Consider the following 70,203-nt stretch of genomic DNA (forward strand, 5'->3'; position numbering starts at 1 on the left):
CTACTTTTCAGCTTTGTATACACAAAGTGTATCTTTCAGTAACTTTACCAGAGAATTTAAGCATAAATCTGTCAAATGTTCAAAACAGCCTTGTTTCACTGAAATACCCTCAAAATGACAAACTGCCATTAAGAGTCAAATTCTTAACGAAATCTCCTCAAACAGAGTACTTTCTACAGATGAAGCCTCCCACTCAACGCAATATGTCCCACCCACTCAGCAAATCATATAAAACTAAGGACGACCGTTAAAAACTAGCCATGGATCTGAGAAAAACCAAGTCTGATGTAGCCTGCCCTTATTATCACCAGGATAATGGATATGGGCTTAATGACTGGATGCTACAAAGTAGGGGAGAGGATGTTCCCGAAGAAGAGCTCTCCTCTATATCTTATCCATGTAAGGTCTTTAGGACAAAAGAGGACCATGATAACATGACATATGAGGAATATCTTTCTTTAAAAGATGGTATTATAGATAACCTTTATAGAAACAGTATATCTCATGCCACTCGCCAAGATCGCAAACGACAATTAGCAGAAAAGAATAGAAAAAGTAAAGAAAAACGAAGAAAAAGCAACATGAAAAGGAGAAGAAAAATTAAAAGCAAACGCAGAATGCGAATGAAAAGAAAAGGGACCATAGGACGGAAAACTAAAAAGACAAAAAGAAGGAAGGTGAAAAGAAAAAGAAACAAAGTGAACAAATTTAAACTAGAGGATGGTGTTGTAGAGCCATTACCGGATCATAATAATCTTATAGATCATCTCCCGCTAACCGACTGCTGCGAATGTGTTGAACAAATACCAAAAGCAATGGCAGAACTTTGCTTCAGTATAATGAGAGAAAAAGCGCGATACTGTGGAATTGCCCAAATTGGCGACAGTGCCAGAATATGTATTAAAAGACTGTTGGAGGATCTCTATTCTAGTGTCGGTTGTCATTACAGCGAAGGATACGCCAAAACGTGTGACGACATAGACAAAGCTTTCGAAGACAATTATATGGTACCTGTCCTTACAGCTAAACAAATCCTACGCCAGGTATTCAACAGACCACAAGAAGCACAAGAAGCCCCAGAAAGGATTACATTCAGAGCTAATAATGGAGAAACCGAAGAAGAAGCAAAGCAGATTATAATCGTTGCGGGTGAAAGGATAGAGAATTTACATGTGATGTTAATGCATTTATCTGATATAAAAAATGCTTTCGTATACTTCCAAGAGACCCCTAAACATCTACTTGGGCTGTGTGAATTGAACGACTAAACCGATCACTGTCAATGAAACGCGGAGAGAAGCAGCAGTGCAAATCGTTAAGTCTATTACCTTGTATGCACTACGACATTAACTTGGTAAAATGTAATATGTTTTCTATGAATTGTGTTGAATGTTGTGTTTTTTCAATTAAACAACCATTACACAATGAAAATGTGTTTTATTTTTTTGCTTTCATATATAGTAATAGTATTGTAAACGAAACATTTATAGTGTATCATGTGCTTTCATTGTATGCTCTGTTTTTTGACATTGCTTTTGGTATTTGTTCAACACATTCGCAGCAGTCGGTTAGCGGGAGATGATCTATAAGATTATTATGATCCGGTAATGGCTCTACAACACCATCCTCTAGTTTAAATTTGTTCACTTTGTTTCTTTTTCTTTTCACCTTCCTTCTTTTTGTCTTTTTAGTTTTCCGTCCTATGGTCCCTTTTCTTTTCATTCGCATTCTGCGTTTGCTTTTAATTTTTCTTCTCCTTTTCATGTTGCTTTTCTTTTTCTTCGTTTTTCTTTACTTTTTCTATTCTTTTCTGCTAATTGTCGTTTGCGATCTTGGCGAGTGGTATGAGATATACTGTTTCTATAAAGGTTATCTATAATACCATCTTTTAAAGAAAGATATTCTTCATATGTCATGTTATCATGGTCCTCTTTTGTCCTAAAGACCTTACATGGATAATATATAGAGGAGAGCTCTTCTTCGGGAACATCCTCTCCCCTACTTTGTAGCATCCAGTCATTAAGCCCATATCCATTATCCTGGTGATAATAAGGGCAGGCTACATCAGACTTGGTTTTTCTCAGATCCATGGCTAGTTTTTAACGGTCGTCCTTAGTTTTATATGATTTGCTGAGTGGGTGGGACATATTGCGTTGAGTGGGAGGCTTCATCTGTAGAAAGTACTCTGTTTGAGGAGATTTCGTTAAGAATTCTGACTCTTAATGGCAGTTTGTCATTTTGAGGGTATTTCAGTGAAACAAGGCTGTTTTGAACATTTGACAGGTTTATGCTTAAATTCTCTGAGAAAGTTACCGAAAGATACACTTTTCTTTTTAAAAAAGCTGAAAAGTAGATAATGAAGTGTGCTTTGTGTGTACAGACACACAGAAAACACTGAAAAACACAACAAGAAGGACTGTAATACATATGTATCAGACACGCTCCCCTTGCTATAATGATGACAACAGTTTTTAGATGTAAAAAAACACTTTTTTTATTTTTTTCACACACAAAATCAATAGTTATACTGATTGTAGCATCCCCAGGACAGTCTCCAGCTCAGAATTCCCCATATTACTGGAGATATCGTGATGGAGTTTTTTCACTTCAGTCAAAATATTCACGTGTATGCTGTTTTCGACGCAAAGATGCATTACATCTACAAACAGAGCATACAATGAGAGCACATGATACACTTTTGATGTTTGTTTCATTTCTGAGATAATGTTACAGAATGTTTCGGAAAATGAAGATTCCAGGACCACTTTAAATGTTTCGTTTACAATCGTTTCCCAATGACCCGGAATAGTACTGCCAGAACGAACGATATCCAAAATGTCTTCCAGTTTACAAACTTCGGCCATTCTTTTTACACAGGAGTCACTACTCGTTCTGTTTTCAATCGCCCCATCACCACACTTATTAAACGGGTAATGACTACATTATGATCAATATATACAGAGCGTTTTGCATAGTAGTTTCCCATTTTTATTTTATTTGTCTTTAAATGGGCATGTTTGCCTTGTAGTTGACTTTCAAATATTGAAGACCATGTTAAGAGAAAATGTAAGTGAAACCACATACAAAGCTGTACCGAATGATTCAGAATCTTTCCAAATATTTTGCAAATGTTGCCAAATATTTGATGGAAGGAAGAGTCTATATGATAAGACTTTTCTCTTTTAATTGGTATAGCAATTCGGTATTTCAGAGACAACATACAACATATAACCTTTCCATATTTAGGTGTAATATATAAGGAAAAAAGCGCTATTTTTTTTCATTTGAACTATTTCCTGCCATCATCAGTTAACTTGCATAATTTGGAATTAAACCCTCTAAAATGTTGTCTGAATAACAAATATAATGCTGCTAATCAAACCTTGTTCTTCCTCTTTTCACTCACTGTGTCAGTCTAATATGCATATTATCTCTTCTGCTATCATATTGCTAACACTATATGTGCAATACTTGTAGCTCTTGCCAATTTATCTGCTACCTTTGCTCTTCCAAAACCATTCAATTCATGGGGAACATCCGCGTGGGAGCAACTTTGGGTCAAACTTTGTAATGTGATTAAATTGCGTTACAATATTTTAAGTGTGCCCCTCCTCCTCGGTTTAAAGAGTGTTTGGAATGATTGACAGTTGAAGTTTGTTTAGTGCGATAAACATATTTATTGCTGTGTATACAAAGGGCAATATATATTAAACTTTGGCGATTAGACTCCATCGTGCTGTGATAGATTTAGGGGGACGAGAATCCGACTAGGAAAGGTGAAAGTCTTCATGAAAGACCCTGCACTTCATGAAAGAACTTGCACTGAGCTTCATCGAGTGAAAGCAAACCCAAGAATAACATTTGTAATGAGCTGTACCCACTTGGCATTTTACCTTGCTATATTTGCAGTGTCCATTTTCTTAACTTCTTAGTTGTGAGAGGGGTCATTTTTAAATGACTGTCGATACATTTTGTCCCAATTGAAAGGGCTGTTGTGAAGTTTTTGACCTCTTTGTGATGTTGAGTTGTCTATGTGTGGATCTCCTGCAGAAATACGATACGATAATACGATAATACTTTAATGGTCAGATCAAATTTGACTTGCATCACAGCAGCTCCATGTTTAACATCAATATAGACAAATATCAAGACACAATCACTCTGAGGAGTTAAATGTGATGAGATGTAGATAACATCCATTGGGTGATATTTATTTGTGTATCCCACATAAGCTTTATACATATATATATATATAATGTACATCATCATATACTGTACCAATCTTCTCTAAAGTATAGTAATGCTGTAGATAACCATGATGAAAACATGAGCGATTTTATATGTTAAATGGTTACATTTCAATTGTATTATGTCGATGTTGGAAAATGTAAAGTCTGTATTCGTAGAGTTTGTCTTATTTGCTTTTAAAATGACAAATTAACTTATTTTTTGTTATTACATGAGTGTATTTTGTATTCTCTTTTGTTTGGTTCGAGCACAGGGTGATTATTCAAATTTTATTTTGAACTACAATGTTGGTTAAACGATTACGAGAACGAAGATTTCAGAAATAAAATGATTATTGTGCTGCATTCAACCTGTCACACATCATCATCACATTTACCTGCAGTTGTGGTTTCGTCCTAACAGGAGGGATTGTAAACGTGATGCCGCTGCTCTACTCACGAATCTCTCACAACAGAACTCAGGTAAATCTCCTTTTCCTCTTAGTGTAGTAAATACACACTTTGAATTCAGTGCTTGCTATTTCATTTAAACATGAGTTCTTAGCAGCACTTTGGTCCGCATGCTGGCTGGCTCCGTCTCAGCCGCCTGCTGCTCAGAGTTTGGTTTGGGTCAGAGGGGCTGCTGGTTAGGACTCAGCTCTCTCTTATTCACATGCTCCAGTTTTGATTTGACAGGCCTAATATCTCTGAATAATGCATTTGAAAGCATAGATTTATTTATACTTATCATTTTGTATCTGATAATCGTAATAAAAACAGGAACAACGTATCTATTGTTGTCAAATGTTTTTAAAATTCATGTTTTTTTGTGTTAGATAAAGAAATTCTAGAATGTTTTAGGGAAAAGTTAAGAATTGGACCCCATGCATATTTTGATGATTATCAGTAAACATTGTGAATAAAAAAAAGTTTGGGCTAATTTTGATATTGCCCTATACCTGTTCTATAATATGCACTTAAAATACAAACATTTAAGCAAGCACTTTCCTAAATAACAAGAAAAACAAGGTGACACAATTGCCGATTGCTGAACAAAGAAAAATAAATGGATAAGGGCAGGGAACACTAACACTATCGCACAGATAGTGTTCTAAATCTGCCTACCTTCCCTGCACTTTTGTGTATAAAAGCTGAAAAAAGTAGATAATGAAGTACTTTGTTTTTAGTAGATGTCGTTAACCCCCTGAGGCAGTCCAAAAACGAAGAATCTGTCTCTTAACCCACCATCCCCCGAGAGCCATAACATACTCAACTCCCTACAGCAGCTCGGGTGTGAACTCCCATACAGAATGTCAGTCACTGCGTAAAACTTTTTTAGTTTTGGTCGATGTGAGTGCTCGTATATCCTGAAATCGTTTTAAATGTTGCCAGTTTATGAATGATTTTAATAGTTTGTTTTACTTCGCATATTGACTGGCTAATGTGCCATTTTATTTGTGTTTTACAGCTGTATTTGTCTGCCTTTCATGTCTGTGTTTTATATGTTGTAACTTTGTACATGCTGTCATTTTGGAGAAACCATCTCGAGTGAGCTATAATTTGAAAGTACTACAAAAAGATACACTTTTGTGTATAAAAGAGGATCACTAACATAAAGTACTCTGTTGATGAGATTTCGTTAGGCTTCTGACTCTAAGCAAGTTTTTTGATTTAAAGACTTTTTTACAGACATTCGGCAGATTTATGTGTAAAGATTTAGTTAAGAATCTGTCTCTTAACCCACCATCCCCCTATAGCCAAAACATAAAACTCTGCAGATTTGTGTGTAATTCACTCACAAAGGAACTGTAAGATACACTTTAATGGATGCATAACCTATAGTTAATAAAAGTAATTATACATTAGTTCACAAACCTACAACTAAAGAGTACGCTGAAAAACTATAATGTCCTTGTAGGGTTCTCATTTTTAAATGATCTGGTGAGGAAAGGTGGGGCTTTTTATGTTGAGGGGTAGGCGGATCCCCTTGGAGAAAAGTCAGAGTCTTTTGCAGTCAAACCGGGGGGAGAAATCCTGCTCGTTCCTTCAACCTTCCTTACAGAGCCCCTCCTCCAACACACATGACCAGAAAGAGGCTGTACTCTGAACCCACCCCCCCTATGCCGCATTCGTTTCTTGACTGGCGCTTCAGACGGTTGACTTGGTAAGCTGAATTGTCTGTCTTTTTTTAATTTATTTTGCGCTTCAGACGGTTGACTTGGTAAGCTGAATTGTCTGTCTTTTTTTTATTTATTTTTGAGCATATCTCTATATGGTCGTAGCCTAGTCATTTATACATAGGCTTTCATCAGTGTGAAATTACACATCAAAGGGGCAGGCATCAAAGGTTAATTAGATTAGACAACAAAGGGCTCTGAGGGGGAGGGGTCAAAGAGACTATCTTATTCAATACATCAAAAAAGACCTATACACAAAGGGGGTGCCTGGGGCTAATCTAATTGAGGGGCAATTACTCCACTCTTGGGGTCAGGGGTCAAATACCTTAACTATCTTAATTGATACAATAAAAGGCCTATACACAAAGGGGGTGCCTGGGGCTAATCTAATTGAGGGGCAATTACTCCACTCTTGGGGTCAGGGGTCAAATACCTTAACTATCTTAATTGCTACAATAAAATAATCACTCCAGGGGTCTTTCACGCCAATCTGACATCAAAGGGATTTAGCTCATTTGCATAAGTAGGGAGAGGTGAGAGCTGTCACACCACCTGTCACTTTTTTGACGAAAGGAACATCATTACTACTACTAACAGGGTTGAAAGGACAACACATCTTTCTATATGGTATGGATTTATTTAGCTGAGCAATTAATGATTATGCATTCAATTAAATGGAAATTCAATTGAATTACAGCTGAACTATCAAAACATTTGATACAACATGAAGTATTTAAAAAACATCAAGCACAAATCCATCAAAAACATGAATGGAATGAATCAGTCCATATGGTCAGCATTAACCACAATTCCTAATAAAATGTATAATGGTAAAATGTAACTAATTTTGATTGCTAATTTGGCTACTAATATTCAGTACATAACGTTGAACTCTGAATATTTGTTTGTGAAGTATTGCTTCATCCTTTAATCAGAAAGCCTGGCCCACACTTCTTTCTCAATTTCGATGTGTCGTGATGTCACAGGCTGAGGGGGTGGGATGAGCTCAAGCACGTCATCAAACACATACCACAGCACATCCTCACGAACAGGCCAAAAGAACCTGTTTGGTCCGACACGATGCATGCATTTGACTTGAACTTGTGTTTCATCCACGGCTAGGATTATTCCTGGATACAAATCCTTATCGTATGTGACCACACACCATTGCCCCAGCACCTCTGTGTCTTCCCATTGGATTTGCGTTGGCTTCTGTGACACTGCCACTGGCACCTTCTTGAGAAAGCTGAAATGCTGTGTATTCCAACATTCACAGCGTAACTGCTTTTGGGTAGAGCACATACAGCTGACATCACGAGATACTATCTCTCCTGGAGCGAGAGTTACCAGCTGATGGATTCGCATGGTTCCTGGGACTGCTGTTAGGTTTGATGGCATCCTCTCAAGTGCCTGTTCAACTGTTTCACTGTTGACAAAGAACAACTTAATCGATGTATTGGTCTCCAAAAGGGCATCGAAGAGCTCACGTGCATTTTTGATGTCCTGACCATGGCTTATTAGCATGTCAGCAGTCCTCTTCAAGGCTGCGCCAACACCATATGGTGCTCCCTTACCATGGCTGGCCTCAAAGAAATGCCAAGTCCCTGCATTAAGGCCTCTTTTCATCAGCTCAGTGCTAAAAAGAAAAAAATTGCCCTTCTGCTTGTACTGGGTACAAGGACCATCACTAAAAAAGTGTACCACAGAAACATCTGGGTATGTAGCCTGCACATGATCCAGTACAGGGTTTAGATGCTCCCATATAGCTGCTGGGCTTTTTTTTTTGATGGGGATATTGTGGTGAAACAGGTTCTTGGATGCCACCTACATAAAGAACCCCTGTATGCAGTGTTGCCTGCTGGTGGGATGATCCAAAGTGCACTGCTTGGATTTCCGAACTGTACTTGCAGGTAAAGAATTAGGCATTCATCAGTGGCCATGCTCTTCCTTAGCTACCGGTAGTAGGCATACTGCTGCCTAATATTAAAATAATGCTTCTTGAACTTGCTCAGGAGTGTTTGGAACTGCTCAGCAAGTTGCTCCTGGGTGCCCTCAACAATCTGTTTAACAGTTATCTTCACTGTTGGCCCCTCCTGGTCATTCATTGTTGCCTTATCTTCTGTCCCCCACTGAGTATAGGACACCCTTTCTGCACTGTCATATGTACTTGAGAGTGGAACTGTTTTGTCTCTGCAGTGTTCACACTCCCCATACATACAGTCCTTTCTAATAGTATCACAGCACACAATTTTAGTGAGTGCCTCAAGATTTGAGGTCTCAATCAACTTCAACTGACTAAGCTTTTCTGCCAGAAAGCTAAGATTCTCGTGCAGTTTGCACATGCACGTGTCACGGTCAGACAGGGACGGGTGCACAACCCAAAAGGGACGTTGGCGGCAAAATGCAGGGTATGAGATCCTCCCATTGTTCTCTGCCAGAAACCTTCTGTGGAGGTTTCTTATTGTGTCTACAAGGAACCTTTTTTGCATCTTTACCTTGTTTCTTGTAATGGTTTGTTTTCTTCCTGTAGTTATCCTGCTGACATCATCTCTTGTCAAGAAGGTCTTTACATCGTTCTCCATAGATGCATCTGCATACCTGTTCACGGGCTTTCTGGTCAATTTGCTTAGGCTATTAGTGTTCAAAAGGTTTCTGCGTTTTTTTTAAATCCCCAGTGGCTGTTCTGACCATCTCTGCAGCCTATACTTTTTGACAATCTTTCCCACAGTAACCTTAGATATGATTTGATTATCTCTTTCATTTCTGGTCTTTTGGTATTTTCTTTTGATGTCAGCAACAAGGGCTTCATGGAGAAGTAACGTTCTTCTGACCCTGCTGTTCACAGTACAATTCTTGACCAGTTCACGGACTTTGGATCTTGGAGATTCATTATGTGTTGCTGATCGCTGGAACCTCTTTTTGTACTTTTCTTTAAGTTGTTTCTCCTTCCTCAGTGAATGTTTGAGTTGTTCTATTTCTTCGCGCAGTTTGTTTCTTGATCTACGGGATTGCTTTTTGCCCTCCAAACGTTGCCTAAAACAAAACCAGGCAATACATAATTAGCAAAACTACAGCCCATATAAACATCTAACATGGATAAAAAACAAAATTATAAACACTTCCATTGACACACACACACACACACACACACACACACACACACACACACACACACACACACACACACACACACACACACACACACACACACACACACACACACACACACACACACACACACACACACACACACACACACACACACCTAACAACATATTTCCCTGACCTTGAGGACTCAGATCTGGGCTGCACTGCATGCTGAATGTTAGGACTTTGTGGAGGAGTGTTGATATTGCTGAAAGCTTCCCTTTCTTTCTGTCTTCTTTTAGCTTTCCTCCACATCTTACGCTTCTGTCGTTTAGCTCTGTCACTCAGATCACAGATAGTTTTCTTTTTCCCCTCCTCAGTATTCCTTTTCCACCTCTTGCGCTCACTCCTGAGATAATTCTCCCTCCTATCTGGGTCTGCATTCCTTCTTGCCCTGTACTCTCTTTGCCTCTCTGCTGCTGTTTTTCCCATTGTGATGTCTGAAAATATTAAACATTAAAAAAACATTAAGAATGATACAGACATTACCATTTAGTCATATAAGAAATGTCAAACATTCAACCCTGTCACAGCAGTTCAACCCTGTTATAATAAGAAATGTGACGGGGTTGAAGTTCTTGACAAAAAGTAGCCATGAGACCTTGTTTAGCTAAGACATAGCACCACATGGAATTTAAGGACATCATAAAATGGTAGTATTTTGCACAACTATTGTTTAATTTTTCCTAAAGTACTGTTTACTATAAGTAATTCATACAACAGAGTTGAAATGTTGAGCTTGACAATCTCAATCTGACATTAAAAAAATGAAATATGGCAAACCACCTCTGTAGGCGACGCATGTGCAGTAGCCCTGGCGGTACCACGTGGTGACCAGCCGCCATGAGACCCAAGGATGGTCAGGGCTGTCACCGTTGCCCCCGTCACATTCTGCAAACTGCCTGAAGCAGGGATGTCTGTCTGATCTCTGACAGAGTGGCACGTAGTTTCCCTCAATGGGGGTGTACACCTCACTCTCAATGGGGGCGTCCACTGAACGTGCGTGGGGACAGGGAGTCTGTTGTACTCGTAGGCTATCCCCTGGCAACGTGCCATTCAGGATGTGAAGATCCAGAAAGGGTCTGAAGTCCCCTGTCTTGCACAACACCTCCACACACTGCCAGATATCTGGCAACAGGGGCGAGACGAAAGCCGGTTGCACCGGGCGGGCCAGACCGTAAACGGCTTACCGGCTTCGGCGGCAGTGGTGGGGGGAGTGGTAGTCTGACACGTTCCGCCGCCATGGCCATCACCAGGGGGAAGTCCTGGCGGGCAGACATGTGCGGTGGACTTCCGCGGATTCCGATGAGGCGAAGTCATCTTCTTCCTCCTCAGCAAACAGAGCCATAACCCGCACGGCTGGGGGTGATTCCACCTCGAGCTCGTCTTCGGCGTGGTCTGGTCCCAAGCACTCAAACAGAGCTGGTGGGGAACGGCGCCCGCTATTAAGCCGGGCATGAGGGACAGGCCCGGGTTTCCTGCAGTGGTGACTCCATTCGCTTGCCTGGAGGTAAGATACTTTTTACTTGTTTCGAATGCTTTTCTCAGGTGTTGTCCCGCTCGCTGAAGAGAAAAGGATGGCAGTCAGGAGCTCTGCATTATATACTGTACGGCCTGCTCGCGCATTCAGGTAGGCTTGCCTTGATTGGGCGGCTACGGTTATGCAAATGTCAGTGTGTGAACGCTAGCGCATCATTGATGAAGAGTAGTACCCATAGAGTCCAGCAGAGGGCGGAGCCTGTGTGAGATAGAACAGCCAACATGTGATCTTAAAAATGCAGAGATTATGGTCATTGGTCATAGTTGATTCTGCACAATTAGTTTTTTCTTTTTTTTGTACTTTCTTTTGACAAGTCGGTGTTACTATCAAATAAATAAAGATATATTAAATATAAAATAAGTGGATTAGAAATGACATACAATATAACCGTTACAATAAAACAAATACCAAATACACATTCTTGCTATGTTATATTTAAAGTATTTAGATCTTAAGTTAAAGTAGAAGTACCAGAGTTAATTAATACTCTGGGACAAGTCGTAGATGCAAGTTCTGCAATCATATGTTACTCAAGTAAAAGTACAAAAGTATTACCATCAATCTACTTAAAGTACCAAAAGTAAAATACCTAATTATGCAGATTGACTTCAGAATTATATATAAATTATATGTTTTGGTTGATGGATTAAAATGTGATCAAATCTGGTAAAGGTGCAGCTAGTTTTAATTACTTTAAATACTGCAGGTCAGCTTGTGGATTTACTCCAGGTGTTACTTGAGTCTTCTTTATGTGTTGATTATATTTCACACATCAGTAATATCTGCAAGTAACTAAAGGTATTAAATACATTTAGTGGAGTAAAAGTACACGATTTACCTGCTCTGAACTGTTTTGGATTAGAAGTACAAAGTAGCATGTGTGTGTGTGTGTGTGTGTGTGTGTGTGTGTGTGTGTGTGTGTGTGTGTGGTGTGTGTGTGTGTGTGTGTGTGTGTGTGTGTGTGTGTGTGTGTGTGTGTGTGTGTGTGTGTGTGTGTGTGTGTGCTAAACTATGAATTGGCAAGTGTGTGCTAGCATGGGAAGCATGGAAAGGCTGAATATCTTTTGAGCCTACAAGTCCCTGTGCAGGGCTGACTGTAGCCGTTGCCTGCCTCTGAGAGTATCAGAAACATGGCGGAGAGCGAGCTAAACGTTGACAGCCTCATCTCTCGACTACTGGAAGGTAGGGTGGCAGTGCGATCACTTGTTTTATGTGGTGTAAATCAATTTTTTTAAATGACTGTTGTTGTGCGTTTCAGTTTTTGACGAGCAACTTCATAAAACAAAGCCATTTTCGCATATTGCGTTGTTAGCTATGCTTGTTGTCAACCCGTAAGCTAACTATTGCTTCAGGAGTTATGTAGACGTGGTTAAAACACGTTATTTTGAAGTCATAGCTCCATCTAGCTACATGTTCGCTAATGTCGGATGTTAGTTATCAACGTTAGTCGTGGAAATGTTTGTAAAAAGCGAGAAAGGCGTAGAAAAACACATCAAGACAGAGCTAGCTAACTGTGTTTGTTGATATAAGTCAACCCTGTAGCTAATAGCTAAGCTAGCCGAATGAGGTAACGTTAGCAGTGTAACAGAGCGTTCGTGTGTTATCTTTTACGATGGATTCGAATGGAACGAGAAAGAATCGTGGAATTCTGTGGTTGCTAAGTAACATTATCTGTTCTTGTTAGCAAGGAAGGTAGCTAGTAGCAAATCGGCTAACACCCTGGACACGCCCCCACTTACGTAGGAAATCACAAGCCCTAATTACATTTTTAAGATTAAATAATAAGCTAATTATAACCAGAGATGTGTGTGTGTGTGTGTGTGTGTGTGTGTGTGTGTGTGTGTGTGTGTGTGTGTGTGTGTGTGTGTGTGTGTGTGTGTGTGTGTGTGTGTGTGTGTGTGTGTGTGTGTGTGTGTGTGTGTGTGTGTGTGTGTGTGTGTGTGTGTGTGTGTGTGTGTGTGTGTGTGTGTGTGTGTGTGTGTGTACACATGATCCTGCAGTTTGAAAAAAATAAAAGTATCATACATTTATCTGTCTATGTCCCCCCCCCCCCCCACTTACACACACATGCAATCAACATAAATGCCAAAAACAACAACAAACTACATCACAAACACACAACATATAATATGAATGACTTCATTCTCTTTTCAAATGCTTAAGGTCTTCCTTGAGGGTACTGCATTGCTGGATACTTAACCCTTAGATGCATAAGTGGGGTGGTTTTCTTGAAGTTTCTTTGTAATTACATTTTTTTTATCATTTTATATTCCAGCTATTCCTCAAAAAACATGTTTTGGATATCATGCCATTCAAATTGTAGTTTTTGTATTACTACCCCAAGCTTCCATACGTGGGTCAAAAATGTCATTGTCTATGGAATCCTATGGGAACCTTTGATTCTTATCACCTGTTGCTGTCAGGAATACATTCACTATAGACCACACAGACTACATCACAAGTGACACCTCTCAGCAAGATTATTTTACAGAGCAAGATCTGATACCTGTCAGTATAATAATAATAATACATTATATTTGTATAGTGCTTTTCAAGGACTCAACATCGCTTTACAATATAAGGGAAGATTAGGGTGGGGGGTATAGGACTATCAAACTTGATCAACCGGCATGGATTGATGGGGGGGGGGGGGGGGCTATGAGTAGACAAGAGGAGATGAGTTTTGAAAAGGGACTGGAATACTGTGAGGGTCTCAGAATAGCGGAGACCTTTGCATCAAAATGTAAAAATAATGTCTAAAATTATAAATAGTGAAAAATGTAATATTTCTAGTGTGAACCAAAATATAATACTAAATATTATACAAGTGATTTTTCTTAACCAAAATGACGGGTCCTTTTTGACCCACTTATGGAAGAGTGTAGGGTCCAGTCACTCGTGCATCTAAGGGTTAAGACATCAATGTGCACTTTTAGCCTACGCTAACATTAACAAGCAAGTCTGTTGTTTCTTCTTTTTACATGAAGCAGCCCTTTACGCTTTTTATCCTGCTTGGACCACACTGCCTTAACATACTCACTTCCAGCTGAGCCAACAAGCTGTTCTTTCCTGTATTTTCCAGCTCATAACAACCTGTGTTGACTGGAGTAAATGTCATGTCTGGCCAGAAACAAAGCAAATGCAATGGTCAGATCTCTTTAATGGCACACTGGGATGCAACATTACACAAAAGGGCTTGCAGCTAACCCCATTGCCTAAAGAAAAGCACATGATTGAAACATGTTTTGACTCCAAGATTCATGCTTAATTTGCCCTAATGTCTGGTATCTAATACTTACTCACCCATCTTAAAGGATCAGCCTGTGTTGATCTCATGATTATTTTGCCTTGCAGTGCGAGGATGTCGTCCAGGGAAGGTGGTGCAGATGTCAGAGGCTGAGGTGCGGGGGCTCTGCATCAAGTCCAGAGAGATTTTCCTCAGTCAGCCGATCCTGCTAGAGTTGGAGGCTCCTTTGAAAATCTGTGGTGAGAACTGCAACTGTCAACAGCCACCATTTTTTGTTTCCATATATACTCCAGGGCAAGGTGCAGAGAAAATGCATAGTGTTAATGACAAAACATGGTTTGTGAGGCCCTGTTGAAATCAAATCGCACACAATGTTTGAATTGTTTGCCCTAGTTTGACTTATTTAAGGTTGGTGCATCGGCTGCTTATTCTATTTCTAGTTTCATTTAATAAAAAAAAAAAAAAATGAAAATCAGATCCACAAAAGCTTTTATTGAAAAGAAAACAAAAAAATATGTAGTTGTCTTTTCCTAAACCCAAGATTTTCATTTAATTTCAAACCTTTATTTCACCAGATTGGTCCCATTGAGATCATAGATCTCTTTTTCAAGGGAGACCTGCAGCATATCGGTTCCACATGAAACATAAAACAATAAAGGACATTATACATTATATTTACAGGATACATAGTTATAGACATTTACAAGTGCCCATTGTATCTATGTAGATATCAGAAGATGAGTATTCATGAAAACAAAATTATGACTGGAAAACTTAATCAGAGCACAAACGGCCAAATTGCCTCTAATGTCATGAATGGTTGCTGACAAGCGGATGTCACATAAAATACTAATATGTAACTACTAACTACCAGATTGTGCTGTCAAAGTGCCACAGTTAACCGCTCAGTTGCTGAAAATGTCAGGACCTTGTGCAAATGAAGCTAAAGGTTTATTTCAAACGTTATATAATCTGTTTTTGAATTTCACGATGTTAATTTAGATTCAAAATCCCCCCCCCCCCCCCCCCAAGAGTTTCTGTTAGAACTTTTTTTTGCCGGTCAACATGTTCGTTAAAGTTGAAATCTTCCGGAGAAAAGTGCCGGTCAAAGGTCTTTGTTATTTATTGATATGATTCGATATTAAACAAACTAATTATTAATTAACTATTCAAAAGTGTACAGTAACTTACAATAACACGGGAATAATAAATGGAGTGCTCTCTCTCCTGACAGCCCATCAGTATCATGCAGCTCGCGGATCCAGTAATGAGTGACCCGACAGCAGAAATAAACATATCTATAACTAGTTTAGGTAGTTTGAGAGCTAATTAAAATAGCTACGTGTGATTTTCTAACCTGAAGTGTGTGTTTTGTCCGCTCACCGCTGCAGGTGATTATGCAGAGCTGTGTCTCGACTCATCAGCAGCAGCTGATCTCTCTCTCCCGTCAGATTAGACTTCACTCGCGTTTATGTCCATATCGATCAGATCCAGCTAGTTCTAGCTAATGATATGACTATCTGCTTATCAAGACACCTAAACAATAAGCGTCGCTATGCAACCGGGTGAGGCAGCAAAGTATAGCGCAGCATTATGCATTTGTTTACATGCCCACCGGAACCCCGAGGCATTACCAACAGATCAACGCACAATCAACCCATCCAGGACATCTCTTTCTCCACATTAAGTGTTAGACATTAGAGTTGACTCTTCTTGTCTGTCACATAAGTGGCGTAACTGATGCGGTATTGCGCTAAGTGAAAATTATTTTGACCGGAGAGATTTAGATTTGCCGGTCTTCAGCATATGTTACCGGTCAAAGTCCGGTAATTACCGGCTAACGGAAACTCTGGATTGTGATGTTATTTGCGTTATTGTTAATGTATTGGATAATGAGCTGAACATATCCTTCCAGGTGATATCCATGGACAATACACAGACTTGCTGAGGCTATTCGAGTATGGAGGCTTCCCTCCAGAGGCCAACTATCTGTTTCTGGGGGATTACGTGGACAGAGGGAAGCAGTCGCTGGAGACCATCTGCTTGCTGCTCGCCTACAAGATCAAATACCCAGAAAACTTCTTCTTGCTCAGGGGGAACCACGAGTGTGCTTCCATCAATCGCATTTACGGATTCTATGATGAGTGTAAGTTGGAAAACACACTGCCCTTGCTACATATGCATATTGATCACTGTCCTTATTGTGAGTTGGCCTATTGTAAAAACATAATAGCAAATCTGAATTTAGAAATCCAGTAAGTCGAAGAGTTTTCTTTTCACTTGCTCATTTTCTGATTTGTCTGTATGATTTATTTTCCCTTCCTCAGGCAAGCGCAGGTTCAACATAAAGCTCTGGAAGACCTTCACAGACTGTTTTAATTGTCTGCCCATTGCTGCGATCATTGATGAGAAGATCTTCTGCTGCCATGGAGGTTTGTGATGCACTTCTGTAGCAGCCACTGAATAATGAGGATAATACACGTGTCTCTGTGTAAATTCATTTAGAGTCTACACAAGTTTTAAAAAGATGATGGTGCTATTTATAAGCATTCGGTATTTAATGAGGGGAGTCATATTTTTAAGTTTTACCAATATTATAATACTTAAATTAGAGTATACAGTATAGTATTTTTCTATACTACTACTATAGTCACTTAAAATACACCAGAAGTATCTACACATCTTAATCATGATGCAATATTAATGATGATGCTATAGATGAGAGTAACACCTACGTCACTTCCGGGCAAAAAATACGGCCCCCCCACTTTTGGGGGGAAACAACGCTGTCATTTGAACGGCGGTCAATACAAATTTTGAAGTTTTTGCCAATCCGATCAAATTTTTTTGAAAACCGTGGATTTTTGGATCTTCAAAGAGCTCGATTACGTTGGCCAGTCAGGCAAACAATTACATTCGATCATTGGAAATCGACAATCGGTCTCGATATATGGTTAAATTAAAATTAGTAGACGAGCCTGTAATTTCTCCAGCTGTTACTCTAATGAGCGAGGCGGAACATAATAGTTTTAACATGCCAAAAAGCTGCTGTGTCGTTTATTGCACCTCAAACATAAAAAATAATCAACAGTTCAGTTTTTCTGTACTTCATCTAAGAAGAAAGGACAGTAACAGAAGAGCTCTGTGGCTTCAGGCTCGATCGCCATTCAAATGACAGCGTTGTTTCCCCCAAAAGTGGGCGGGGCCGTAAAGTCACGTAGATCTTACACTCATCTGTGGACATCGATCGCCTACTGCTATATTTAACCATATATCGAGCCCGATCGTCGACTTCTAATGGCTTAATGCAATTGTTTGCCTGTCTGGCCATTAGAATCGGGCTCTTTGAAGATCCAAAAGTCTCCGGTTTTCTTACATTTCTGATCGGATTGGCAAAAACTTCAGACTTTGTATTGACCGCCGTTCAACTGTTGTTTTCCCCCAAAAGGGGGCGGAGCCGTTATTTTTGCCCGGAAGTGACGCATTTGTTACTCATCTATTGAGAATACAGTTTTATTTAAATAATATGTTCTGACATCACTACTTGCAACTCAACCCAGACCATTTTGCAGGATTTTCTGTACTATGTGTCGATTTTATTACAATCTTCTTTTCCTCCTCAGGGCTCTCACCTGATCTACAGTCCATGGAACAAATTAGACGCATCATGAGACCCACTGATGTCCCAGACACAGGTCGGTTGTGTTTATGTCTGAACTAAAATGAGAGAAAATCTTAATCCGCTGATTGCATCTTTCACTGGGTGTTTCTCAATACTGTTATATACTGGTTAGATTTCTCAAAGTTCTTTAACGGCTCATAATGAGTGCTAAACAACCATAATCCCTTTGTGTAGTAGAAGATATTTTCTCGCTCGCTCGCGGGGCTGGTTGGTTGATGCCAGAAAAACTGCAGTTGAACACAAAGCACTTTAAGATGGGACGGTAGTGAAAATCCACCCCTGTGTCTCCCTCTAGTGTTGAATACAATAAACCAGAAGGTGGTGTTAATACACTTCCACCAGTGATCACTGCTTGTCTTTACTGTTTGCTCCAGGCTTGCTGTGTGACCTGCTGTGGTCCGACCCAGACAAAGACGTCCAGGGCTGGGGAGAGAACGACCGGGGAGTGTCCTTCACCTTCGGGGCCGATGTGGTCAGCAAGTTTCTCAACCGCCACGACCTGGACCTCATCTGCAGAGCACATCAGGTAACGCTACGCAGCTACAATCAAAATGGCACCATGGAGAATTCAACTTTTATAAAGTAAAATAACCTTATTTTTAAAAATAATTTCATGACTGTGCAGTGTAAATACGTTACAGCCTGCATAGAAAAAGACAAACAAATAGTGTTGATTATTTGTTGAGATTAACATATTCATAAAACACACTGATCTAATGTAGCAGCGCACTTATATAAATATACGTAACGTTTTTGTTTTTTTAAATGCTTCTATCTCTAAAGTGATGGTCATTTTCTATCAATGAAATACCTCGTAATAAATACCTTTTTGAGTATTTAAGAAAATATGTATTAATAAAGGTCCATCTTATCTTATTTAAGTCTCTGCATTGAGTTATATACTGTAATCGCTGGGTTTGGTATTAGCAAATATAACACATTCACGCCTGCAAAGGTAGAACCAAAGCGTTACTTGTGATGTTGCTGAAAACTCATTCTGCTGCCTTACAGGTTGTTGAAGACGGCTACGAGTTCTTTGCCAAGCGACAGCTGGTGACGCTGTTCTCCGCCCCAAACTACTGCGGGGAGTTTGACAACGCAGGCGGCATGATGAGTGTGGACGAGTCCCTCATGTGCTCCTTTCAGGTAACACAAAAAGTCTTGTACCACAACATGAATCCTGATATGCTTTAAAGGGATACTACTTTGAATTGTTTAAGTTTGGTTTTATAAGGCAATTATCTACAGTGTTTCCCCTAGGTTTACTGCTTTGGGGGGTGCTGCCTGAGCGGGGGGGGGAGGGGGGTGCCATTGGGATATTATTTATTTTAAATCCTCTGGAGCAGAGAGAGGAGCTGTGGATTATTGTTATTGATTAATGCGTCAGTGTTTCTTATGGTCAAAAATACTAAACTCACAACTTAAAATGAAAGCGTTTCGTTTATTTAATAAAAGAGCACATGTTCAATGTGTAAAGTGACAGTAGATATAGATTAGTTGCAATTTGGTGCTATATATATTTTTTTTTTTAAACACCTGGAATTTTAGGGGGGGCGTGGGGCTCCGTTGGCGGGGCGCAGCGCCTCTCCAAGACAATGGTAGGGGGGACACTGATCTATAGTCAGTGCATGACTTACAATAGGTAGAACCAGCACAGAAGCTAAGCAATGAGTATTCACTAATTTGAATATTTTTAACTCCGTGATCTTGCCTCAAGACGGGGAACTAAAACTTCCCAAACAGGGTTTGCTGGTCCAACAGTATTGTTTTGTCAAAGGAGTCTGGTGGCTTTTTAAAGAGCACAGAGAACAAACCATGCCTTTTTAATGAATTTACCATCTTCCTTTCTTTCAGATCCTGAAGCCGTCAGAAAAAAAAGCAAAGTACCAGTATGGAGGGGTGAATACAGGACGCCCTGTCACCCCCCCTCGCACCGCTCAGGCACCTAAAAAGAGGTGAGCGGCTGGCCCCTCCACCCCCCCCAGGCTGGTCTCAGACCCTCGTCCCGCAGGCTGCCTCAAACACTCCAGCCTTCTCTCAGTCAGCTTGTTCATGTGTAAACAAAAACTCCAGGAGTGTTTTTTGCTTGTTCTGTGGGTATTTTTATGAACATGCGAGTGGTATTTCTTTCCATTTCTTTTTGATGTGTCACTCACTTCTGCTACTCACCCCATTCAGCAATATTTAAACCTTGTGGAATGGGCAGGATGTTAAGAAATATGTTTCTCTGCCGTCACATTAACAATTTCCATAGTGATTTTGTGAATGCATGCACGCTTGTGAGATTGAGACGGATACTTTGACCTCGCCGATGTAAAATGTAAAAACGAGGCCAATTGTTTCGTGTCTCACCTTGATTTGTCTACTTTTCATATAATTACTGCCAGTGCCCACTCCTATATAAGCTTAACTAGTACACAGCTTAAAAGAATAGTTTGACGTTTTAGGAAAATGCTTTCTTGCAAAACTTTAGATAAGGTTGTCAAATATGAATCTTAAACCAGCAGCTTACTAAGCTGAGCACACAAACTGTAAACAGGTGTTAATCTTTAATTAACACACTTTTTGTTTGGGGTAAACTAACAAGATATAACATGAATCAGTGAGCTTCAGAAGTTCTAGTAGAGACAGAGCTAGACTACCTGTTTACAGTTTTTATGCTAAGCTAGCAAGCTGCTGGTTGAAGCTTCATATTTATAGAATGGAAATAAAGTATCCATCTTCTTATTAAGTCTCAGCAAGAAAGCCAGTAACCACATTCCCCAAAATGTCACATTATTCTTTCAGAACAGCAAATTAGATATTGCAATGACTTTCCCTTCGACTTTAGAATGTTTTCCCCAAAGAGATATCAGTCAATATGTTGATGGTGCAAGTGCAAGAAATATTGCAAGACATCTTGTCATATGCAAACAAACACGTGCACAGGCCATTCAAGCCTATTTGAACTTTAGAAAAGGACACGGCTGCTAAATGCTGTACTTTAACTAGCATTCCTGTACAGCTGCTCTACATTAGATCAGCGTTTCCAAGCTCTGAAACGGTTTGCTATCCCTAACACCACTTGGTATTACCAAAAGGGGAAACACAGAAATGCAATAGTGTTCAAGTTTTGTTTTAAGTTCAGATGTCAATTTAATGTGGGAAACAAACATCGGTAAGCACTTTGAGTTTGTGTCTTTCAGTCTGGTTTGTACAGTAGGTGTGTAGAAAAATAGAGACGGATATGAAGACCACAGTACGGGATTCAAAAATAGTTCTGAGTATATTCATCATCACAGCAGTAGATCTCGACCTCTCTCTCTGAACATTGTTGCGCTTCCAGTCATCGCATGACATTGTAAAGAGGTCAAAATCATCAAGGCAGGACGATGGCATTTTGTTTGTTGTTGGCTAGTTATATCACAGTGTTCCCACGTGGTTATTGAATGAAGTTGATCCTTTTTAACTCCTTAATAAGCATTTAACCGATGTATTTTTATTTATTAAATCTTTGCCTTTTGCCTTGTTAATCTCTTGGTCTTCAAGTTGGAAACAGTGTGTAAAGACGTTCTGAGATTTGTAAAGTTTGTTTGAAACGATGAAATAAATGGAAGTGCTGTTGAGCGTGCTTGCTGTCTGTTTCTGGTTGATTTAATAATGTATGACACACGAACATGGTACATTAATGTGACTTTAAATCATCATTTGTTCTGATTGTAGGACATTTGAATACAGAGGGTTCCTGCACTTGTGGTTAGATTTTTTTAAGTGCTTTAAACCATGACAGAGGTTCATTAGTGTGACTTCTGATGAAGACAGAACTTAATCTGACTTCAGGGCCTGCAGCACCGACTGCGGCACTCTGCTAACATAGTACTCGTGGTTGCGTAGTGTAGCAAGAACGCCTGCAGAATTCATGTGCTTTACGTTAGCATTGTAGCAGTATGCATTGCCGTGCATGTCAGTCAGTTTCCCTGCACAAGATAGAAGGAAAACATTAGAAATAAAAACATTTCAGACAGAGTTCAAGCACTAGCAAACTATGCATTTTGTAAAAAGCTTACATTTGAACCTACAAAATATAATTCTAGTTTGGTGTAAACAGATTTCAGCAAATTGGTCATACCTCCCACAGCGTGCAGTAGAGCTTCTGGAGCGCAGGTGTCCCACTTCTTGCAGCCGGGACTGGCGAAGACATACGCAGAAGCCTTTCCTTCAACAAGCTGGATTATCTGCAGAGAGATTATGTGATAAATACACACTCTATACACATCAGAAAAGGCTATTTTGAATATGTCATAAGGCTCCAGGTTCTCTGACCACTTTGGCTGACTCCCAAATAGGTTTGGAGTTGAACTCAAAACGTAATAATCTAGCATGGATATCGTTTAAACATTTTCAGGCACAGGACAAAGGTCAATTAGGTACAGCAAGTTCTTGGTCGATAAGAAGGCAAATGAAACAATGAATGTTTCATTAACTTTGGATAAAATAAATGTCAATCATTAACAAAACTTTGCTTTGTGTTAGTCTGACGTTTGACAGCATATTAATGATCACGTTTTATTTTTATTTTAAACCATCAAGATTTATAACCAAGATGTATAACCGGAATATTAAGACTACAAATAAAAAGGTACATGTAAATAACTAAAAGTAGAATTGATACAGACATAATTAACTTAAAACCAGTAAATAAAAGTAAGAATAACTGATTTAAGAAAAAAGCTAATGTGAAAAAGTTCCCTTATAAGAGAGATTTAGAGGAAGAAGCCTTGCTGATCCGATCATAAAAACAACACTCTTTATGACATAAAACAAAGACGTAGAGATGTTTTTCATTGAAAATGTTACTGAAATATAGTCAAAGTAATTAATGTACAAGTCGTGCCTAAAGAGAACTGTAAAATCCTAGTTTACATGTGATAACCTCACAGTTTTGCCTCTAAATCGTCCTCACCTTGTTCCCAGCACCGCCCACTCTTATAACCTCGTGAGGCTCCATGGCGTCCACACAGTCCGTCACCTGCTTGTTGCTATGGGAACGAGTCGTGGTAACGATGCGTCTGTCACCGGGAACTTCCTGCAGCTGAAATCCGAAAGCGCCCAATCCCGGGATTCCCCACATGGTTCTTCCTAAGGATGCTTCTGCTCCGAGCTGACGAGGGGAAACATTTGGATTAAAGGAAGGAGAGCTGTTGGGACTCCATCTTGTTTAATTTAGATCGCTCTGTACCTGGTAGTTGTAGAAAGGCTGGTGGATGACACCTGCAATCGCTCTGCCTTCGTATGCAATACCAATGAGCACCGTCACATTATCCAGCAGACCTTCAATCAGAAAACAGCAGGATGTCAGATACATATGGAGGATTGAAGCTGGTATTATACTAAAGAAAGACAGAAAATAATAAGGGTATAATTGTGGAAATGTGGAAACAAATTTGCAAATGTAATTGAAAATACATAAATTGGTAGGTGACAGTTAAGGGACAACATTTAGGGTTGCCATCTCATTTTTAAATATAAAAATAAAGAGGGAAATAAATTGAAAAAAACGAAATAAATGTTAACAAAAAAAAGCAATGTTAAAATTAGTTCATACAAAAATAAGCAATTAGACAAATGAATATATATATATTTTGTTTATCTTTTAATGTCTGTGCATATTCATTTATTTTCATATTATCCTGCACATTTATCTGATAACTTTGGTTTATTTCTCCATTTCTTTCTCAGCTTTAGTCCTGAAAGCCATTTGAATCAATCAGTTTTACTGCAGAGTAATTCACTTTATACACCGACAGGGTTAACGGTTTAATCAGTTTCCATACAGAGAGCTGTGCTGTGAGAGGTGTCCAACACTTTGTTTGGTATCTGGGCCTCAGTTTGGTGATGGAGACTCTTTGATGCTGGAGTCAGCAGAGAAAGAGAGAGAAAGAAGAAGCAAGAATACATAAAGAAGAGAAAGAAAAGTGATAGTGAAGCAGAAAGCAGCCCATATCGCAACTATATCACAATGGTGTTTATGTTGCTGCCACCCACTTCAAATGTAACAAAACCTACTACTTAAAGGTGGGGTAGGTAATTTTGGAGAAACCAGCTCGAGATCGCTAGAATCTGAAAATACACAGCCGGGAAAAATCTGCCACTTCCTCACAGAGCCCCTCCTCCAACACACACGAACGCGCACATGACCAATGAGGGCACGAGATAAGTTTGTGCACAGATGGAAGGCTGACAGGCAGGTAGGCCATCCAGTTACTTTAGCCGCGCCGGCTCAGATGATTGGTCGTGCTTTTTACATCGCCACGGCTTCCACAGATGATATTTTTAATGGATTTTTTGTCAAAGCACTTCAGATATTCATTGCTATCGGGATGTTAAGAGCATTCCATGGAATATAACAAAAAGTGTATCTCGAGCCGGTTTCTCAAACTTACCTACCCCACCTTTAAGTACAGTACTTGAGTAAATACTAGTTACTTTCCACCACTGCTTTCAAGGTAAGAGTAATTACTTAAAAAACTAAGAGGTTATGCTTTGCCTTCATTTCAAATTGAATACTTAAAAGGTATTTGTTCAGGGAGTTTCAGTAAGCAGAACTCACAGTAATGTCTCCGCCCCCAGAACAGAACACAAAAACACATGTGTGGAGGCAGATTATTTAAAAAATCATATTTGAAGAGCCTACCTTCAGTATATTCCTTTGTGCCATCGAGAGGATCGACCCACACAACTAGCTGTTATGCAGAAGAAAACTTACATGAATGCATTGTCTGAAATCCAATTATGATTACTGGAATATTTATGTTTTTCTGAATCTGATGACCCTTACCTCCTCCTCTTTCAGATCTCTATATTCTGCTGGACCATGTCTTCTGAAGGATTTCCTCCGAGTGGCGCTCTCAATGAGATCTTCCTTTATCTCCTCAGGTGGAAGGTCCTAATCAGCAAGTGATACACAAGAACTCAGGCTTTCACTCTTCTTCTATAAAATAATCTTGTTGGTCCATGGTGCTAATTTTAACACATTCAACAAAGAGTCTAATTTTGTCACCTCTTCTCCAATGATGGTGATTTTGGGGAAACTTCTGGACAGTGATGCACAAATGCTTTGCTGTGCCAGTCGGTCGGCCAGTGTCTGCAGATCATTGGCTCCAGTCTATGCAGGGACACATGGGAAAATCAGAAAATGATACAACTATAATATACTACCTGTATTATAACTGGGTCAGAATTTCCACAAACAGGGTCAGTATTTAAAAAAGGTTTCACTGGGACATGCATTTTACATTTGTCTGCGGTTTTTGGTCCCACCTTTTCCACAATGCCAAGTTCTCCGCTGTGAAGGACTTTCCTCACAATGGCACCGGCCTTTTCAGCAACAGTGAAGGCAGAGGCCACGAGCCGCATCAACACAGCAGGACTTGCAGACATTGCTGATCGACAGAGCAGACAGTTGTTAGTGGACACATACTAAAAAAACATTTACAGGTAATGCATCTTTACCTCTTGCAATTTGCCTTAAAACTTCAAAATCTCCCTCTTCTGTGAATAATACATAGAAAGTGCTAAGTGAATAGGTAGCAGTTTCACACTGCTTACCATATCATTACAGTCTTAATAAAGTAAAGAGGCGAGAGGTAGTACAACACTGAAGGCTGAGTTGGATCAGCAGTATAGGGACTGTAATAGTGGATGATGCTAGAACTGCAAACTCTCATATCTTATCCACAAAGAAAGACAAAGCCTAATTTAGCTAGGAGCCACTTATCTAATAAGGCAAATCAATGTGTATCAAAGGAGTGGACGAGGCGAGCAAAGTCTGTGTAACAAGCAGAAAGTGGTAATGACTAATGACCTAACCACTTCACAAAATTAACTGTGTAATTAGCTTGGATTTTCATCACTGTGAATAAAATACACATATTCTTAGAGCAATTAGGACGGCTCCTTAACTAAGAGATTATTGTAATCAGTCACAATAAGCAGTACATTTTGCACTCCTGGCTCAATTAGCCAACATGCTGCTGTTGATACTAGCACGCCGGTTCAGCGACAATAATCCAAATGATGTATTAATATCCAGTAGAAAAGTGGTGATGGTGATTGAAGGTTTAATACTTACTGATGATGATAGAGGAGAAACCGCCAAACAGTCTTCAAGGGTTCAGTAAATTGAAGTTCGGAGATACAGGAAGTGCAACACTATCGACCCAAAGAGCCGAATGAATTGTCAAGATAGTAACCTGACCAACCGAGAGGCAAATACATAATAATAATAAGATAGCGTCTCATGACTTCGAGACCACATGCTAATACGTTCAATGTGAACAAATAGGATGTTAACAGTGCTTAATTAAAATAAACAACTATTATATGTGTCTTTAAAAACCAAGTGAGTCAGTGTGTTTGGCCCTCGGTTACACAGAAACGATCAGAGAATGCGGAATTAGATGGGAGAGGGAAACATCTTGCTTCGGCACAACAAATTGTACTTTGTTTCTTCATCTAATTTTTGTTAGACCAGGGCTGCAGTCGGATAGTCCAAAAGATCAGCTCCTAAATTCTAACCCTATCGTCTATTCCTTGACCTCTGAGTGAAACGTCACGGGTTAAGGGATAGTGGATAGGAGAATTCAAAAAGGACTTAGGAGAAGAGGACTGCGGTACTTTAGAGAATCCGAATGCACTTTCACTCTCCGACGTGTTTATGATGGCGCCAGCGGACGGTCATTGTGTGCGTCTGCTGCTGTGGGGAAACTATGGAAACTACAGTTATACCAAAATACAGCGGACTAACAAACCATGGATGTTTAATAAGAACGAGGGACTGCTGTAAACTCATCTAGAGACTCTGCACCGTGCTCTGATGCTGCTGCTTTGCTTTATGAACGTGGACAACAGAGAAACATATTCTTCATGACCAAAGTTGGAATTGAAATAAAAAAGGAAAGTGAAACTTATGCTCGTCACCCTCTCCCTCCGGTCCACATTAATACAAATGATCCCAATACGTATGATTGTATGAACTAAATATCTTAAAATCAATACAGATGTATATTATTATAACGTTAGTCCTTACCTATCTTATCTATCACTGTGTATATCACCATTCAAACATCTTTTAAAAGTTGAACAAACCCCACACAGCTCAGTAAAGACTGAAATGTTGACTTTATTTGATAACTTCAGTGAAAAACTAACGTTCAATATTTTCTCTTTTGATTCTAATACTGATGAACGTTCAAAACAAAGCACTTTGGCAACTTAACCACCTATGGTTTAAAATGCTTAATAAGCACCGTAACTTTCATGATATAATTTTCTCGTCATAATCGTTGTTTCCGTGAACGAGCCGACTGTTGAGTGACGGCAAATGCTGCGGCTGACAAGGCATTGTGGGGCAGCATTTTCCGCTTCTCCTGTCGGTTAGGGAGGTCCAGTGGTTCCTACGCTAAAGGAGTTATAAAGGAAGTTGAAAACCTCCTTTCCTATCATTCTCATCATTCTAGAGAATTCGAACGGGGCACTTATCATGGCTGCCACTGATGGGACTTCCGGGTCATTTCACTCCTTTAGGAAGGGTTCCTAAGCTAAATGGACTATTCCGACTTCAGCCAGTGGCTTTTAGCAAACTCAAAAAGAAAAACCGAGAGAGCATGAGTTATTGTTATGACAACGTGAATTCACTATTATTTAAAAACTCTTTTTATGGGGTTCTTTATTTGGGGTTAACTACATTGTCAGATATAAGTGAGAAATGAATTTAACTTCTGTTAGACAAGCCATATGCTATCAATCAAATCAATGTTTATTATATAGCCCAATATCACAAATGTTACATTTGTCTCAGTGGTCTTCACAGTGTGTACAGAATATCAGTATGACAATACGACACCCTCTGTCCTTAGACCCTCACATCGTACAAGGAAAAAACTTCCAAAGAAAACCCAGTTTAAAGGGAAAAATGGGAGAAACCTCAGGGAGAGCAACAGAGGAGGGATCCCTCTCCCAGGACGGACAGACGTGCAATAGATGCCGTGTGTAAAATGAAAAGATAATACATTTGCAACATAGGTAGTCCAAATGTTTGGAAATGCATGTGTGTATATAGGAAGATGAATCCACGAGGATATCCATCCAGGACCGATGATCCAGGACCACAGCCACGACTCAGATCCAGCGCTCGCGATCCAGGACACAGGACCGCAGGATCATCCATGACTCCGGATCCCAGCGTATATAGACACACAAAAAGAAAGAAATTTGGGGAAGCTGGGTTAATCGGAACATGAGTGTACACGGGTATAGACAGAGAGAAGGAAGAAGTAAGATGTCCCCCGACAAACTAAGCCTATATCAGCAAAACTAGGGGCTGAATCTAATCAGCCCTAACTATAAGCTTTATCAAAAAGGAAGGTCTTAAGCGCACTCTTAAAAACGGATAGGGTGTCTGCCGCCCGAACACAAACTGGAAGCTGATTCCACAAATGTGGAGCTTGATAAGAAAAGGCTCTGGCTCCCATTGTACTTTTAGAGATTCTAGGAACAACCAACAACCCTGCATTCTTGGAACGCAATGCCCTAGTAGGACAGTAGGGTATAATGAGTTCTTTAAGGTAAGATGGCGCCTGCCCATTAAGGGCTTTGTAGGCGAGAAGAAGAATTTTAAATTCTATCCTGTGTTCTATAGGGAGCCAGTGTAAGGCAGCCAGAACAGGAGTAATGTGGTCCCTTTTCCTAACTCTGGTTAGTACACGAGCCGCAGCATTTTGAATCAGCTGAAGCGACTTGATTGACTTCTTGGTACTCCCTGATAATAAAGAGTTACAATAATCCAGCCTAGAAGTAACAAATGCATGGACTAGTTTCTCTGCATCGTTTTGAGGCAAGATATGCCTGATTTTTGCAATGTTACGTAGATGGAAGTAGGCGGTCCTTGAAATTGATTTTATGTGGGCGTTAAAGGATAAATCCTGATCAAATATAACACCAAGATTCCTTACAGTCTCACTGGAGGCCAAATTAATGCCATCCATAGTTAGTATGTCTTTAGATAATTTGTTTCGTAGATTCTTCGGGCCAAGTACAATAACTTCAGTTTTGGTCGTGTTTAACATCAAAAAGTTTAAGGTCATCCACGTTTTTAAGTCCTTAAGGCAGTCTTGAATTTTATTTAGATGATTAATTTCATCAGGCTTGATTGATAAATATAGTTGAGTATCATCCGCATAACAATGAAAGTTTACAGAATGATTCCTTATAATATTGCATATTAACGGAAGCATATATAATGTGAACAAAATATAAATGTTTGCATACATTCACAGTAAATATGTATTCAGTATGATAGCTGTCTAACCGAAGTTAAATTCATTTCTCACTTATTCTGACAATGTACTTAACCCCAAATAAAAGAACCCAATTAAAAGAGTTGTTAAATAATAGTGAAGTCACGTTGTATTAACAATAACTCATCTCTCTCGAGTTTTCTTTTTGAGCTTTGCTAAAAGCCACTGTGTCAAGTGTCCATCTTGGGTTTCCGTCCGGAGTTGTCCAATAGAGAGGCGAAGTCACGCCCATCTACTTCCGGCCCATGGGACCCCGGAAGCGAAAAATTAACATTGAATTCAATGGAGAGAGAAAACGTATCTTTTGATCCCGTTTGAATTGTGCCACGAACTACACATATGATGTTTGTCAATCTTAAACAATAAGTTCCATATCAAAAAAGTCACATTTTGTCGTAAAACTGTTGAAATATAAGACTATGAAAAATACGCGACTACAAAGACTACAAATCCCAAATCCCATTCTGGCTCGCGTAAGTGATGTCACAGGCGATAATTCTCCAAGTGGTTGCGACTCGTAATTAAAGCGAAGAGAAGAAGAAGATCTCATAACTGATTTATTCCCTCCAATAAATAAGAGATTGCTTTCCAGTCATCGCATGACATTGTAAAGAGGTCAAAATCATCAAGGCAGGACGATGGCATTTTGTTTGTTGTTGGCTAGTTATATCACAGTGTTCCCACGTGGTTATTGAATGAAGTTGATCCTTTTTAACTCCTTAATAAGCATTTAACCGATGTATTTTTATTTATTAAATCTTTGCCTTTTGCCTTGTTAATCTCTTGGTCTTCAAGTTGGAAACAGTGTGTAAAGACGTTCTGAGATTTGTAAAGTTTGTTTGAAACGATGAAATAAATGGAAGTGCTGTTGAGCGTGCTTGCTGTCTGTTTCTGGTTGATTTAATAATGTATGACACACGAACATGGTACATTAATGTGACTTTAAATCATCATTTGTTCTGATTGTAGGACATTTGAATACAGAGGGTTCCTGCACTTGTGGTTAGATTTTTTTAAGTGCTTTAAACCATGACAGAGGTTCATTAGTGTGACTTCTGATGAAGACAGAACTTAATCTGACTTCAGGGCCTGCAGCACCGACTGCGGCACTCTGCTAACATAGTACTCGTGGTTGCGTAGTGTAGTCAAGAACGCCTGCAGAATTCATGTGCTTTACGTTAGCATTGTAGCAGTATGCATTGCCGTGCATGTCAGTCAGTTTCCCTGCACAAGATAGAAGGAAACATTAGAAATAAAAACATTTCAGACAGAGTTCAAGCACTAGCAAACTATGCATTTTGTAAAAAGCTTACATTTGAACCTACAAAATATAATTCTAGTTTTGGTGTAACAGATTTCAGCAAATTGGTCATACCTCCCACAGCGTGCAGTAGAGCTTCTGGAGCGCAGGTGTCCCACTTCTTGCAGCCGGGACTGGCGAAGACATACGCAGAAGCCTTTCCTTCAACAAGCTGGATTATCTGCAGAGAGATTATGTGATAAATACACACTCTATACACATCAGAAAAGGCTATTTTGAATATGTCATAAGGCTCCAGGTTCTCTGACCACTTTGGCTGACTCCCAAATAGGTTTGGAGTTGAACTCAAAACGTAATAATCTAGCATGGATATCGTTTAAACATTTTCAGGCACAGGACAAAGGTCAATTAGGTACAGCAAGTTCTTGGTCGATAAGAAGGCAAATGAAACAATGAATGTTTCATTAACTTTGGATAAAATAAATGTCAATCATTAACAAAACTTTGCTTTGTGTTAGTCTGACGTTTGACAGCATATTAATGATCACGTTTTATTTTTATTTTAAACCATCAAGATTTATAACCAAGATGTATAACCGGAATATTAAGACTACAAATAAAAAGGTACATGTAAATAACTAAAGTAGAATTGATACAGACATAATTAACTTAAAACCAGTAAATAAAAGTAAGAATAACTGATTTAAGAAAAAAGCTAATGTGAAAAAGTTCCCTTATAAGAGAGATTTAGAGGAAGAAGCCTTGCTGATCCGATCATAAAAACAACACTCTTTATGACATAAAACAAAGACGTAGAGATGTTTTTCATTGAAAATGTTACTGAAATATAGTCAAAGTAATTAATGTACAAGTCGTGCCTAAAGAGAACTGTAAAATCCTAGTTTACATGTGATAACCTCACAGTTTTGCCTCTAAATCGTCCTCACCTGTTTCCCAGCACCGCCCACTCTTATAACCTCGTGAGGCTCCATGGCGTCCACACCGTCCGTCACCTGCTTGTTGCTATGGGAACGAGTCGTGGTAACGATGCGTCTGTCACCGGGAACTTCCTGCAGACTGAAATCGAAAGCGCCCAATCCCGGGATTCCCCCACATGGTTCTTCCTAAGGATGCTTCTGCTCCGAGCTGACGAGGGGAAACATTTGGATTAAAGGAAGGAGAGCTGTTGGGACTCCATCTTGTTTAATTTAGATCGCTCTGTACCTGGTAGTTGTAGAAAGGCTGGTGGATGACACCTGCAATCGCTCTGCCTTCGTATGCAATACAATGAGCACCGTCACATTATCCAGCAGACCTTCAATCAGAAAACAGCAGGATGTCAGATACATATGGAGGATTGAAGCTGGTATTATACTACAGAAGACAGAAAATAATAAGGGTATAATTGTGGACAATGTGGGAAACAAATTTGCAAATGTAATTGAAAATACATAAATTGGTAGGTGACAGTTAAGGGACAACATTTAGGGTTGCCATCTCATTTTAAATATAAAAATAAAGAGGGAAATAAATTGAAAAAAACGAAATAAATGTTAACAAAAAAAAAGCAATGTTAAAATTAGTTCATACAAAAATAAGCAATTAGACAAATGAATATTATATATTTTGTTTATCTTTTAATGTCTGTGCATATTCATTTATTTTCATATTATCCTGCACATTTATCTGATAACTTTGGTTTATTTCTCCATTTCTTTCTCAGCTTTAGTCCTGCAAGCCATTTGAATCAATCAGTTTTACTGCAGAGTAATTCACTTTATACACCGACAGGGTTAACGGTTTAATCAGTTTCCATACAGAGAGCTGTGCTGTGAGAGGTGTCCAACACTTTGTTTTGGTATCTGGGCCTCAGTTTGGTGATGGAGACTCTTTGATGCTGGAGTCAGCAGAGAAAGAGAGAGAAAGAAGAAGCAAGAATACATAAAGAAGAGAAAGAAAAGTGATAGTGAAGCAGAAAGCAGCCCATATCGCAACTATATCACAATGGTGTTTATGTTGCTGCCACCCACTTCAAATGTAACAAAACCTACTACTTAAAGGTGGGGTAGGTAATTTTGGAGAAACCAGCTCGAGATCGCTAGAATCTGAAAATACACAGCCGGGAAAAATCTGCCACTTCCTCACAGAGCCCCTCCTCCAACACACACGAACGCGCACATGACCAATGAGGGCACGAGATAAGTTTGTGCACAGATGGAAGGCTGACAGGCAGGTAGGCCATCCAGTTACTTTAGCCGCGCCGGCTCAGATGATTGGTCGTGCTTTTTACATCGCCACGGCTTCCACAGATGATATTTTTAATGGATTTTTTGTCAAAGCACTTCAGATATTCATTGCTATCGGGATGTTAAGAGCATTCCATGGAATATAACAAAAGTGTATCTCGAGCCGGTTTCTCAAACTTACCTACCCCACCCTTTAAGTACAGTACTTGAGTAAATACTAGTTACTTTCCACCACTGCTTTCAAGGTAAGAGTAATTACTTAAAAAACTAAGAGGTTATGCTTTGCCTTCATTTCAAATTGAATACTTAAAAGGTATTTGTTCAGGAGTTTCAGTAAGCAGAACCACAGTAATGTCTCCGCCCCAGAACAGAACACAAAAACACATGTGTGGAGGCAGATTATTTAAAAAATCATATTTGAAGAGCCTACCTTCAGTATATTCCTTTGTGCCATCGAGAGGATCGACCCACACACAACTAGCTGTTATGCAGAAGAAAACTTACATGAATGCATTGTCGAAATCCAATTATGATTACTGGAATATTTATGTTTTTCTGAATCTGAATGACCCCTTACCTCCTCCTCTTTTCAGATCTCTATATTCTGCTGGACATGTCTTCTGAAGGATTTCCTCCGAGTGGCCGCTCTTCAATGAGATCTTCCTTTATCTCCTCAGGTGAAGGTCCTAATCAGCAAGTGATACACAAGAACTCAGGCTTTCACTCTTCTTCTATAAAATAATCTTGTTGGTCCATGGTGCTAATTTTAAACACATTCAACAAAGAGTCTAATTTTGTCACCTCTTCTCCAATGATGGTGATTTTGGGGAAAACTTCTGGACAGTGATGCACAAATGCTTTGCTGTGCCAGTCGGTCGGCCAGTGTCTGCAGATCATTGGCTCCAGTCTATGCAGGGACACATGGGAAAATCAGAAAATGATACAACTATAATATACTACCTGTATTATAACTGGGTCAGAATTTCCACAACAGGTCAGTATTTAAAAAAAGGTTTTCACTGGGACATGCATTTTACATTTGTCTGCGGTTTTTGGTCCCACCTTTTCCACAATGCCAAGTTCTCCGCTGTGAAGGACTTTCCTCACAATGGCACCGGCCTTTTCAGCAACAGTGAAGGCAGAGGCCACGAGCCGCATCAACACAGCAGGACTTGCAGACATTGCTGATCGACAGAGCAGACAGTTGTTAGTGGACACATACTAAAAAAAACATTTACAGGTAATGCATCTTTACCTCTTGCAATTTGCCTTAAAACTTCAAAATCTCCCTCTTCTGTGAATAATACATAGAAAGTGCTAAGTGAATAGGTAGCAGTTTCACACTGCTTACCATATCATTACAGTCTTAATAAAGTAAAGAGGCGAGAGGTAGTACAACACTGAAGGCTGAGTTGGATCAGCAGTATAGGGACTGTAATAGTGGATGATGCTAGAACTGCAAACTCTCATATCTTATCCACAAAGAAAGACAAAGCCTAATTTAGCTAGGAGCCACTTTATCTAATAAGGCAAATCAATGTGTATCAAAGGAGTGGACGAGGCGAGCAAAGTCTGTGTAACAAGCAGAAAGTGGTAATGACTAATGACCTAACCACTTCACAAAATTAACTGTGTAATTAGCTTGGATTTTCATCACCTGTGAATAAAATACACATATTTCTTAGAGCAATTAGGACGGCTCCTTAACTAAAGAGATTATTGTAATCAGTCACAATAAGCAGTACATTTTGCACTCCTGGCTAATTAGCCAACATGCTGCTGTTGATACTAGCACGCCGGTTCAGCGACAATAATCCAAAATGATGTATTAATATCCAGTAGAAAAGTGGTGATGGTGATTGAAGGTTTAATACTTACTGATGATGATAGAGGAGAAACCGCCAAACAGTCTTCAAGGGTTCAGTAAATTGAAGTTCGGAGATACAGGAAGTGCAACACTATCGACCCAAAGAGCCGAATGAATTGTCAAGATAGTAACCTGACCAACCGAGAGGCAAATACATAATAATAATAAGATAGCGTCTCATGACTTCGAGACACATGCTAATACGTTCAATGTGAACAAATAGGATGTTAACAGTGGCTTAATTAAAATAAACAACTATTATATGTGTCTTTAAAAACCAAGTGAGTCAGTGTGTTTGGCCCTCGGTTAACACAGAAACGATCAGAGAATGCGGAATTAGATGGGAGAGGGAAACATCTTGCTTCGGCACAACAAATTGTACTTTGTTTCTTCTCTAATTTTTTTAGACCAGGGCTGCAGTCGGATAGTCCAAAGATCAGCTCCTAAATTCTAACCCTATCGTCTATTCCTTGACCTCTGAGTGAAACGTCACGGGGTTAAGGGATAGTGGATAGGAGAATTCAAAAGGACTTAGGAGAAGAGACTGCGGTACTTTAGAGAATCCGAATGCACTTTCACTCTCCGACGTGTTTATGATGCGCCAGCGGACGTCATTGTGTGCGTCTGCTGCTGTGGGGAAACTATGGAAACTACAGTTATACAAAATACAGCGGACTACAACATGGATGTTTAATAAGAACGAGGGACTGCTGTAAACTCATCTAGAGACTCTGCACCGTGCTCTGATGCTGCTGCTTTGCTTTATGAACGTGGACAACAGAGAAACATATTCTTCATGACCAAAGTTGGAATTGAAATAAAAAAGGAAAGTGAAACTTATGCTCGTCACCCTCTCCCTCCGGTCCACATTAATACAAATGATCCCAATACGTATGATTGTATGAACTAAATATCTTAAAATCAATACAGATGTATTTATTATAAACGTTAGTCCTTACCTATCTTATCTATCACTGTGTATATCACCATTCAAACATCTTTTAAAAGTTGAACAAACCCCACACAGCTCAGTAAAGACTGAAATGTTGACTTTATTTGATAACTTCAGTGAAAACTAACGTTCATATTTCTCTTTTTGATTCTAATACTGATGAACGTTCAAAACAAAGCACTTTGGCAACTTACCACCTATGTTTTAAAATGCTTAATAAGCACCGTAACTTTCATGATATAATTTCTCGGTCATAATCGGTTGTTTCCGTGAACGGCCGACTGTTGAGTGACGGCAAATGCTGCGGCTGCAAGGCATTGTGGGGCAGCATTTTCGCTTCTCCTGTCGGTTAGGGAGGTCCAGTGGTTCCTACGCTAAAGGAGGTTATAAAGGAAGTTTGAAACCTCCTTTCCTATCATTCTCATCATTCTAGAGAATTCGAACGGCACTTATCATGGCTGCCACTGAGGGACTTCCGGGTCATTTCACTCCTTTAGGAAGGTTCCTAAGCTAAATGGACTATTCGACTTCAGCCAGTGGCTTTTAGCAAAACTCAAAAAGAAAAACCGAGAGAGATGAGTTATTGTTATTACAACGTGAATTCACTATTATTTAACAACTCTTTTTATTGGGTTCTTTTATTTGGGGTTAACTACATTGTCAGAATAAGTGAGAAATGAATTTAACTTCTGTTAGACAGCCATATGCTATCAATCAATCAATGTTTATTTATATAGCCCAATATCACAAATGTTACATTTGTCTCAGTGGTCTTCACAGTGTGTACAGAATATCAGTATGACAATACGACACCCTCTGTCCTTAGACCCTCACATCGTACAAGGAAAAACTTCCAAAGAAAACCCAGTTTAAAGGGAAAAATGGGAGAAACCTCAGGGAGAGCAACAGAGGAGGGATCCCTCTCCCAGGACGGACAGACGTGCAATAGATGCCGTGTGTAAAATGAAAAGATAATACATTTGCAACATAGGTAGTCCAAATGTTTGGAAATGCATGTGTGTATAATAGGAAGATGAATCCACGAGGATATCCATCCAGGACCGATGATCCAGGACCACAGCCACGACTCAAGATCCAGCGCTCGCGATCCAGGACACAGGACCGCAGGATCATCCATGACTCCGGATCCCAGCGTATATAGACACCAAAAAGAAAGAAATTTGGGGAAGCTGGGTTAATCGGAACATGAGTGTACACGGGTATAGACAGAGAGAAGGAAGAAGTAAGATGTCCCCCGACAAACTAAGCCTATATCAGCAAAACTAGGGGCTGAATCTAATCAGCCCTAACTATAAGCTTTATCAAAAAGGAAGGTCTTAAGCGCACTCTTAAAAACGGATAGGGTGTCTGCCGCCCGAACACAAACTGGAAGCTGATTCCACAAATGTGGAGCTTGATAAGAAAAGGCTCTGGCTCCCATTGTACTTTTAGAGATTCTAGGAACAACCAACAACCCTGCATTCTTGGAACGCAATGCCCTAGTAGGACAGTAGGGTATAATGAGTTCTTTAAGGTAAGATGGCGCCTGCCCATTAAGGGCTTTGTAGGCGAGAAGAAGAATTTTAAATTCTATCCTGTGTTCTATAGGGAGCCAGTGTAAGGCAGCCAGAACAGGAGTAATGTGGTCCCTTTTCCTAACTCTGGTTAGTACACGAGCCGCAGCATTTTGAATCAGCTGAAGCGACTTGATTGACTTCTTGGTACTCCCTGATAATAAAGAGTTACAATAATCCAGCCTAGAAGTAACAAATGCATGGACTAGTTTCTCTGCATCGTTTTGAGGCAAGATATGCCTGATTTTTGCAATGTTACGTAGATGGAAGTAGGCGGTCCTTGAAATTGATTTTATGTGGGCGTTAAAGGATAAATCCTGATCAAATATAACACCAAGATTCCTTACAGTCTCACTGGAGGCCAAATTAATGCCATCCATAGTTAGTATGTCTTTAGATAATTTGTTTCGTAGATTCTTCGGGCCAAGTACAATAACTTCAGTTTTGGTCGTGTTTAACATCAAAAAGTTTAAGGTCATCCACGTTTTTAAGTCCTTAAGGCAGTCTTGAATTTTATTTAGATGATTAATTTCATCAGGCTTGATTGATAAATATAGTTGAGTATCATCCGCATAACAATGAAAGTTTACAGAATGATTCCTTATAATATTGCATATTAACGGAAGCATATATAATGTGAACAAAATATAAATGTTTGCATACATTCACAGTAAATATGTATTCAGTATGATAGCTGTCTAACCGAAGTTAAATTCATTTCTCACTTATTCTGACAATGTACTTAACCCCAAATAAAAGAACCCAATTAAAAGAGTTGTTAAATAATAGTGAAGTCACGTTGTATTAACAATAACTCATCTCTCTCGAGTTTTCTTTTGAGCTTTGCTAAAAGCCACTGTGTCAAGTGTCCATCTTGGGTTTCCGTCCGGAGTTGTCCAATAGAGAGGCGAAGTCACGCCCATCTACTTCCGGCCCATGGGACCCCGGAAGCGAAAAATTAACATTGAATTCAATGGAGAGAGAAAACGTATCTTTGATCCCGTTTGAATTGTGCCACGAACTACACATATGATGTTTGTCAATCTTAAACAATAAGTTCCATATCAAAAAAGTCACATTTTGTCGTAAAACTGTTGAAATATAAGACTATGAAAAATACGCGACTACAAGACTACAAATCCCAAATCCCATTCTGGCTCGCGTAAGTGATGTCACAGGCGATAATTCTCCAAGTGGTTGCGACTCGTAATTAAAGCGAAGAAGAAGAAGAAGATCTCATAACTGATTTATTCCCTCCAATAAATAAGAGATTGCTAAAAATAAATTCACTTTTACAAGATGCCTGTGTGCTTTGTACCAGGTTGTAATCACATAAGTGATCATACTTATAGATCATAGCTCGTTCTATCGCTTCCCGTCTGATGAAAGGACCAGGATACCCAGGGGGCAAAACCCACTTTTTTAGGAAATCAGACATGGAATGTTGTAAAAGGTTGTCCACCAGAAATGATATCTAGGACCTTCAAGGATCAAAACCTGGGTGGACAACCCGGTCAACTAGCTACTGGAAAGCTACAGTGAGGGTCCAAACAATGCAACCCCTATATGAAAAAAAGTCAAATATTCTGGCTCGATCAGATGCCATCATTCTCTTTCTGATTGAATATCTCTGTGACAGTTCATAGTAAAGACAAACTGAGCCAACCTATTGAAAGAGCAGAAAATAAGCTTTCAGGTGATTCCTTGGTTAAGCCTGTTCTCAATAAGGCCACTAGATGGCGCTGTGCCTTTTTTGTCTCTCCAAAGCAAAATCCATTTCAAGCAATGCACTTGTGGTCCTCTGGATTGTTTGCTGTGTTCAAAATGGGTAAATATACTTAAAAGATTATTTCTATATAACATATTGAAGGGTTTACATTAATATACACAAGGTTTGCTGCCGATGCTAAGTTGAATTGATTCAATGTTTACAGATTTTTCAGTTTACAGACTGGAAAGCTAAAGGCAGCAAAATTCAAAATGGCCGCCACTTTCTTTGCAAAACCCTTTAATTGAAGGTTGTATGTGTTTTATAAGCCAGGGCTCGACATTAAGGGCTGCCCGATGGCTCAGGGCCATCTGTAAATTACCTTAGATGGCCCACAGGGCCATCTCCCAAAATCCTTAATGTCATGCACTACTTATAAGACAAGGCAAACTGAGTTAAACTTATCTGGAAGTTGACATTAAGTTCAACTTAATGTCAAATCAATACCCTTTTATTATTTGTGCAAATTAATGTATCCTATTTTGATCAGGTTTACATTAATATACACAAGGTTTGCTGCCGAGGCTAAGTTGAATTGATTCAATGTTTACAGATTTTCCAGCAAGTGAGAGGATTTTAAGCTAGCTAGCTAGCTAGCTAGCCAGCACTGTTACTGTAAGCAACAATTCTTTAATTATTTGTAAATCAGTTTTACAGTATTATTCATTTAATCAATATATATATATTTATTATCATTTGATTAAGTGTTTCATGTGTGTAATCCTTTTGTTTGTGCAGTGCTGTATAGATGAATACCATGCCACCTTGACATTCACAATTTAAAACCTCTTGAGCGCGATTGCCCCCGGTACCGGGGGCAGACGCAGCATCTTGTAAGAAACACCATCCCAGGGCTTGTTAATATTTAACAACCTATTAATGTGGCATACCCACTTAACGGGAAGAGACTCAGCTAATAGAGGATAATAACCATTTTACCTAACGGAACACAATTCCAAAACCAAGCGTCTAAATCAACACCTTACAAAAACATGCTAACGCTACATTAGCGTTACCTTAGCATCTGGCGTATCAACACCTTTGGGCATACTCACTACCTACCACTTATTCAACCAGACACGTAGTAAATCACTCATTATGATGAACAACCGATTGGGGCTTGGGATCAGTTATGAACGTATGCAGCGTCAGCTGACAGCACAAAGTGAGAAGGTCATGCAGCAGGTTGAAACTGATGGTGTTTACATCCCAGAGACCATGATGAAAAACAGCGAGATCCCCCATGTGTTTGCCATGGACAATCTGGACTGGAAGAAGAAGACACTGGAGGGTGGGAGTTTGAATGCCACCACTGCAATCATAATTGAAAACCAAAAGATTGTGCGGGTCCAGGAGGGTGCCAGACTCCCCACTTCTACCTCGGACAGAAAAGAAGACTCTCTCAGTACCTGCTCCCATGTGTCACGTCTCCGCTAAAGACAGGCAGAGGTCCAGGTCACTTGAGCATAATGAGAAGCTAGAGAGTCTGGATACTTCCTCAGATGGCACAGCTTCTTCTTATCCTGTCCACAAGGCAGTCAGTTACAGGGCTTGGTTAGATGTGGTTCAGCCACAGCTGAACACATTGCTGTCCCTTCTCATTAAACTCTGCCAAGTCCGATGTTGTGCAGGGGGCATATCAGGAGATGTTGCATGGTTTGTGGTTCAATGCCACAGTCACACACAACATCCCCGTCATTTAGGTATCCCCATTTGTCGAGAGTGGCTTTTGCACGTCCAACATCAGATCTTATTCTGTTTAGGCATTTAGGCACAGCTGAAGACCTGTTATGTATGTGGCATCTAGCAAGAATGGCTACAACTTCAGAATTGCTGGATGCTCCTCCAGATGCAGAAGCAGGACTGCCTGGCTTTTCTGCCTTCTGTGCAGACCTCCACCCACACATACCGGCCAGTATCATTGGCTATCTTCCTCTCATCCCAGCATCTCTAACTGATCCTGCTGTCCTGAAAAAATAAATGAAATGGCTGATCAAGACATCACATGCACTGGGAGACAAGTATACCATTATCATTGGAGATCAGGCTACATATGAACTCGCAGTTGCCATAAAAGACAAGCACAGAGATGAGTTCTGCAATGTAGTCCTGCTGCTGGGAGGATTTCACCAAGCTCATAACTACATGAAGGCTGTTTGCAAGATCATCAGGGATGCAGGTGCAGAGGGTGTTCTTGTTGCAGCTGGTCTGTTTCAGGAAGGGACTGTCAAGAAGATGTTTGGTGAGAAGGCTGAGCACTACCAAACCATGCATGCTCTCAGGATCCTCAGTGATGCCATGTGGCGCTTGTACTGGCAAGCATTTGAGGCATGTGCATCAGACAGAGAAACACAACACTGGCAGTCACAAGTAGAAAATGTTGTGAAGATGTTGTTTGAGAAAGACACCACTGCTACTGAGAAGTTAGAGATCATCCAGATGTCACGTCCACAGATATCAATCCTACAAGAACAGATGTTACTTTTCCAGGAATCTCTGCAGTTTTCTGGTCAATCTTTCTGGAGATGTCAGACATTCTCCACAGGTTCATCTACTACCAGCGGGAAGGTTACTGGGCAGGAGATCTCTGTGAATCAGCACGGATGCTACCTTACCTCACTGCAGCAGGACACTACAAATATGGGCAGCAGTCTTTGCGTCTGTATTTGTCTGAGATGAAGAAACTGCCAGAGACAGCCCCTGAGGCACATGAAGCACTGATGGCAGGTGCATTTGTTGGAAGGAGGGCAGATGGCAACCACAATGGTGTCTCTCCTGATATGCTTCTGGAGCAGACATATAATGCAGATGCCAAGGAGGCAAGTGGTCTGGATGACATTACACTCAATCGTGCTGCCAGGATGAAGTGGGTCTACACACAACAACTCACTGCAGCTATCTCTGCAGAGCTCAAGTCTACGCTGCACCTCCATTCCTCCAGCCCCCACCATGAATCTGGTTGGAGTCGTGTCAACAGGGATGCAGAGATGGTAGTCAAGGTCATGGCAGCAGTAGAGACCAACCCATTCACTACAGCCACACCATCCCTGATCAATATATATACTGGTGAGTGTGCAGATGCCACAGTCAAGGACAACCTGACAAGTGTGAAAGCAGATGGTTTGAAGGCATTGTCAGAGTCACTGTCCAGTGACCAGAAGAAGACAAGTGTTGTAAAGCTAAACACCTTTCATACACAAAACAGGATGAAACCAAAGAAGTCTGGGAAAACCTCTTCACCTTGCAAGAGCAATGAAGTCACTGCCCTTCTGCGCATGACCCAGATCATTGCCAGTGGTGGAGAACTCAACATTGTTCCCCCATTCCTCTTCCAGGAAGATGGCAGAATGAGTACAGGGACCAAGGCGAGCCTTGTGAAGATCTTGAAAGAGAAAACCAAAGTAAGCAGCATCCCTGATCTGCCCAAAGACTGCCTCAAGACAGCAGTAGTCGTAGATGCCATGTCCGCCATACGACACTGGACTTTCCACAGAGGAGAAGGATTTGGAGTGATCACTGAGCGATACAGGCACCTGCTGCTGAATGATGTGCCTCCTGGCACTGACATCATACACTTCTGTTGTGACAGATACAGTACAACCAGCCTCAAGTCAGCTGAGCAGGAACAGAGATATGCCAGATCCAAACCAGCAAAAGTGTATCAAGTCAGTGAGCAGTACACAGCTCTGGATCCAAAGGAGTTTTTTGCAGTGTCTGCTAACAAAGCAAACCTGCTGAGCTTCCTTGGTGATAAGTGGTGTGCGGATGAACAACTGGAACCTGGTCTTGGCCCCACTCATCTCTACCTGGGTGGTGGATTCAAAGAAGAGACGAAGAGTGTGGTGCTCACGGCATGGTCTGTTATGGATGTTCCTGCTCTTGAATCAACACAGCATGAGGCTGACACTAGGATCTTCCTCCACACTCTCTACAGTGTCCAGAATGAGGGAGTTGACAGAGTTGCCGTATGCCAATGACACCACCATCATTACCACATGTCTGTACTATGGTGCTATGCACCTCAGTGATCTAACAGAGCTGTGGGTGAGAACAGGCCAGAATGTATATACCTGCCCATACATGAAATGGTTGTGGCACTGGGATCTTCACAGTGTTGGGCTATGCCCTTCATCCACAGTCTGAGTGGTAGAGATACCACTAGTTATCCATATTTCACTGGCAAGAGGGCATGGTTCAAGAGCAGCATGAGTCTGGACATACCTGCACTTGAAGAGTTTGGTGAGAACCCCACCGATGCCATAACAGATGACCTCCTCAATCAGGCACGAGACCTCACCATAACTGTATATACATCCAAAGCTGATCACTTTGAGGGTTCTGATCTGGGCAAACTGAGAGCATACAAGTTCCTGAACAACAAATCGACGCTCCTAAAGCTACGACCCCCAATAGAGAATGCATTTTTGCTGCACCTGAAAAGAACGCACACATCGCCAAGCCATAAATCCCCCCATGCACAGAATTGAGATGGTCTCTGGACAGTTCCGATACCATATACAAAGCCAGCTTGGCCTGTGTCGATGAATAAGACAATCTCATGTGGCTGTCAGAATAAGGCAGTTCCATGCTACAGAGGGTGCCGTTGCCAAGGACTGGCAACCAAATGCAGAAAGATACACACTGCCACATTTGAGAGCAGTGACAGCAGCTGTGACTCAGAAAATGAATAGAAAGCAAAAAGCTTTCTGGGACACTACCATGAATACCACCATGTGTACATTGAAAACATTTGTACTGTATATTCAGTGTAGGTTACTTTTCTCTCTTTTCTTCTTAAAAAATTCACATTTTTATAGTTCTGGGCCATGTGAATGATTATTTTGTGTTCAACTTCTGATCATATCTGTTGATTTTTAGTTAATAACTAAGAAGAGAGTATGTGAAATAAATGTTTTGCCACCAGGAATTTTGTTTAATTCATGATCAAAATAGGATATTTTTCACAAAAACAAAGACATTAATTTGCACAAATAATAAAAGGTTATTGATTTGACATTAAGTTGAACTTAATGTCAACTTCCAGATAAGTTTAACTCAGTTTGCCTTGTCTTATAACACATAAAACCTTCAATTAAAGGGTTTTGCAAAGAAAGTGGCGGCCATTTTGAATTTTGCTGCCTTTAGCTTTCCAGTCTGTAAACTGAAAAATCTGTAAACATTGAATCAATTCAACTTAGCATCGGCAGCAAACCTTGTGTATATTAATGTAAACCCTTCAATATGTTATATAGAAATAATCTTTTAAGTATATTTACCCATTTTGAACACAGCAAACAATCCAGAGGACCACAAGTGCATTGCTTGAAATGGATTTTGCTTTGGAGAGACAAAAAAGGCACAGCGCCATCTAGTGGCCTTATTGAGAACAGGCTTAACCAAGGCATCACCTGAAAGCTTATTTTCTGCTCTTTCAATAGGTTGGCTCAGTTTGTCTTTACTATGAACTGTCACAGAGATATTCAATCAGAAAGAGAATGATGGTATCTGATCGAGCCAGAATATTTGACTTGTTTTCATATAGGGGTTGCATTGTTTGGACCCTCACTGTAGCTTTCCAGTAGCTAGTTCACCGGGTTGTCCACCCAGGTTTTGATCCTTGAAGGTCCTAGATATCATTTCTGGTGGACAACCTTTTACAACATTCCATGTCTGTCAAATGACTTTGCCCCCTGGGTAGGAGTCGTTGGATCAGACATATCAGGTAATACACATGTTGTGCATGGAACACAGTCAAGCTAGCTACATAGCTAGTAGCGAGCACGTTAGTTAGCATCACATTACTTAGCCTTGTCATTTGTATTAGCCTTAACATGAAGTGAACCCAAATGTTAAACAGTAAGAGTAGTCATGATGGTAAGTATTTTGTGAAACATTTGAAGAGTAGCCTATCGCCCCCTCCACCAGGTGCTAAGGGGGCGGGAGGTAGGCTAACGGCAGATTAGCATCTGCGATCTTTTCTACTTAATGCTATCTGCTCAAATGGTTAACATTGAACATTAAAAGATCAGGCAGTTCAGGGAGAGTCGAAGGAAGGCAGGCAGGCAGCTTTGCATGACATTTATTTATTTATAGAAGGACCATGCATACAAAAACATTAATCTCAGCAAAGAGAAGAGATGCAATATGCCAGATTATAGCTAATAGGTAATTTCCATCTGTGGTCCATTCTTCTGGACGTGTTTCATTGTGATGATAGTGAGTCAATCTGTTTGTTGGAAAGACAGTAGTTGAGTTATTACTGAGAGAACATTATTAAAAGAGATAATTATTCAAAGTGTTGTTACTGACCTTTTTCTCTTTTATTTTCTTTACCTCACCTGTAACTGCTGAGACCCTGAGGAACATGCACACTGGACTGACCTGCTCTGGCAACCTGATTTCCACTGTACGTAATAGTGTTTGGTTATGGTATATTATTTATATACATCAAAGGCACAATGCACCCCCCAGAGACACACATGTATTGAGTGTGATATTGTGCATAGGTCAAGTGAAATCATCTTTACACACTAGAAAACTGTAGGAGTGGCAACTTGTTTTGAAATTGAATTTTTAATATCCGATAATGAAGTTGATCTGTTTTCTTTATTCTTCTCTCTTCCCAGCTCCATCCATCACCGTGCTCTGTTCCTGCAGGTCCTGCTTGCTAATCATTATGCTCATATGTTTTTACACAATTACAAATAAAGTCAATGTATTGTATGACATGAAGTTGTGCTTCATTCGGAGACAATAATACATTAATTCTGCCTTCAACTGCACAATGACTGTGGACTGCACCGACATCCATGTAGCTGCCCCCAGTAAGATGAACCAAGCAAAGAGGGTCAACATCATGCCCAAGGACATCCCGCTGCATCCGCGGAGAGAGGGCTTAGACTGACCTGAGACCAGCACACCCAAACACAACGGCTCTTTTAAGAGCCACCTACAGTTTCAAAGAGTTGCAATCCTACGTTATTATAATTATTAAACTGGTTCATGTATCACTTAGTTCACTGAACCGTGATGAATGAAAGAAATGAGTGAGGTAGTGGTTTAAATAAGTTACAAAGACATTAATATATGAGTAACAGGTCAGTGTAAACACAAGCTTCTGTCAATTATGGATCACTCAAACTATTTATATAAAAATATGTAATAAAGTTCTAAAACAAGTATTAGGTATATTCCTTGATAGCTTTTGGAGAAGGTTGTTTTTAAGTTTACTAAAATCTATCGTTTCAACTGTTTCACTTTATAAAAAGGAACAGGTGAGTAGAGCATTATTGAGTTTCTTATTCTGTCAGTAAATTATCCAGATGAAATGTTTATCATTATTTTATTCAACCCTAAACAAATTGATTGTACCTTTTTAATAATGACCTTACATGGTTAAGTTAAATTAACTTCAGAAAATCAAATCTGTTCTGAGAAAAAACTAATGAATGTTTAAAGATAGGAACTTGCCATCCCACTGAAAAACAGTCCGTAGAGATTTAAAGGCGTAGTTGTAGTTCAGTCCAACGTTTCATTTGGATTCATTTCTCCAACAGTCAACTATTTTCATAAAGAATATATATATTTTTCAAAGTCAACTTTATTGTCAATCTTACTCAGTTTGTGTTTATAGACAGAGATCAAAAATACTTTTAAATCAAATAAAATTATACAATTTACAGATATGTATACAAATATATATATATATATATATATATATATATCCTATATAATGATGGTGGACACTTCACCTCCAGCAGGGCAGATGGCTGCACAAGTCCATCGGGGGATGCTCCCAAAACACCGACTCACTCACAAAGAGACCAGACTCGAACACTGTCTCCCGATAGGCCTGCACAAAAGCCTTCACCCCTTCGGCCTCGTTTACAACCCCCCAGTTGACAGCCATGACTCCGTCCAAGTTGTACCCCCCGAGCACCCTCTTCATGAGGGACGCGCATGGAGTGGATGAAAGTCCCGACCGCAGCACAGCACCAAACTTGCTGGCTGTCAACCTGCCCCGCCTGTGTAACTGCCACTTTGTCCGCTGTCCTCCGGTGGCTGTCTGGATGGCAGCTTGCTGGTCTCTGCTCAGTCGCATTGAGGCAAGAATTGCCTCAAGCCCCCGACCCCCATGCCCCTTCACCAGCTCCGGCACGGTGACAATGGCCTGATGTTGAGGCCGCGGCTCTGGCTCAGGTGACAAAAGCCATGCCATGCCACACTGTGCGCCCCTCAGTGCAGACCTGAACCAGTCTACATCCTGAGTGGCGATGTCTCTGGCCAGTGGGTTGTATGTCTCCTCTCACTGTTGGTAAAGTTGAGACACCGGCTGGACTACTTTGGAAGTGCCAGGCTTCCTCCACTGGCACTCAACATCTGTGGAGCTGATCTGCCACATGGCACATATTGCCAATGCTGCAGCGTGGCTGCATTTGTACATCCCCCGTGCACAATCACAGACAGCGCTCTGCATTGCGCCATTGTCTCCCATGCAGATCTGTACAAATAAAGTAAGTACCATGTTTGTTAGCATGCTATAATAGATTGAATGAGCAATAATACAAGGATGGTCCGGATCTGGGGGTGGGAGGGGTTATTTTTCCATAGTTTCGTCTGATTGTTGTTATTGTTTGTTTTTTCTGTATTTTTTGTAATGTGTGTTGTACTGGTTGTGATTGTACATTGTATTTTTCTAAATGTGTATGAATACATTTTTGAAAAACATTTGATCAACAATAAAAAAGGATTTGGTCAGGATCTAGACTCAGTGTGTAGTTTATTAATTAATCAATGCTCTCTACATTAGGAAAACACATACCAGTGTACCCGAGGGAGTCACGCACAGCTGTGCCTGGATAACCAAACAAATTGACAAGATAACCAAAACCCTTGAATCTACACACAGCAAATAAACTCAAATGACACAACGAGATGTAAAAGGAGATCACACATACAGTATAGTCGATATAAAACTGGCCGCTTCAATCTGAAGAGCAACTAAAACAAAAAACGGGAGTTTACCTTGTTCTTGTGAACACTAATGTTATCCACAGCATACACACAGACCACGAAGTTCTAAAGGAGAACACTAGTTACTGAAACAAAACACGTTAGTGTACCTTGTTAGCTAATGTTAGCTAGCTGACATTAACGTTACACATTGCACTCATATTACTCACCAACATCTTGTAAAGCCGGTCCCGCTGCTCTTACAGAACCGACTAACTCCCCTTTCGTGTATGTACAGCTCTCAACGTGTCCAGACTTGTAGTCACCTCGTTTTATACTTTTATTCTCATTCTGAAAGAAACAGGTGAAATTTGCTAACGTGACGGCCATCTTTGTGATGGTGACGCGTATTGTGCGAGACCAAGAGACCTGTAGTTCACTCAGCGGTTTCACACAAAAAAATGTGTAACTTCACAGTTTTACGACACATTTTAATTTTTTTGACTTGCAAAATATTCTTTTAAATTGACAAACATCATATGTGTCATTCGTGGCACAATTCAAACGGGATCAAAAGATAACCTTTCTCTCTCCATTGACTTCAATGTATAATTTTACGCTTCCGGGGTCCCATGGAGGCTCCCGGAAAGGGAGGGACTTCGCCTCTCTATATGGCGGACCATCTCGCACATGCGCAGTACCGATCGGGCAGGGGGACGGATCGGGTAGTGACAGCCTTTGTCTTTTCGGCCGCGTAACACATAATTAGTTTTAATAATGATCCGTCACAAAACATAATTTATTTTCATCCAACCATTTTGTTCAAAAATAAACAGCAAAAAGGTAATGGTAGAAAAGTTAATGTGGTGTTTATAATTTGTGAAATTGAAGGCACAGAAACAGAGATGCAATACTGGCTGATATATTACATTTCTTTATTACACTTTAAAATCCTTTTATTCAACGCAAACGTTTTTCTCATATAAATGAGTAGGAGCTTGCCCTTTTCCAATGTAAATCAGAATACCAACTCCCAAATACCATTCCCACATTTTCTACAAAATCCATATTCATAAGAAAAGGAATCGGAGGTAAATATTGGATTTAAAAAATACTTTCAAAAAGAATGTCACCAATGTAATTGTACACTCAATTGTTATTCATTTTAAAGCAAATCCACCTCCCACAATTAAGTCAATTAAACTGCTTCAAAGAACAGAAACAGGAATACAACTGTTAGCAGACTGATCTTAATTTCATGAGTTAAACAGAAAAAGTCAGTTTAAATCATTATTCCTGCATACAATATATTTTTTTCATGAATACAAAGGACATTTTTAAATGGACAAAAAGTTGTGATGATTGGAGATCATCAATAGACAAGTGCTGCTCTGTTAGTCAGAGCGCGGTAACCCATCTCCCCCTCCAGCTGCTCTGCAGTGAGCGTGCCCATCAGAGGCTGACAGTTTGGGTTGAAGACAGAGTAAGCGCTCAGCTCTCCAGGCTCGCGTGCAGCTGGGCTCCTGAGACCCTCATAGAGCCAGTAGAAGAGCGAGAGGACGAAGAAAGGCAGGCCAAACTCCAGCTCCGCAAACAGGCCAAGCAGCACCAGCCACAGGAGTACTTTAAGCAAAGTAAGGTTTGTCAAGCCAAGTTGTCTCGATGTCAGCCATCTTCCAAAAGCGCTGTCCAGAAGCCAATCACTGTGGTCCTGCAGAGAAGACAGAACCGGTTCAAAAAGATCAATGTGGTTCAACACAACTTCAACAACAAAATCATAATCACCCAATGTGGAGATACATTTATTTTACTTTACTTGAAGAGAATGAACAAAATGTAATCTGAAACAAATTATAATCAGGATGTCATACAATTGTAGTGAAATAAAAAGTACAATATTTACCTCTGAGATGTACAGATGTTAAAAGTATCTTACATTGGAAATACTCAAGTAAAACACAAGACCATCGACTTGAGTAAATGCACTTAGCATCATTCCACTACTGGAATTGAACCAGACAGCTAATTAACCTCATATCACCCGATTCTTAGTTAGAACAGAAATCCAACTGCAAAATTAACACAGAAATGTCTCACCTTTTTTGGAGGGATCTGAGTTGAGGCTTTGATGTTTTCATCCTCTTCTGTGTGTTCGCTGTCACTGGTTGAATCAATCAGATGAGCTGTGTCTTCTTCGGTCTGATCGCTGCACTTCATACTGGCACTCTCTCCCTTTTTCACAGTATCTTCATCCTTTTTTATCGTATGTTCAGCCTGTCGCCTGGCTCTGAAATCTGCCAGTTTCTGCTCCATTGATGACGCCAGCTCCTTTACACTGACGTTATAACACAAATTAGGTGTACGTGGCAAAAGAGGCGCTAATAAACAATACACAACTTCACTGGTATTAGCGCTGCTTCAATAAAGCTTTACACGATGTCAAATACAATAAGGTTGACTACCATAAACGTTTACTGCTGCTTTAACAACATTTATGGAGAGATGTCATCATGTTACTAGCTAAGGTGTTTGTTTACCTTTTACATCCGGGTCTGTCTGAAAGAAGGACGTACTGTCGTAACAAAGGTTTCAAATGTCGTAAAAAGTGTAATTTTCCAGCTAGGTTTCCCAGGTCTGCTACTAGCTACATTTCTTTAATCAGTGGTGAGTTTTTAAACCTTTGCTCTTTTAAATTCAGTGGTTAATCTTGTTAAAACGTTACATGTGTTTTAGGCTGTTGGTAACCGTCGTTGAGCCAAAAGTAATTTACCTTATAGTCAAAGCTATCGATAGAAAGTAAACAGTGGATGTACCACCGCCCAAACATCATCAAAACCAAACTGGTATTAATGATATAACTATAAAATTGGCTAACATAGCTTTACTTCTTGCATTTAAGCGTAGGAGCATTAGGCCAAAACCTGCCTAACAGCACACTGTCTGACAGCAATGTTAATAGCTATAACTTAGCTAACCCAGGCATTTATACACAACTGTTAAATAGTCAAAAAACCAGAATCATCTGTCTTGTATTTCCAACCACAACTTGTGTTATTCAATAAGAGAGATATTACGTATGAATACTACCAGAAGGAAGTGTACCCTGTTGATTACTTACAGCAGCAGAACAAAATCAAATGGACCTTATCCACAAAACGCTTTGTCAACAGGTCTGGAAATCAATATCTTTTTAAGGACCCCAGTGTTATGTAAATCCGGCATTGAATGATATATTAACCAACACCTTTAAAAAAAAAAAGACTATAGATAGGAATACAGCCATTTAATTCAGCAGAGAAAAGCAGCAACAATCATTTCAGTGGAAAAGCTAACACTTGAATGTGTCAGGTTTACTTGAAACTTACTGAAATGATTAACAAAAAAGTAGTATTAATTTTGTAGTTTACTTGATTATTACATTTGGTCCTTTTTGTCTTTTTAGTGCCATTTACATTCCTTTGTTCTTTCCTAACCATACATACATTGTTTTGTTCTCTACAGACATGGCCTCAGCTCCAGCACAGCAGCCCACCCTCACTGTGGAGCAGACCAGAGGTGAGCGTTACTTTCTATAATCTGTTTAGTTGACATGTTCTAGCTCTTATGGTCTTTTCTAGTCTTTTTATATCATACTTTTTTGCAGTGCAACGTTTATTCATCAGTGAATACATGCTCCAAGTCAAGACTTAGGCTGATTATGTAAGATAGAAATATGATAGTGTCTCTATCCCAGTGACGTCAAAATCAAAATCCCATTGGTGTATACTTTGTGATTTCTGCACATTTTGATATTATAATGTATCGTCACAAAACTTTTTTGAGTGTCCACACTTAATACAGACCAACATAATGCATGTTTATAGCATAAACCAATGTCTTCTCTTACACAGTGGTACTGAGTGAGGTGATCCAGGCCTTCTCAGTGCCGGACAACGCTGCCAGGATGGAGGAGGCTCGAGAAAGTTCCTGCAACGACATGGGCAAGATGCTTCAGCTCGTTCTCCCAGTGTCCACCCAGATCCAACAGGAGGTCATCAAAGCGTACGGTTTCAACAACGAAGGAGAGGGTGAGCATGAGGCGGCATTTTCATAAAAAAAACCCTGAAGTTCTTTGAATATCGGACTTTACTCGTTCCGAATTTTGCCTACATTCTTACCGTCTTCTTTTACTTTGTGTTTTTATGTCTTAATGTGTGCATATGTAGAAATGTGTAGATCTATGTATATACCTATTTTTATACATATATTTGTATTCCTCGGGATTGTGGGAAACAGAGGATCTCTCCGTCTGTACACACAACCTGAAAGATTGACTATAAAGTTGACTTTAAGACTATGTGTGCAAATAAACTAAACCTTACATTGGACATTTTTAAACTCAAATACTCCTTAGATGTCATTGTTTCACCTTTATGTCGGCTCTGCTTCACTTTCAGGTGTCCTAAAGTTTGCCCGATTGGTGAAGATGTATGAAACCCAGGACCCTGAGATTGCAGCCATGTCTGTTAAACTGAAGTCTCTCCTCCTGCCTCCGCTGTCAACACCTCCTATAGGAGGCGCGATACCAACCTCATAAGACTTTTATACATTCATTTGACAAATGCAAGGTTGCTTCAACACAATCAAACTGTAGTTCAAATGTCTTCTCCATCATCTACTTGAGAAATAATGGAACAATTAGGTTCAAACTCAATACACTAACTCTACATTATGCTTTCATTTAAAACATCCTTGCAAACAATTGTTCAATTATTGCTTTTTAATGTTTCAATATTTATTTGTTACATTTTGAGTATTTTCTTATGCCATCTGACCTTAAACATGTTTCCATTAATGCCACTTTTGTATATGATTTTAATACCATTTTATATGCTGCCAGAAGTATCACATGTCATTATCTTGTTGTATATTAAAATGTTTTCTGTTAAATCTCTTTGTGGTTTTAATAAGAGAATAAGAAAGAAGAAAATTGGTAGGGACAAAACAGCTTCTATACACATAACTTTATTATTACATTAAGGCTTAGGCAACAACATCTTCATATTGTTTACCATGTTTCTAAAAAATACTGAAGCGCTTACACACATTTTACATATTTACATTTTCCTCAAAGTTAACTTTCGCATTGAAATTTGAGTTTTTTAAGGTCTACAAACATCACTATTCCAACATTTAAAACTCATGTCTGCATACCTACTTCTTGGGATAGGGTGGCATGCAGACATGATGATAGGTGGGAGACGTTCATGATAAAAAAATAACTATAAAGGTCAAGATAAACTTTAAGTGCCCCATATTCAGAACAGAAATCAAAAAAGTGAAACAAAAGTAAACCTTAATAATAAAGTGCTCTTTTGTTTGCAATCAGTGCAAAACCAGTGCACCCAACGTGAAAGTAATAGTCGAGGTGTTTGTATTCCTGTACTCACTTTAAATCTGACAAAGTGTCTGTTGCATCACCCTGCCGCTATTTGGATATGAATAGATAAGTAAAAAAAAATAAAAATAACTCCCAAGGTTAAGTTCTGTGTGATGAACATTATATTCGATACATAAAATCACACCGTTAAGTCTTAATATTGCTGACATATGTTCTGATCCTGGCTGATCGGAGTTCATTATGAGCAGATTGTGATGAACAGTGTTTCAGTTCTTCAGTCACAATCATGGTAAAGGACCAGGAGGAAGAGCAAGAAGAGAGACATTTAACTTCACATCTCAAAGTGCCGGAAAATGCTTTCCACGTAACCAAGGACCCTCTGCCAGTCCGGCCCGTCGGCCTTCAGCATCTCCTCCACGCTCTGTCACACATTCACATGAAGAGATCAGATCACCGGACAGTGACCACAGCTAGTTTAAGATGCACAACTTCTAACTCTTTTGTAGAAACCAAAAGCTTCAGACGGTGTAAAGTGTCTCACCAGTGTGGCTGTGATTCCCAAACTCTCTCCAGTCTGAAAAGCAAGGTCCAGATTCTCCTTCTGTAAAACATTGAATCAGAAGTAGCTTTTACAGACATGCCTCCAAGACATGGATTATTCTAAAAAGCACCAGCATATTGTTTTTTCTTTTATACATGCGTCATTTATCATTTTACTCTTGATTGATAACCTGGGCCCAGGAGTTCAACACTTTTAATCCCCATCTGATCAGATCAGATTTGGATTTTGGAGAGTTCAAAACCAAAAAACCGGATTAGGATCACTTTGATATCCGATCAGATCAGGAAATCCAATCCAAGCTTTAATCTGGATCAAATCTTCAAAACGGGTAGTTCAAACCGACAACACAGGATTGGGATCAGTTTGATCCCAAAAAACTGGATTATCCTGATCCCACCAGAGGGGTGGATTTCCAGTAGATTACCAGAGCAAAATGTACTGTACCATTTATTTAAAAATATGTTTCAATTTAAATAAGATGGCAACGTTTGTTAACTGAAATAACACACCATTTTTAGCCTTCATGGCAAATCAATTTTATTTTTCATTTTTTGTTCACGTTTGTGGTGGCCCGTTTTGTTTTCAACCAAATGTTGATGACATAAATGTTTATACTCATGAAAGTATCACAACAAAGATTGTCAATCACAAATGTAATTCAGATTAAAGAAAAAATATCTTCAACAACAAAAAAAGTCCATCATCTGCTATACTTCTCTGTCTCTGAAAAGGCTTTCGATACATGCGCTCGAGTCAAAAGTCTTTATGAATAACATTATAAAAAAACATAATCGACACAAGTGATTATTTAGTTTTAAGAATGAACAGCGACGGTATTACCTTGTGTGCTGGGTCGAGGGTGTCGTACTGGATGTGCGTTGGTAAGTATGTGTGGTAAACGGCGCAGAACACCAGGCCGTCCTCCCAGCTGCTGCTGAAGTTTGTGATCTCAACATTCTGCCACAAAACACACTTCATGAAGACAACAATTAACTGGTAAAAATGTATTTGTGTTTCCCACCCTGAGTTCCTCTTAAACTTTACTGACTGTGAGGATTTAAAAAAATGTGTCAATAATGGTGACATGCTCCTCCCTCACCTTATAACCCTGGGTACGACTCTGGCACCAGCGCAGCAGGGAGTTTCTCCTCGAGCCGCCATGACGCCTCAGCAGAGCACTGAAACCATCCTGGGGTCTGACAGCACAAGAACATTTTCATGAATATTGTTATATTTGTTTAACAAAACGTTAACTGAACTTTACATATCGATTACACAAAGAACATTACATACACTTACAATATGACAGAGAAAAGCGAAAGGCACATATAATGACATTGTGATTGTATACGACTTTGACTCATTCTTGCTTAACATTTATCATCCTCTCCATCTCGTTTACCCACAGACCTTGGTGTCAATATTAGTAATACATGAGAAAAGGGCCTTATAGTAACTTACTTGATGTAATCTGTGCTTTGGTCCTCATCCTGTTTGCCTGCAACATTCAAACAAATCAACAGTCATACAACCGTACACTTACTAAACGGTAAATAACTACATAAGGTGGTTCAGCGCTGAGGTTAAAGCTCACCGGTGTAAAAGCTGGACCAGCTGTCCTGACGCTGCAGGATCCGGTCTGTTCTCCTCGGCTTTGGTGGCTCCTCTCTCTGGAAAAGTTTACAGACTGATTCTACAAATGTGATTGAACAATAATATAACCATTTCTTACATCCCCATCACTCAATTACCCCTCCATATAATCATTATATTCTACATCTAATGAAGCTCAGCTTAACTTCAACCAGGAAGACAGTAACTACTCTCTCTCCTCTCAATAAGTGATCGGGGGCGTCACTATCCAGCTTAACCAATCACTTCGCTCTATTTCCAAGAGCCTATCATAGCGCTCTGCCAAGCCTTTTAAATCTGCTCTCCCCTCTGACAGCTGTCATTTCAGGTGACTCGACACAACCCTCCTCCGACCCTTTTCCCCTCCTGTCCCTCTGAATCCAGGGTCGAGCTAAGCCCCTCCCCTTCATACCGAACCCAACTATCCATTCACCACCACCAGTGTCTAGACCCCGGGGGGTTTCATCGGATCGGTTCTCCCCTGCCGAATGATACTCCCTGCACAACGGGGCCTAATCGCCAAAATCACCATTACATTCATTTGTGCATCTTTGCAATAAACATGTATTCTTACATCAACACCGTCCCTCCCGATTGAACATTGTACCTTGCATAGCGGCAGTGTTGTGCTCGTTTCTTTTGAGGTCCCATTGTCCCTGGAGGAGTCAGTTGGGAGGGGCAGACGAGAGAGACTCCTAAAAGATATGTTTGTTGCATGTTTTAGAATACAGTCTCCCGTTAAAGAGGTGAAGGAGATGCGAGCGCTCAGTAGACTCACCAAGATCTTTCAGACAGCATCACAATCCTCCTGGGATCCTTCTTCGTCTCCAGCACGGCCAGACTGCGAAGGTATCCCTCCGCCACCCCTTTCCCCTTCAGCGCCGTGCTGCCTGATCCATCAGCCCCCTCAGAGTCACCTTGATCCTCCGCCTCTTGACTTGCATCAGTCGGCTCCTTTGGCTTTGCAAAAATGTTTACTTCAGTGTCGGCTTCAACTTTCTCCACAACAACTCTGTGTGTTTCCTCCCTCTGCTCCACCTTAGAGTCTTGTCTCTGTGTGTCACAGTTCGTCATGTGTTTCTCCCTGCACGCCTTCCTCAGAGCGTCCAGCTCGGCTCGCTCGTGTTCCCGCAGCAGGGACACCTCGCTCAGTTGGCTGCAGACGTCTTGGTGCTGGACCTCCAGACTCTCCAGCTCTGTGTCTCTCTCCTGCTGCCTGCTGAGGGCCCGATCCAGCTGCTGCTCCACGGCTCTGTGTCTCTCCTGCGCCTCACTGAGGGCCTGATCCGACTCCACCCGCAGCCGGTCGGCCACAGACACCGCCACCTGCAGGTCACTCTGGAACTGATGCCACTCCAACCTCTCCGTCTGCCATGGAGGACAAAACACACGAGACCACATGGAAAATAAACAGTGAGATCTGATATTAGGGTCACACTGTTTGGTATGGCGTGTGGTGCAGTGGGTTGTCCGTTGGTGTGCGGGTCAGGGGGTCACAGGTTCAAACCCCACTGCAGTCAGCATGTCGTTGTGTCCTTGGGCAAGACACTTCACCCCAAATGGCTCCTGTGGGGATTGTCCACAGTATTGAGTATGTAAGTCGCTTTGGATAAAAGCGTCTAACAAGTGACATGTAATGTAATATTAAAAGCTGCCTGTTGTTGACATGGCTCTCAAAAGATCACTAGTGCATCTGATACCTTACCACATCAATATTTGTATTTATGCAGTACTCTAGAGCAAGCCATTCATGTGACCTCTTCTGCTAAATTCTGCTATTAGACTAAAGTGCAGAAGAAAAACTAAATACATTACATTTTCTGCAGGTTTTTATTCACTTTTTCAACACAAGACCTTCAGCGTTGTCAGGTACAGTCTGAAAACCAGAACATATACATTTTACGGGAAAGTGTATGGGAGCTATGGGACCTGCAACTCACCCTCAGTGTCTCCCTCAGTTGGTCCACTTCCTCCACCAGCTCATCTCTCTCCATTATCAAGCACCTGAGCAGCTCTGAAAGACGAGTTGAACAATAAAAACCTCCCGAAGCTAAGAGAAAACGTATTTAAAAGTCTAACAACTGTAATCAGAATAGAGCATTAATTACATATTTCACATAACCCGCCTCAAGCTAGCGCAGGAGTGCTAATCGTGTTTGCGAGTCCAAATGGTAACAATCGGAAGGTTTTAGAAAAAATCGTGGTGTTTTGAAGAAAGCACCATTCGACTGGATGAATTAGACTTGTAATCTGCAAGTTGTGTGAAACTTTGTAACAGGTTTTCCCACAGTTGTGCTGCTTTTAAATGCCACCCTGTTTAATAAAAAAATCATCAAGAGTTTCTAATTATTTTCCTTGTTCACTGAGGAGGCATGCAAGATAAATCCAAGAGTCTTTCAGAAAACAGTGAAGATGGAGGCCCTACCCACTGCTCCTGTGGTGACATCAGTGTTGGGGGTGAGGCCCATTGAGGCCCTGTAGTGCTCCATCAGACTGAGCAGCACCAGCGTCATCTCCTCACTCCTCTCTGCTGCGGCCTGCGGCTCCACTCCGCTGTCTCTATCCTGCCAGCTGTGCTCTGAGGGCGATCCTCTGGACAGGGGCCGCGACGTGGGGCTGCCCGCCGCCCCCCCATGCTGCCTCACTGCTGCATCGCTCACATTGGTCTGTGAGCTGATGCTGTCCACGCTGATCACAGCCCACTCTGAGGGAGCGGATAGTTTCTGTGTCCATTCTGCGAGGGGAGAGCTGGCGGTGCTGCCGGCCGGTGATGGAGTCTGTGCCTTACTGGAGGAGGCTGCAGAGGACAAGGCCATGACCGCCAGATCTGCCTCTGAGGGCGTGGTGGGAGGCGTCTGGTAGAAATCTAAAGGAGAACCTGAGAGGGGGGGAATACGAGTAAAATAACATCAGAGAAATAAAAGAGAAATATGACTCCTGAGCCTGAAAGTCATCTATGATGTGCTCTTCTTTTCCTCGATGCAGATGAAAGCACTGCTCCCTTATTTACTGGCCTGGGCTAACCGATGCAGCAAAAAGCCTCTGCTGCCAGTGCCTTGGCAGGAGAAACACTCACACACTTTTCCCCCGTGTGGCAACATCCAGGAGGAGGAGAGGCGATTTCTCCCTGATCTACTATCTAACAGCTGCTCTCACTGCCACCAGGAGGCGATTACATCCATCATTAGTGCTGCCTGTGGTCTGCATTAACCATGCTCCTCTGAATAACAGTTTTAAAAGAGTTTAGAGTGATTGTTTAGCAGTTTGGATTCTGTATCCTGAGATATCTTAAAGGGGACCCATCATGCAAAATGCACTTTTGTACGTCTTTTAAACATGAATATGTGTCCCCGGTGTGTCAGGGAACTCACCAAGTGTCAGAAAACACAACCCTCTCTCTTTCCAAATCTCTAAAAACGGGGCTGCAACGGAGCTGATTATTATTTGAATTTTTCTGACGTCAGAAAAGGGGTGCTCCGCCTATATGGGCAACTCTCCACCTATCAGGGGAATGAGAGACCACTCGAAAGCGCTGGAGACACTGTAGTACATATGCCAGGCCTGTAAGTGGCGCTGTAGTCTGCCACAAAAGCAGAATCAGCCCCTGCAAAAACAGGGCTGGAAAAGAGCAAATGGAGCGAAATGAGGCATGGCTAAAATGCATGATCTGTTTGGTATTTTGAAAAAAAAACTTCGCAGACATGTTTTATATAGGTATGGCCCTACAATATATGTTTCAAATATATTATGATAGGTCCACTTTAACTTTCACCAAAAGGCTTGTGATTTATGTATGATGCTTGTATGTTGTTCACACAGAACTTAGCAGGCTTACAGAAATCTACACTTCCATCGCCTCAGATTTTTTTATGGCTTCCCCTCCTTGTCCTTTCGTTGTGCTTCAGGATTCTGCTGACTCATCATTTCTATGGCAGCAGCATGATGTAGTTTGCTCTGCTACAGTAGAGGAGCTATTTTCATCCTCTAGCTTGAGCCTACTTCCTGCATAGTGACAGCCCAGAGAGGAACCAGGGAGCAGCATATTAAACAGCTGTGAAATATAATTAAACTGAGCAGTGGCAGGCTGAAGGTCTTCAGACAGAAAACAGGAAGGCTGCACGGGGCGTTATGACACTTTAGCCCAGCTGCACTCTGATGCTTTGAACTGAAGGACACTGAATGCACCATTCAACTTGTATTGTCTCCTCTGGGATACAGTTTGTAGTTCTCTGCAAAGTTTGGATTAATCACTTCCTGTGTGTCATGATGTTTCTATGATCATACAGTATCTCACACCAGAATGGATGCGACACAAACACGGTAAAATCTATAGAGCGGGAATGTGATGCTCATGATAGAGCAGCCGCTGTTTAACCTGTTGGGTAAACAAAAGGATATAATGAATGGTATTTGCCTTTTCTGGAAATGATGGTGACCTCAGGTAAACAAGACTGATGTTTCATGGTGTGTTAAAGCAAGGAATACCAACCAAAATTAACAATGACGTTCTCACTTTCTCTATAAGTTCAGTATTCCTCAATTGTATTATTTTGCAACGCAAAAGATCAAACGCACACAAAGCTTATACCTTCCTCTTCTGTGTAAAGGGTCCGGTTACTCTGCATACCAAAGGACAACAACCTTCAGAAGACACATTTGGATCCGATTGCTAATCACTTTCCGTCTCAGAACCAGCAGGACACCAGTCTTAAAATGGTCGGTCTTACAGTAAAATGACTGAGGTACCTGTGGTGCCATGACTTTCTCTCCCAGTCTGGTTTCCCATGATCCAGCAGGGTGGGTCTCTGGATGCTGCCCTTCACTGCGTCCTCTGCTCTGGGGTGCACTGCTGTCTGCAGGAGGGAAAACATGTGCGTATGACTCACTGCTGAACTCTGATCAACAGAACTATGAGTGCAAAATCAGCCCTACAAATAACTTTACTTAGCAAATGTCTTATGCAGAATCTCTTAAGCTTGGTAGTGGGACCCCAAACAATTCCCCTCACATGACGAGGGGTTAAATAAAAATAAATACTGATGTTTGTTTATGACAATAAACAATATGACAATATACGGGAATGCATACCTTGCAGTCAGATTTGTTGCCCTTTTTACAATAGCTTTTTTAAAGGCCTATTCAAGAATTGAATAGCTTCTGGTGAAACAGCTTCCCAGAAGCTACATTTGACAAAAAGTTACCCACATATGTATTGTCAAGCAAAGGGCCAGAGATGTGCTATATTTATAACATTCGTTCTAAAAACGTATACACAGGCTCCTCTGCAGTGCTATGGAGTTGTATCATAAACACACGGCCAATTCTCAACGAATAATCAACCAAACTCCCGTAGAAAACTCAACAATTTAAGGTGGCCGTGGTTATTGAGAGAATACCCATGCATTAAACGTCCTTATTCACCTCAGTACGATGTTTTATATCCCCAGGGGAATCCGGCATGCACATCATTTCACATGAATCATTACGTTTAGAAATAATTACATGTTCCACAAAGCAGCCGCACAGCAGCTGACTACTGGCCTCTGCAGATCATTTGAGGGAGTGTTGAGCTAGCAGGAGAACTAACTATTAAACCAACCAAGTATCATCAAATTAAGTTGCTGCATAATTACTTGAAGGCTATGCCGTATTAACGACTCCTTTTTTTAATGTGTAAAATGTCTTGAAATGTGCTGTGCAACATACGGTCGGTTCCATGCAGCCACACAACATTAAACTGCCCAGTTTGTGGATGAAGTTTGGAGTGGCGCTTGCAAAAAACAAAAAACAATCCGTATCGAGCGACCGAAGTATTTTGGCTGTGACATGTGACAATGCATCCAATCAACCACATTGCAAACACTATTCCCCTCCAGTTTCATTCATCCTACCTGCTCAGCCCGCCAGCTGGACGCCTTCCAGTTCGACTGTCCGGGTGTCTCTCTCGACCTCCCTGTGGGCGCCCCAAAAAATAATCACCGGAGGACACTATTCGAGTTTCTGACAATCATGTCTTCCTGTCACAAACGGCTCACAGATATAGAAAAACGGCCAACATATATAAGTGTGCTCTCATATTCAATAACTCCGCTTCTCCTTTAAATCCAATGCGACAAAAAGAGAAGGAGGCAGAAACAAACTGGTTGCGCAGCAGCTGCACGTTGCATCGACGACATGAGTGCTTGCATCACTAAAAACAAGTGTTTGTTTTACCATCGATCCAAAACACGAATTAATGCGAGGTGTATTGAATACAATGACGTGCTGCTGAGGAATGGAGAGGAGGGAAGCAGCGAGAGAAGCAGTCCCACCAACTGCAGCTGATTACCTTCAGAAGCAGCCAGGTGTGGTAACAGGTTGAGCTTCATACGGTCTGGAGGTGTGTTCCGTCTCATAGGAGCTTTCCCTGCAGCAATAAGTGAAAGTTAAACACCTACAATCTTCCCCTGGGCTACATTTAAATGTTTTATGTTTTGTTTAATTCAACACATTACGCAGTCAAGTCTGTAAAAGTTATCGCCAGCTAAACTGCTGAGTCATCCGAAGGTTTTTAAGACAAGACAATGAGGAAGGAAAAATACTGTAATGGTATAGTGTTAACTGTAGATTACTGTATGTTGCCAAGGAAGCAGAACACTATACATAATGAAATAGGTCTTGGTTATGTAATACTCTGACTAATAGAATGCAGCGTCTCGTCTGGTCTTCAACCTTCCAAAATGTTCCCACACCACGCCGCTCCTCCGCTCCCTTCACTGACTTCCGGTAACTGCTAGAATCCACTTCAAGACACTGGTACTTGCGTACCATGCTGCGAATGGATCTGGCCCTTCCTACATCCAGGACATGGTTAAACCGTACACCCCGGCACGTGCACTCCGCTCTGCATCAGCCAAACGGCTTGCTGCACCAGCACTGCGAAGGGGACCCAAGTTCCCATCAGCAGAAACACGTGGGTTTGCTATCCTGGCTCCAAAATGGTGGAATGAGCTCCCCATTGACATCAGGACAGCAGAAAGCTTACACACCTTCCAGACTGAAAACTCATCTCTTTCGACTCCACTTCGAGCGATATAATTACTAACAAAGCACTTATATACTAATAAAGGACTGGCTTACCTAAAGCCAGTTGAGTAGCACTTGAAATGTTTTGGCTCTATCAAACCAGATGTACTTATATGGTTCTGTTTTCTTCAAGTTTGTATCTTCTTGGTCTAATGCACTTATTGTAAGTCGCTTTGGATAAAAGCATCAGCTAAATGCAATGTAATGTAATGTAATTTAGATACAAAATATGTTGCTGGTTCATTGAAAACGACTTTGTGTTAGACTTTAAGAGAAGTAAAAATCAAAACAAGAACTCAGAGATCTTTAACTTAACGTGGTTGTAGAACTACATATGACTACACCAGGAGTAAAAGTACAGTATTGGCTCCCAAAATGAAGTGGAGCAAGAGTATAAACAAACAGCATAACATCGAAATACTAAGTAATGAAAGTGCCTCAAAATTAGCAGTAGCCTACTTTATTAAATACTCAGTTACATTCCACCACTGTCTATACGGTTTGTAATTGTGGGTGTGTTCAGTTTAACTAAAGTAGAGCAAGAAGTCTGGACTGTTTCAGCACCATGGAGAGAGCACAGTGAGTGTCTATGGCGCCCCCTAGTGATCAAACTCAATACTGGCAGACATAATAAAAGATGCAGTCACCTGGGTTTATTCTAACATCTGTGTGTCTCATTATGTTCTATAAATACAAAAAGCAAGTTCTCATCAAGATTTCTAAAGTAACATAGTTATATTTATTTCCCTTTTTTCTCGTTTTTTCAGCCGAAATTGAAATCAGTGTGTTCTAAGCAAGCCCGCCTTAACCTGCCATCAGGCCCTGGGGTTTTGTAGGCCCCCTATTTAAACAACAAATCAAAGTCATGTATAGCCTCGGCAGGCTCTGTGATCGCACTTCTCCACTCTGCTCTACTTGCGCCTGGTCCTCTCCTCCAGATGAGTGACGTATCGGGCCTCCCTCATGTATTTGTCCGGTTGCCTTTGGCTCCCCTCCACGTAGCAAGTCCTCGTCGTCCTCTCCATCTCCTCCAACATCCCTCCTGTCTGTTTTTCCTCTCCCGCTACTCCATCGCTATCAGAACCAGACGGCCTACTTGGCTCCGAGGCCCTGCTGCCGCTCGGTACAGAACTCATCTGTCCTTCCTCCTCATCCTGGCCTACAGGTTTAAAATAACCTTTAAGCTTCGGCATTTTTTGTAATAGGCCTAGCTGCTTGTCCCTCAACAATTTCCTTTTCCGAGCGCCACTCTCAAACTTTTTCTTCTCCGACATTTTCTCCTAAACAACCTTCATCTGTCACGCAATCACTCGCAATTTGAATAAGTCTCATGTGAAACATATTCTCATTCTGATTGGCTGTTAGGTGGTGCCCACTGACTGTTAGGCTACATCATTTTTGAGAAACATCTCTGGAATCCATCGATCTGATGATTAGCGGAGCAAATGATCAAAATAGTACGGAGGGAAGATATTTTCGTTTGGATTACTGGTCTGGGGGAAGCTCAGGAGTGTGTGTGTGTGTGTGTGTGTGTGTGTGTGTGTGTGTGTGTGTGTGTGTGTGTGTGTGTGTGTGTGTGTGTGTGTGTGTGTGTGTGTGTGTGTGTGTGTGTGTGTGTGTGTGTGTGTGTGTGTGTGTGTGTGTGTGTGTGTGTGTGTGTGTGTGTGTGTGTGTGTGTGTGTGTGTGTGTGTGTGTGTGTGTGTGTGTGTGTGTGTGTGTGTGCATTGTGTTTGTTTCCCGGGGAAAACACTCACGAGAAACACCGGCTGTTGTTATGCCTGCTGTGACGTCACAACTCCGTTCTCCGCTTGTAATTATGCCGTCACAAGCTTCAAAGTTGTATTTATCATCTGAATTTGCCGAAACAAGTTTAATATTCTGAAAGCCAAGACTTCGTTTATTTGAAACCAAATGAAAACAAACTGTAACGGACCCTGCTGTGTTATCTACTCTACGCCTTACATTCATCATTTCAGCGGAGGGAGGGGAAGCGGCGCTGTGGAAGAGCAGAGTGGCGAGGGAGAGCTGTCTTCTTCCCTTTACAAGCTTCAAACATGTATTTATCGTGTGATTTTGGAAATAAAAGTTTCATATTCTGAAAGCCAAGACTTGTTTATTTAAATTTTTAAAAAACACTCGAAATAAAAATTTGTTTTATTGGCTCATGATAGGCCCCCGATCTCCGTAGGCCCCTGGGCTTCAGCCCAGGTCAGCCCATGCATTAAGGCGGCCCTGGTTCTAAGCATACATTAAGTAAACTAACTTCAATTAAGTTACTTATTGTGATGCTATAACATATGTGAGTTTAGGCATTCTTCTAGCTGTATAAGAAAATGTGTCATTTGGGATTTTTAAAATGCCAAATAAAAGTAATTTTCAGTGGCTGATAAACACATCAGCTAAACGAAATGTAATGTATTGATAACCCAAAGTATCATGAATAATAACAGTGTTCATCTATGCAGAAAGGCTTTGATTATTGCCAAGTTCTAACACAGTGTCTTGGAATTTTATATTTAATTTCTTCTACCTTGCAGATATAAATAAGTTTCCTTCCATTCAAGGGCAGATTGATTTGCATCATGTAAAATGTCTTTGTGTCTGCAGAGTAAAGGTTAGGGGCTGCAGGAAGCTTTCTGCTTCTGGCTGTTTAATGAACTTTATCCACATTATTCCTCAGCGACCTCTCTCCTCTCTCCTTCCTTTTTGATAAAGCTTATAGTTAGGGCTGATTAGATTCAGCCCCTAGTTTCGCTGCTACAGGCTTAGAGTGTCGGGGGACACCTTACTTCTTCCTTCTCTCTGTCTGTACCTACTCTCAGGTTCCGAATAACCCAGCTTCCCCACATTTCTTTTTGGTGTCTATCTACGTCGGGATCCTGAGTCGTGGCTGATCCTGTTGCTGTGGTCCTGAGTCCTGGATCCTGAGTCCTGCATTTTGCATCCTGAGTCCTGCATCCTGAGTCCTGCATCCTGAGTCCTGGATTTCGAGTCGTGGCTGAACCTGTCTCTGCGGTAAACTGTGGGTTTTCTCTGGAAGTTTTTCCTTGTACGATGTGAGGGTCTAAGGACAGAGGGTGTCGTATTGTCATACTGATATTACACACTGTGACGTCCACTGAGACAAATGTAACATTTGTGATATTGGGCTGTATAAATAAACATTGATTGATTGATCCTGTACACCACACTGCATAGATCAGTCTCTTAGCATCATAAATGAATCTGACTGTTTTTCTTCACATTAAGCCCACTCACTTTCATTACCATATCATTGTCTCTAAAGCTTAAGGCACTTTTAAAGAAAACTAGTTTATTTTTCTGCAAATGTTCTCATGGAAACCTTTAATTCTTTTTGTTCGTAACTATCAAGCTTGAGGAGGAACTTTGGCTCTGAGTTCTGGGCTGATGTCGTCTTCTTCTCAGAGACAAAAAGAGAGGTACAGTAGATTAGGGTGTTTAGGAAGAGAGGGCTGGAAAGGTGCTGTTTTGGAATAATTTGCCTCCTGACTGTTTTATTGTGAGTAAATTGTTCTGAGCTTGTGATTTGTCCGTTTACTGCTGATCACAAACCCCACAGGAGCTGCACAGCAGTCAGGACTCGCCACAGCTGATGTTGAAGGACATCTTTAATGTATTACAAGTAATTTTAGTTAGATCTTCACAAAACTACAGTTATTTCAATGATCAGAAAGCACATGAAAGTCAGCGTCCTTCAATTCCTTTCCTAACTAAACATAAGTCATGCCTTGAAGTGTTCTCTGGACTTGCTTGAGCACATATTTGGCTGAAAAGTGAGTTTTTCTTATCATACTCTTATTTTTCTTAGGGCACATGGGACCTCAGTTTTTATTCCATATATTTCATTATATCTTAGGAAACAAATATTAGTCCCATGATGTCTCTATACACTAGATATAGCTTGATAAGACAATAGCTTTATCTGTAAAACTACAAGGATCACAATAACGTTTTTCTAATTTTTAAATAGATACAGAGACATGGACATGTCTAATATGTTTTATATGACAACTATTTAATACATTCGCTTCACTTGACTACTGTTAAGTGTGAACATTTTAAAAGTTAGACAAAAAAATGCTTGCCCTTTTGGTACCATTATTTTCAGACTTTACCAATCATAACAAATAATACATTTAAATGTTTTTAAAAAACTTTTTAGTAGTTGGTTTTGTTTACTTCTTTATTACTTTCAATTGTAATTTCATGTAATGCACTCTGTAACTTTCATAATAACAAAGTACAACAAAGTTAGTAGGCCTATCAATATGAATGAAGAAGACGTAAATAAATTGACAAAGTAGAACAAAACGTTAGCTATGTGTAGTTTGAACTAATACGTAGCCTATGCTATATTTTTTACATGTTTAGCTCTCACAAATTGCATACCATTTTATTGTAAATTAATATTTACCATTAATTCATCCACTATAGTTTTTCATTAGCCTACGTAGCATAGTTTAACTTGTTAGTAAGTGCGTCATGCGTATTTAATGTAAATCAATATAAAGTCATGCTTTTATTTCTTAATAGGTGTTGATGTTTACGTTTGTATGTTTAGCTGTTGAGAAGTTACGTGTGACATTATTTATATTTTCATTATTTTTCGATCAATACAAGTAGGCGATTGCAGGTGCAGACTTTGCAAAAATGGCGTCTGATATGGCGGAGCTGTGCCATCAGTGACCACAACAACATCAGTGTTTGATCCATCATCTCCAGAGAATGAAGTCTGTCGCTGCATCGGGACTCGCGTCGGACAAAAAAACAACAAGCCGCCGTCATCATGGGAAACTACGGCCGCTCTACCGCAGATGTTTCTAACGAACAAGGCAATGAACATTTTCAGGGATTCCAGGAGACATGATCGCTTTTCACTTATTCAGCGCCCGTGTACTATCGAAGAAGAAGAAGTGACCTTCTCAGAGGAGGAAGATGACAGCGTTGAAAAAGGTATGAGACAAGATGCACGGTGTTTGGGCATGAACACAGCCTGTTGTTGATATTGACTGTTTTCTCAAGTGCACCTACATGAAGGTCTGATGGAGGCTTTTCTGACGCAGGTGTGGCGCACCTGATCAAACTCACTAAAGTATAGATGTGAAAAGTTCTGCAGCGCATGGATGAGTCACTGACGGGTAGTTGGCGCTTGTCAGGGTGTTTCCTGAACAATCGATAGCTGTGAATGATCATGATGCATGGTGTGTGGGTGAGGTTGTGAGATACATGGGTGAGGAGGTGGGGGAGGCAGGGTGGAGGGCACCCACAGCTTCTTCTCCCTCAAGTTTCTTTCTGTCTGTAAATGCCCACACGTTCCCATTGTGCCCCTCGTTTCAGTCAATCTTTGTATGTGTGTGTGTCCCTGGCGTGACTCAGCTGTATTGTACTATATCTGTCATCCATCTTTTCATCTGTCACAGGTGTTACCATGGCTACTACAGACTCACTGCTGTCTTTTCTTTGAGAAGGACTCAGGTAAGAGGTGGGCGGGGTGAGTCAAACGTAACGAGGAGATGTCATTCACGTTAATAAAAAGCTTTTTATTCATTATGTTATATAATGGCTTAAGGAATAAAAGACTTAAGATGGCAGCATCTTGATGAGCTTTCACGGGGAGGAGCAAACCATTGTGGCTTGTTTTTGGGGTTTGGGCAAAGTGTAAAGAGACATCAATTATAAGGCTGGTGATATTTTATTTTTATATTTCTTACCAACAAATCCCACTAAGTATTTCCTTTGAAGCCAAACACCAGTACATCTTATTGATGTTTTCCACAGACCTCCCCTCATGTCTGAAACATGATTAAAAAACCTCATCAATGAGCCACAACATTACGCAGGGTGACATTTCCCTTATTACCATAACCACAAGCTCTGTAACCGTGGATATATTACCATATTTCAAGTTTTGAGGACTTCTCAGCTGAATTAATTCACAAAATGTTGATATGTCGAACAGTCTGCCTTGTGAATTGAACCAATGAAAATCATACAATTGTGGAGCCAGGGAAAATGTTGAATTTAAGATTTATTTAAATATTTATATCATAATATCAACTGAATCTCTTAACTCTTAACTAGCACCAATTAATACGTACAGTATTACATACGTGCACTAAACTGCCTTACAGTATTATCACTTGCAATAGAACACTTACCTGTATCCTAGCACGCTGATAATAGCATCTAACATAAACAATACCTTACTGTAGTTCACTTTCGATCAATCCTGCATACACCATTACGTTGCCATAACGTCACCTGCAAACCTAAAAAAAGTTCAGAGCAAAACCGGCTCGAGATACACTTTTTGTTATATTCCATGGAATGCTCTTAACATCCCGATAGCAATGAATATCTGAAGTGCTTTGACAACAAATCCATAAAAAAGAGCATAAAAGAGATGGTCGTTAATAAGGTGAACTCTGCACGACTCCTCCTCTCAGCAGAGGTCAGAGAAACATCGAAGGAAAACGCTCTGCAGGGTTCCGCCTGCTTTCTCTTTGCATTTTTTTGGGGCATCTTAATTGATCAAATGCTCGCTCACATCAGCACAAACCTCAAATACTATCACTGTGATGCTTTTGAAGCTTAAGGCCAAGACGGAATCATAAAAGAGTCATATTATATTTGTGAATTTGTATTTACGCGGTTATAAATAGCACACACTCACACAGAAACAGCTATTCTTAAGACTCTCGTAACATGAGAACATCGTTTGTCACCAGGAGGTGTTTAATGAACTAATAAACACACACTTTGATGTCAGGTTTGACTATTTGTACTCTGAGGCTTTTACCTTTCTGTTCTGCTGATTAATATCTCGGGGACATTTTGCACATTTATCCCAACACTAATTGTTACCTTGTGTTGTTCTGCAGTGTAGGATCTCAAGTGTTACAGCAGTTGCTCGAACAATGACCACATGTGGTAATCATTTCCTGGAAATGCCTTTTTAAGCATTACAAATGGGCTGACAGCGGAGTTTCCCGCTCACATCAGAGATTATCTGCGAGTTAATCGTGTAGGGTCCTACTGTGATTTGACAGGCTTTGTCAGCACAAAGGCTCCAGATGAAGTGAGCGTGGATAAGGGAACTGCTCTGCTTGTTGGATGTGCATAACCTAAAGAATTGTTCTGAGTTGTTTCTTTATCTGCCATCTGGAGGACTTGCTCCTGATCATTCCCTGCTCATCAGTTTCTCAAGGTTAATGACTGTGTGTGGACTGGAGTATAAAGCCAGCAGTGGTGCAGGAGCAGTGATGCTGTTTAGGACTCTTTGAGCATGAGTTTAAGATTTTTAAATAAGCATGAGCAGCATTTATAATTTCTGTTGTTTCTAAGGTTTTTAACCTAGAACAAGATTAATGCACAAATGTCTTGGTTATTTCCTAACACACTGCAGAGCTTGGTTACACCACTAGGTGGGACTGTTTCCTTTACATACTGAAATACTGCTATGGCATACCTGCTGGTATAATTCAAAAACTGGCCACATCAGAATCCAGTACAGACAGAGTGCTGTGGTATTTAAAAAATAATAGTTACATAGTTTGGTTTCTTATGC

The 70,203-nt window shown here is 40.5% G+C and overlaps 6 protein-coding genes, 2 long non-coding RNA genes and 1 pseudogene across 14 annotated transcripts in view; 4 read left to right on the forward strand and 5 right to left on the reverse strand.

Annotated features, from left to right (window-relative positions):
- Window positions 1-7,303: 7,303 nt before the first annotated feature.
- LOC117439663 (uncharacterized) lies at window positions 7,304-9,984 on the reverse strand. Its single transcript, XR_011642641.1, has 2 exons — window positions 9,690-9,984; window positions 7,304-9,436 (listed from the first exon to the last, which is right to left on the reverse strand). It is a non-coding gene; the product is annotated as an uncharacterized lncRNA (long non-coding RNA).
- A 2,140-nt stretch (window positions 9,985-12,124) lies between these two features.
- LOC117439526 (serine/threonine-protein phosphatase PP1-beta catalytic subunit-like) lies at window positions 12,125-21,629 on the forward strand. Its single transcript, XM_034075443.2, has 8 exons — window positions 12,125-12,272; window positions 14,445-14,576; window positions 16,253-16,483; window positions 16,665-16,769; window positions 17,961-18,032; window positions 18,394-18,545; window positions 19,031-19,165; window positions 19,874-21,629. Exons 1-8 carry the CDS (start codon window positions 12,221-12,223, stop codon window positions 19,976-19,978), a joined length of 984 nt encoding a protein of 327 aa, XP_033931334.1. The 5' UTR covers window positions 12,125-12,220; the 3' UTR covers window positions 19,979-21,629.
- Window position 21,630: 1 nt separating this feature from the next.
- bpnt1 (bisphosphate nucleotidase 1) lies at window positions 21,631-26,238 on the reverse strand. Of its 2 annotated transcripts, XM_034075441.2 has the most exons (10): window positions 26,130-26,238; window positions 25,319-25,440; window positions 25,059-25,163; window positions 24,837-24,944; window positions 24,693-24,741; window positions 23,833-23,910; window positions 23,238-23,329; window positions 22,962-23,159; window positions 22,128-22,233; window positions 21,631-21,975 (listed from the first exon to the last, which is right to left on the reverse strand). In XM_034075441.2, the coding sequence occupies exons 2-10, from the start codon at window positions 25,436-25,438 to the stop codon at window positions 21,824-21,826; spliced, it is 1,008 nt and encodes a 335-aa protein (XP_033931332.1). In that variant the 5' UTR covers window positions 25,439-25,440; window positions 26,130-26,238; the 3' UTR covers window positions 21,631-21,823. The 2 variants fall into 2 exon arrangements, with proteins under 2 accessions (XP_033931332.1, XP_033931333.1); XM_034075442.2 differs by lacking the exon at window positions 23,833-23,910.
- A 3,995-nt stretch (window positions 26,239-30,233) lies between these two features.
- LOC117439527 (3'(2'),5'-bisphosphate nucleotidase 1-like) lies at window positions 30,234-36,208 on the reverse strand (annotated as a pseudogene).
- An 8,566-nt stretch (window positions 36,209-44,774) lies between these two features.
- Window positions 44,775-46,175, forward strand: LOC139433125 (uncharacterized). The gene is made up of 3 exons (XR_011642696.1): window positions 44,775-45,429; window positions 45,650-45,680; window positions 45,839-46,175. It is a non-coding gene; the product is annotated as an uncharacterized lncRNA (long non-coding RNA).
- A 2,718-nt stretch (window positions 46,176-48,893) lies between these two features.
- On the reverse strand, window positions 48,894-51,152 carry saysd1 (SAYSVFN motif domain containing 1). 2 transcript variants are annotated; one of them, XM_034076122.2, is made up of 3 exons: window positions 51,094-51,152; window positions 50,073-50,310; window positions 48,894-49,686 (listed from the first exon to the last, which is right to left on the reverse strand). In XM_034076122.2, exons 2-3 carry the CDS (start codon window positions 50,286-50,288, stop codon window positions 49,348-49,350), a joined length of 555 nt encoding a protein of 184 aa, XP_033932013.1. In that variant the 5' UTR covers window positions 50,289-50,310; window positions 51,094-51,152; the 3' UTR covers window positions 48,894-49,347. The 2 variants fall into 2 exon arrangements, with proteins under 2 accessions (XP_033932013.1, XP_033932011.1); XM_034076120.2 differs by lacking the exon at window positions 51,094-51,152 and adding an exon at window positions 50,513-50,547.
- Window positions 50,533-52,904, forward strand: grcc10 (gene rich cluster, C10 gene). Its single transcript, XM_034076123.2, has 4 exons — window positions 50,533-50,639; window positions 51,477-51,530; window positions 51,866-52,042; window positions 52,412-52,904. The coding sequence occupies exons 2-4, from the start codon at window positions 51,479-51,481 to the stop codon at window positions 52,549-52,551; spliced, it is 369 nt and encodes a 122-aa protein (XP_033932014.1). The 5' UTR covers window positions 50,533-50,639; window positions 51,477-51,478; the 3' UTR covers window positions 52,552-52,904.
- A 321-nt stretch (window positions 52,905-53,225) lies between these two features.
- Window positions 53,226-62,441, reverse strand: LOC117439961 (cytospin-A-like). Of its 5 annotated transcripts, none has more exons than XM_071201945.1 (15): window positions 62,357-62,441; window positions 61,878-61,955; window positions 61,441-61,502; window positions 60,296-60,402; window positions 57,975-58,427; window positions 57,490-57,563; window positions 57,062-57,115; window positions 56,328-56,917; window positions 56,157-56,244; window positions 55,512-55,587; window positions 55,379-55,415; window positions 55,017-55,113; window positions 54,758-54,874; window positions 53,897-53,956; window positions 53,226-53,776 (listed from the first exon to the last, which is right to left on the reverse strand). In XM_071201945.1, exons 4-15 carry the CDS (start codon window positions 60,333-60,335, stop codon window positions 53,687-53,689), a joined length of 1,776 nt encoding a protein of 591 aa, XP_071058046.1. In that variant the 5' UTR covers window positions 60,336-60,402; window positions 61,441-61,502; window positions 61,878-61,955; window positions 62,357-62,441; the 3' UTR covers window positions 53,226-53,686. The 5 variants fall into 5 exon arrangements, with proteins under 5 accessions (XP_071058046.1, XP_071058045.1, XP_071058047.1 ...); XM_071201944.1 differs by having other exon boundaries at window positions 62,261-62,403; XM_071201946.1 differs by lacking the exon at window positions 62,357-62,441 and adding an exon at window positions 62,228-62,280.
- Window positions 62,442-67,297: 4,856 nt separating this feature from the next.
- The window catches only part of LOC117439990 (disks large-associated protein 2-like), a 119,880-nt gene continuing 116,974 nt past the window's right edge, over window positions 67,298-70,203 (forward strand). Inside the window, exon 1 of the mRNA XM_034076163.2 lies at window positions 67,298-67,589. Coding sequence (XP_033932054.1) covers window positions 67,451-67,589 — 139 coding nt within the window. The 5' untranslated portion in view covers window positions 67,298-67,450. The remainder of the gene's footprint in view (window positions 67,590-70,203) is intronic.

The sequence above is a fragment of the Pseudochaenichthys georgianus genome, chromosome 24 (genome assembly GCF_902827115.2).
Source record: "Pseudochaenichthys georgianus chromosome 24, fPseGeo1.2, whole genome shotgun sequence".
NCBI lineage: Eukaryota > Metazoa > Chordata > Actinopteri > Perciformes > Channichthyidae > Pseudochaenichthys > Pseudochaenichthys georgianus.

Bases quoted from the DNA above. Each gene is read 5' to 3' on its own strand.
- grcc10 (XM_034076123.2), top strand. From the start codon at position 51,479: ATGGCCTCAGCTCCAGCACAGCAGCCCACCCTCACTGTGGAGCAGACC. The intron at 51,531-51,865 runs GTGAGCGTTACT...TCTCTTACACAG, and splicing joins CACTGTGGAGCAGACCAGAG to TGGTACTGAGTGAGGTGATC. The intron at 52,043-52,411 runs GTGAGCATGAGG...CTTCACTTTCAG, and splicing joins TTTCAACAACGAAGGAGAGG to GTGTCCTAAAGTTTGCCCGA.
- LOC117439961 (XM_071201945.1), bottom strand. From the start codon at position 60,335: ATGGGAAACCAGACTGGGAGAGAAAGTCATGGCACCACAG. The intron at 57,116-57,489 runs GTGAGTTGCAGG...CAATCCCCACAG, and splicing joins AACTGAGGGAGACACTGAGG to GAGCCATTTGGGGTGAAGTG. The intron at 56,245-56,327 runs GTGAGTCTACTG...CATATCTTTTAG, and splicing joins ATGCTGTCTGAAAGATCTTG to GAGTCTCTCTCGTCTGCCCC.
- saysd1 (XM_034076122.2), bottom strand. From the start codon at position 50,288: ATGGAGCAGAAACTGGCAGATTTCAGAGCCAGGCGACAGGCTGAACAT. The intron at 49,687-50,072 runs GTGAGACATTTC...TCTTCTCTGCAG, and splicing joins CTCAGATCCCTCCAAAAAAG to GACCACAGTGATTGGCTTCT.
- LOC117439526 (XM_034075443.2), top strand. From the start codon at position 12,221: ATGGCGGAGAGCGAGCTAAACGTTGACAGCCTCATCTCTCGACTACTG. The intron at 14,577-16,252 runs GTGAGAACTGCA...ATATCCTTCCAG, and splicing joins GGCTCCTTTGAAAATCTGTG to GTGATATCCATGGACAATAC. The intron at 18,546-19,030 runs GTAACGCTACGC...GCTGCCTTACAG, and splicing joins TCATCTGCAGAGCACATCAG to GTTGTTGAAGACGGCTACGA.
- bpnt1 (XM_034075441.2), bottom strand. From the start codon at position 25,438: ATGTCTGCAAGTCCTGCTGTGTTGATGCGGCTCGTGGCCTCTGCCTTC. The intron at 23,160-23,237 runs GTACAGAGCGAT...TCCCCTCGTCAG, and splicing joins AGCCTTTCTACAACTACCAG to CTCGGAGCAGAAGCATCCTT. The intron at 21,976-22,127 runs GTATGACCAATT...TATCTTGTGCAG, and splicing joins TCTACTGCACGCTGTGGGAG to GGAAACTGACTGACATGCAC.